This window comes from Gigantopelta aegis, chromosome 12 (genome assembly GCF_016097555.1).
Source record: "Gigantopelta aegis isolate Gae_Host chromosome 12, Gae_host_genome, whole genome shotgun sequence".
Classification (NCBI taxonomy): domain Eukaryota; kingdom Metazoa; phylum Mollusca; class Gastropoda; order Neomphalida; family Peltospiridae; genus Gigantopelta; species Gigantopelta aegis.
Window position 1 is genome coordinate 11,671,571 of NC_054710.1, and position 72,089 is coordinate 11,743,659.

At 37.4% G+C, this 72,089-nt stretch overlaps 2 protein-coding genes across 2 annotated transcripts; one reads left to right on the plus strand and one right to left on the minus strand.

Moving 5' to 3' along the window:
- Positions 1 to 9,964: 9,964 nt before the first annotated feature.
- LOC121386561 lies at positions 9,965 to 17,996 on the minus strand. Its single transcript, XM_041517504.1, has 4 exons — positions 15,152 to 17,996; positions 12,836 to 13,180; positions 11,852 to 11,986; positions 9,965 to 10,206 (listed from the first exon to the last, which is right to left on the minus strand). The coding sequence occupies exons 1-4, from the start codon at positions 17,963 to 17,965 to the stop codon at positions 9,970 to 9,972; spliced, it is 3,531 nt and encodes a 1,176-aa protein (XP_041373438.1). The 5' UTR covers positions 17,966 to 17,996; the 3' UTR covers positions 9,965 to 9,969.
- A 7,847-nt stretch (positions 17,997 to 25,843) lies between these two features.
- LOC121386261 (V-type proton ATPase catalytic subunit A) lies at positions 25,844 to 59,906 on the plus strand. The gene is made up of 15 exons (XM_041517104.1): positions 25,844 to 25,879; positions 31,167 to 31,257; positions 33,145 to 33,273; positions 35,203 to 35,292; positions 37,059 to 37,180; positions 40,102 to 40,239; positions 41,153 to 41,304; positions 43,195 to 43,357; positions 46,131 to 46,239; positions 46,865 to 47,102; positions 48,750 to 48,957; positions 52,094 to 52,153; positions 54,436 to 54,530; positions 57,395 to 57,566; positions 58,489 to 59,906. Exons 1-15 carry the CDS (start codon positions 25,877 to 25,879, stop codon positions 58,579 to 58,581), a joined length of 1,863 nt encoding a protein of 620 aa, XP_041373038.1. The 5' UTR covers positions 25,844 to 25,876; the 3' UTR covers positions 58,582 to 59,906.
- Positions 59,907 to 72,089: the final 12,183 nt, after the last annotated feature.

Sequence of the window (72,089 nt, forward strand, 5' to 3'; positions counted from 1 at the left end):
AGGTTAAAAAATTAAACATTTGTGGGCATCAAATGGACAGTATAACCCACATATTAATTTTTTTTAAATTGGATTATGTCTATTGAAAACTGAAGCATTTATGACACGAAACCATTTATTACCATTTGAATGACTGTATACCTTTGAAGAGTTACCTTGTGGTATGCTAGGCTCAGACTGTCAACTGCTACGATGAAGTTGGCCAACTCAACTGTTGCATTGTAATTTCGCCGACTTAATGACGGGTGCGCTCAAAATCGACAACTAATGGATTATACGACGAGAATCTGATTGTAAGAACGCTCAGACTAGCAACTCGACAGATGAAGAAGTCGTGACAGCAGAAAGTTGGCCAACAGTGCTGGCAGTTGGTAGTCTGAATTTAGCATAACTCAGGGGCGTAGGCTAGGAGGGTTCAGGGGGTTCAGATGACAAACCCCCCCCCCCCCCCCCCCCCCCCCCCCCCCCCACCCCACTGAAGCAAATGGTCCGCTTTCAGAACTAAAACATACAGTTTTATACATATTGAGTTTCTGGTGGTGCAAAAACAAAATAGAAAAAGGTCTACTTGGTACATATTCGAACCCACCCACCCCATCCCCTGGTCCAGATCACGCTATGCCCCTGTAAACTTGGCCTGTCTCACTTTCTAATTATGTCACTAGCTGTGCAGGTGTTATTGTCTATTTGATGTCTTTAAAACAACGTAATTTTAACCAATCACATTACAGAGTACATGTATACAAATGTATCCTGCAACTACCGTTTCTGTTGACAGAATATGATAACGGATAAAGCAAAGTCATATCCTGCTATTTGCAAGGTATGACTTTTGACGTCACTCATGTGACGTTACACGCATAAACTACATTACAAAATCGCTAATTGACCTCTAGGTCATCGTACAATGTGGCTGAAATAACAGAAATAATAGCTTTTCCCCTTAATTTTTATGGTCTGCAGGATAAAGATAATAACTAGTTAATGATGTCAAATATCTGCTTTATCCTGTTCAGGCCGAATGAGAAATTCCGCTTGGCAGAGCTTCATGGAATTTCCCATTCTTACCTTCACAGGATAAAGCAGATATCCGACGTCAGTAACTAGTTATTCTCTATATGCACCATCAGTTTACTATGTACATTTATTCGATTATGGACCAGTCTTAAGTTCTATTATACAGTAATAAACATATTGCGTAGAATACTGAATGTTAGCAAGCAGAAGTGATTTGAAAATGTTTACCTTTTACTAAACTTGTTGTGTTCAAAATTGGTAAAAACAGAGATTACCACATAAAGCATGTAATTGTTTGTTTTACAGTACAATTAATATAAACAAGCTTGCTTGTACAGCGTCAATTCCAAAATGGATTATACCTGGTAGGCTACATAGAATCTGGGTCATGGGTCTGGGACAATGTAACATCATCCCATTGGTCCAGACGCGTATCTTGGTCAATGTAAAAAGTATGTCGTCAGGGACATCATCAGGCATGACGTCATCATTTTATATTTGTAATTTGTCTTACTAAGCGTTATTGTTTTAACAAAAACAAAATAATTCAAAACAAAATATGAAATTTTAATGTTATTATTAGTAAGTATATTTCAAATTTAATTATAAGTATTGTCTGTTATTTCTTTTACGTTCATCTGGGTATGAACAAAATAAAATCATCAGCAAACGTATGTGAGAACAGCTTCGCAGATTCACACAGTTTGCGGATGATTTTTTTTTGTTCATACCCCGATGAACATTAATTATCTCATAACATTTCTAAAATAACATTCTGATTGATATTTAGTAAATCAGAGTTCTAAAGCCGCCTTCGTCAGTAATATAACATCGTCACAATTGGTACAAATGTCAGTGGCGGATCCAGAAAAATTCCATTTAGGGGGGCCCCAATGACATGAGGGGGAATGCCAATGGAACGTTGGGTGAGATTTGGAGGGGATCGTAAAAAAAAAATTAAAATTAATATATAATAAAATTATAACTGTCACAAAATCCGCCTCTGAATGTAGTTTGACATCAACAGACTTTTACTAAATCTTATCAAAATGTTATGTTCAGGTTGGCTTGTAAACAAATGACCCATTGTTAGCAAAAGGTATATTAACCTGGTTAATACAGTAAAATATTTATGTGTTTATTATATGAATATTATGGGTAAGTTATTGGATAAATGATATATGGTTGTCATGGTTGACGTTATGATTATTTCAGATGGCACTTTTTTGAGTTAAATGTTAAAAACCAACCAAAAGTTTTTGTTACAAGTAAAGTTTACATATACATGTACATGTATATACACGACAACAACAAATCATACATTTTACAATGTAGCACTTTTCAGCTATCAAAGAATGTACAATTATTATCATGGTTCATTTATTCAAGGGAAATATAGGAAAAAAGTCTTCAAAAAGACAAATGATGTACCGATATCATATATATAAAAATAGGCTGATTTTTCACTCTGAATTCTTGGTACAAGCATTTTAGAACAAAATATACAAATATTACTGATGATAAACAAAAATATATTATTTGAAATGTACAGAATGTGAAAGTCTTGGATATGGTTTGCATGGAAACGACATAAATCTATTTATAAAATGGAGAAACCGTAACCTGACCTCTGACCTATTGAATCCCCCCTTTTAAAGTGGACTGATCTGAACTTTCACACAGCTTACTGTGTACCCAGCTGCACTCTTCTAGTACACTTTAAACCTGTGTGTGGGGAGGTCGGGGGGTGGGGGTGGGGTCAGAGGCTGTGGCCTTTCGTGGACAGAAATCTCTGGTGAAGTCAGAGATTGTGCCCACGACAGGTGTGCTTGACAGGGCTCACGCGACCAGGCGAAGTGAGCCCAAACTTCACCTTGATCTCGCCTTGTCAAAACAGAGGCCACATGCTTGGCAACATGCGTTCACGGGTGAATGGATGGAATGAATGAATGTTTAACGACACCCCAGCACGAAAAATACATCGGCTATTGGGTGTCAAACTATGGTAATGCAAAACAAATAAGTCGTTCACGGGTGACTGACCAGGAATTTGGAGATGGTGACGTGCTTAATTAAGGATTAATTATCCCAGTCTTTGAAGATAATATAAAGGAAAATAAAAGAATGTACATGTCATCACATGAATCCGTAATTTGATATTTAGGATCATATCGTCCATACAATTTGTTTCTTTGAAGTATAAACAGTAATAACTCGTAATCAGTGTCTGCAAAAACGGGACATCACGTGATTTAACATAAAAACGCAATTAAATTACTAAAAAATAGAAATAAATTCAAGTCTTCCTCTGGTTAAAAACTTCTCCCTCTCAAGGTCTGGAGGGAGAAGTCACTTCTCCCTAAAATTTAGACCTAGCTTGAACAGTTATCTGATGGAAGCATGCCCCAAAATTACCCACACCCACAGAGGTTGGGTACCAATCCTCAGTGATGTATAGTGGACTTAATGTTGGTAAATAGGTATTGGGTTCGCTCCCCAGTACCGGCTTCCACCCAGAGCGAGTTTTAGCAACTCGGTGGGTAGGCGTACATTTTTGTAAGTCCACTAGACACTGAATCGACTGATTTCTTGTCTCACTAACTATAATACCACTGTCCTGTGTTGTGTGCCCAGGACAGCGTGCTTGAACTTTAAATTTGATTTATAAGCACGGAAATAAGTACAAATGAATGAATGTAAAGAGGCTGGGTTAAGTTGAAATTAAATTTTAAAAAAAGAAGTTATTTATAAGTTTGATGGTAATGCTGTATGTGTTAATTCATGTCTTTTCACACACAAATTTCTTTTATTTTAGTGTAAAAAACAAAACAAAAAACCAGGGTGCATGTCAGACTTGTGCTGAAATTTCCACATCTATTAAAACCAATAAATGTAAGGTGTTTAATTAAAAATGTGTTTATATATACTGCCCAAGATTCATAATTAAAGTTAAACAATAAAATCACTCGTGTATACGTATTCACATCTAGTAAAATAATGTAATATATAAATGTTGTAATATGGGTGATGTTTTAAAATCACTTCTATGTTAAAGGGAAAGTCCTGAGGTTGCTGCAATGTTTAAGATGTTATTGACTAACAGAGACTTTTTAAAGATTGTAATTACATATCAAATATATTTTTCTGCATAAAATATTAGTGGCTGTATATTAAACGTGTTTCTGATCATTCTAGTATTTGTACTAGGTTAAATTTCATTTTATTTTCTAAAAAAATTTGTTTCTGTACATACAAAATTATTTGAAAACAAAATCCAGTTTGGGCTTCTTACAAATATTAAGATGACCAGAGACACATTGAATATACAGACATTGATATTCTAAAATATATTTAATGTGTATTTTTAAAAGTTAAAAGATTTTATTAATCGGAAACATTCTTACAATGCAGGAAAGAAAGTCAGGACAGTCCCTTTAATTTTGATGAAAATAAGACGTTAACATAGTAAGAATAATAAATAAATGTAGGCTATTAATTTTGATTAAAATAAAACATATAATTAACATATTGTTAAGAATAATCAATAAATGCATTACGCATGTCATGGTGCTTATAATTACCATATTGTTACAAATAATCAATAGATGCATTATGCATGTCATGGTGCATATAATTAGCATATTGTTACAAATAATTAATAGATGCATTATGCATATCATGGTACTATTCCTCAAAGTTTAAATAAATAAAGGATTAACAAGTGGGTGATTCTTTAGGGTGCATACCACCAAATCAAATCCCATAGAAGACAATTGTAACATACATGTATGTGGCTAAAATTTCTACCTGCAGCTTATCAATCGACATAGACACCACGGATATAAATACTACCACCCCTCACCCTTAAAGTTAATCAGAAAGAAATTGGGGGTCAACCTGATCATTTCAGAGATAACAGGTAGCCTCTATGACTACCCTATTTCCGCACAAAATATGAGTCCTTTTTTTCTTACAGGTACCCCATACATGTTTCAAGCACAAGGCTACTTTACACAGTGGTACTAGATGAAATAAAATTGCATACATTGTTTTCCCAGATGAAAATCAACACACTCACATTTATTACCAATGACAGGACTTGTGGTGTTCACTTCTCTATCAAAAGTTGGGTGCACCTTGAACTTTGACCCAGCCGGAGGTTATTTGGTTTTGTACTACCTTTAAAGGAGCATGCATGACCCTAGTTTTAGTCTGTGTAAATGGACATTAAGAATAGTTAAATTTATATAATTGTAACACATCTGGATATGGTTACAACTGAGTGAAACAAGAGTCTGTGACATTGAATCAGGCAAATATCCTTTAAAATCAGACTAGAACTTGACTGCATAACCATTTCTTCTTAGACGGACATGCATTTTTAAAAATATGAAACATGCATTTTGTGATATTAAAAACACCAGGATGACCAGAAACACTTCGGATGTATGGAAGTGGATAATCTAAACAATAAAATCTTATTAATGTCTGATTTCAGTTAACAAAAAAACAGCCCTATAGTAGTGAAAAATATACCATAGTGTTTAAAAACTAGGGTCTGTCACTTTAATAGAATCTTTTCATGTACATGTAGTTTAGAGTTAAAAGTGTTGATGATTTGGGATGGGTGTGTGTGAGGGTGTGTGTCTCCAACAGCCAAATTTATAAAACCTGTGTTTGTCTTACACACAAGTAACTACATGTACATACTATATTTATGTTCAAATACATACCTGTGTTTAAGAAAAACAGATTTCGTAACAGACCCGTTCTGCTATATTCATCTACATTTGGCCCATTATGTAAATTTGGTCCATTTTGCTTAATGTAAATTTGGCTCATTATGCTTAATGTAAATTTGGCCCATTATGCATAATGTAATTTTGGTCCATTATGTTTAATGTTAAGTTGGCCCATTTTGCTTAATGTACATGTAATTTTGGCCAATATTATGTACAGTGTATTGTAACTTTGATCCATATTTTATGTTTAATGTAAATTTGGCCCATTATACTTAACGTAACTGGCCCATTATGCTTAATGCTTACTTGATGAATCATGTTTAATGCTTAATGTAGCTTTGGCTCATTATGCTTAATGTTAACAACAAAATAATGGAAAATGCTTTTGTACCATGCATGTCAATTATTTTGTTACCTACATGTACATGTACTACGTTAATTCAATGTGGTAATATCCAGCACTTTTTCTGCGGCTCGAATCTGAATATATAAAATCACAATTCTGATTATAATTAAATATTTGTTGTAAAAAGATTAATAGGCCTGTGTTTGAGGTGTACAAAATTGTATATTAAAAACTCCAAACAGTTACCAGTTGCAAAACCTATTGCCTGTAGACACAATACAACCAGAAATATGATCAAAAATGATATACCTACAATTATTACCCATATGGTTAAACATATCTTGGTACATCTCAAAGTGATACGTCCCACTAGAACGTCAAGTGGGACGTATCACTTCGTGACGTCATCAATTGGTGCACTACAACCTTACAGGAATGTCAACCCAAAGAGTTGAGTGGTATAAATTAAGATCAATTATGGGTAATAAATAGGATGTTAAACTCGCTACCATTTTGTATCATGTTTATGTCCCTCGTGAAATAATTTTCAGGAATGTCAACCAAACGAGTTAAGTGATATAAATTAAGATCAATTATGGGTAATAAATAGGATGTTAAACTCGCTACCATTTCATATCATGTTTATGTCCCTCGTGAAATAATTTTTCATTGTCACTCACTAAAGCTTGTAACAACTGAAACTTATTTCACTCTGGACATAAACATGATATGAAATGGTAACGAGTTTAATATCCTATAAGTACATCGATCAGCAGGTACCGAAAGTAGGAAATCATAATTATCACTTTTAACTTAAATTATCAGATCTTGATGAAAAATTACTGGAAGTTTTTATTCTTATTTGATGGATATATAGTCAAATCCACTTAATTGCATAGCCCCGGTGCGTGTTAAATTTATGCCAATAACTGGTATAACCGATTATCCGATAGAGCCCCACTTCCAGATTATAACCAACGGTAAACTTTACAAATGCCTTGTGGACAGTCTATCTTACTCTTAACTGCAGAACATTGTCTTAATGCCGATACATGTATGTGTTTCATTTGTTTATGCATGTATTTTAAAATAATAATAAATAAAATAACAGTATAAATTTTGTAAGATCAAATATTTTTAATTCTGCATTGTTACAAATCTGTAGTTGTGTTTATTGATGCTATGTCTAGCTACTAATATTCATGTTGTAGTTTGTTGCACATGGCTTTTCCACAGTTCACACCTATTGTTCTGAGGGGTGTCGAGTAGTGAAGCTGTGTTAGTTGGCAAAGGGCAATTTTCACGTGCAGGCGAAATATAGATAGCTTAAATTAGAAACTGTTAATTGTCAACCGATTTCAGCTACAGTGTACTAATGTTACAGTATATTTTGTTAGAGAGATGCTATTGTGCATTGAACAAAATATAAGAAGCGTAGTGTTTATATGCAACATAATTTGTATTGATTTAATGCTATTTGGTTCTGTGCAAATGACCGATTTATGCTATAAATTAACCGATATGCAATAAAGTGGATTCGACTGTATATATATAGTCTGTAAATTTGGCATTGAACTATTCTGACCAGTTCTTTTTGTCGTTCAATTATAACAACAACAGAAAATAATAAATAACAAAATAATAAATGATAACATTATTAAATATCAATAATACTATTATGATAGAAATCATTCATAAAGACTTTATTTAAGAATTTATTCAGTATAATACTATATAATGCTGTTAAATCGGAAATCTGCTTTACAGTAACCATTACAGAAACATTTTGGAATATCCTATAAAAAAAATTCAGTGACAGAATTAACAGCTAAAGTTTGTTTTGTTTTCCGACACCACTAGAGCACATTGATTTATTAATCATCGGCTATTGGATGTCAGACATGCCAATGTGACATATAGTCTTAGAGAGGAAACCCGCTAAGTCTTTACATTAGAAGCAAGGGATATTTTATATGCACCATCCCAGACAGGACAGCACATCCCAGACAGGATAGCACATACCACTGCCTTTGATATACCAGTCACGGTGCATCTGTGCTGCTGGGAACAGTGTGGACAGGCTTCAAGGATGATGCTGCTGCTAAAAATAGACAACACTCGACTCCATAACTGTTACTTCTCAGGCGCACGTGCGTTTTTTAAAATATGAGAAAAGCATTTTGTGATATTAAAACACCAGGATGACCAAAAACACTTCGAATTTACGGAAACTGATAATCTAAACCATAAAATCTAGATAAAGTATGATTTCAGTTATGAAAAAGGGCTACAATTAACAGTAAAAAATATGCCTTTGTGTTTAAAAACTAGGTTATGTCCCTTTAAGTGGTGTGTATACATCTTTGTTTAATCAGATTCTTGGGAGAATGTCATATTATCTCCCCTTTCTTGACATGTACATGTAGTATCTTGAACGACTATTATCGACTTATTTCAATCCCTGTATCAAGACTTAAAGTCAGAAATTTTGTGAGTCTTTGTGAGAATGTACCATCCTGTTGTCCTATCAACACTTTGAATCAGGCATTTTGTGAGACAACACTATGCAGGTACTTGAATCCCATGCATGTCCTATCAACACTTTGAATCAGGTATTTTGTGAGACAACACTATACAGGTACTTGAATTCCATGTATGTCCTATCAACACTTTGAATCAGGTATTTTGTGAGACAACACTATACAGGTACTTGAATCCCATGTCCTATCAACACTTCGAATCAGGCATTTTGTGAGACAACACTATACAGGTACTTGAATCCCATGCATGTCCTATCAACACTTTGAATCAGGTATTTTGTGAGACAACACTATACAGGTACTTGAATCCCATGCATGTCCTATCAACACTTTGAATCAGGCATTTTGTGAGACAACACTATACAGGTACTTGAATCCCATGCATATCCTATCAACACTTTGAATCAGGTATTTTGTGAGACAACACTATACAGGTACTTGAATCCCATGCATGTCCTATCAACACTTTGAATCAGGCATTTTGTGAGACAACACTATGCAGGTACTTGAATCCCATGCATGTCCTATCAACACTTTGAATCAGGTATTTTGTGAGACAACACTATACAGGTACTTGAATTCCATGTATGTCCTATCAACACTTTGAATCAGGTATTTTGTGAGACAACACTATACAGGTACTTGAATTCCATGTATGTCCTATCAACACTTTGAATCAGGTATTTTGTGAGACAACACTATACAGGTACTTGAATCCCATGTCCTATCAACACTTCGAATTAGGAATTTTATGAGATAACACAACTTTAATCCCATGTGTCATATCAACACTTCAAATAAGACATTTGGTGACACAACACAATTCGATTCCCATGTGTCATATCAACACTTTAAATCAAGCATTTTGTGAGGCAGCACAATTCGAAACCAATATTCTATCAATACTTCAAAGCAGGAATTTTGTGAGACCGCGAAGTCGAAATTCCATGTGCCATAAAGACTTCAAATCAGGAATTTTGTGAGACAGCACAATTCGAATCCCACATTCAATACATTTTTAGACTTCAAATGAGGCATTTTGTGAGACCGCACATTCCGAATCCCATGTTCTATATGAACACTTCAAATCTGATATTTTGTGAGATCGCACAGTCCGAATCCCATATTCTATATTGATCAACACTTCAAATCAGATATTTTGTGAGATCGAACGGTTTGAATCCCATGTTCTATATCAACGCATCAAATCAGATATTTTGTGAGATCGCACGGTTTGAATCCCATGTTCTATATCAAGACTTCAAATCAGATATGTTGTGAGATCGCACAGTCCAAATCCGATGTTTTGTATCAACACTTCAAATCAGGCATTTTGTGAGACGGCACGATCTGATCCCATGTTTTGCCTGATGGTGGCAACATTTTGTTTGTCTTTCTCGTGACGCTGCTGTAGTTTGTCCAGGTCGATGAATTCCAGTGTCTCCTTGCCAGGCTGACCTTTCGGAGACAGGGACACTTGAGACGCCAGCTCGTACGAGTTGTACTTCGTCACCCGCGGCTTAGGGGACGGCTTGGGTACATTTTTAGCATACTCCACAGCCTGAAAGTAAGTAAATAATTAACTAACTAACTAACTAACTAACTAACTAACTAACAACATTTATTCATGTTAGCATTAATGCCAAACAGCTACATGTAAACAGGGTTGCAAACAAATCACTACGCATTTTTAATGGAAGAAAGGAAATGTTTTATTTAACGATGCACTCAACACATTTTATTTACAGTTATATGGCGTCAGACATATGGTTATGGACCAGAAAGATATTGAGAGAGGAAACCTGCTGTCGCCACTTCATGGGCTACTCTTTTTGATTAGCAGCAAGGAATCTTTTATATGCATCATCCCACAGACAGGATAGTACATACCAGTCTTTGTTACACCAGCTGTGGACAACTGGCTGGAACGAGAAATAGCTCAATGCATGGGCCCATCGACGGGAATCGATCCTGGATTACAACTAATATTGTGGGTAGAATGATGGAAATGCATGGTGAAAAGGTTTCAGGCTAGCTAATTTTGACTGAAAATCTCTATTGTTTTTGCCCAAATTTGTACCTTTATGAAAACAAATAATTTTTAAATAAACAAATAATAAATAAATAAATAATACTAATAATTAAAAAAATAATAATAAATATATATATATATTTTTTTTTAAATCAATAAATAAAAATAAATACACAAACTGTGGCTATTTGGTGTCTTCAAATACATCTATATGAACACTTGTTTCAGAGGGAAAAAAAGATTGAAACAGCGCTCTCACTCACTCGCACGCTCTCTCTCTCTCTCTATGTGTGTGTGTGTGTGTGTCTATATATATATATGTGTATATATATGTGTGTGTGTGTGTGTGTGTCCGAGTGTCCAAGTGTCTAAGTGTCTTGGAGGAATTTCCCAAGTACCTTAAGTCTAAACAAAGAGAAATAAACCTCGGACTCCTTAGTGGTGTTTATGCATGTTTAGTATAATAACACATTATGCTGGGTGCTTTAGTTGAATCCCTCACACATATATATAGATATATATACACATGTATATCTAGATAGATATATATATATAGATAGATAGATATAGATATAGATATAGATATAGATATATTAGATATAGATATAGATATAGATATAGATATATTATATATATATATATATATATTATATATATATATATATATATATATATATATATATATATATATATATATATATATATATATATATATATATATATACATTTGTATATATATATATACACATGTATATCGATATATATTTAAGAATTTAACATTATATTTTATTGACGTTCATGTGATGATAAACACCAAAACCGTTTTACACACTGTAGGAATGGCGTAGGTTTATAAGCACCAGGCCAGGTCTTAGATGGACAGACAGCACGTACCACTTTGCGTTTGTCGTTGGTATCCTGGTGCCGTGCTTATAAAACTCTTTTAGAGTCCAGGCTCAATCTCAAATGACATCACATGCATACATTTGTATGTCGTTGTCATGACGTTACTGTCTCAGACTCAATTAAGAGTCTCGAGTCTCGACTGTAAAAGCTGTATAAGCACCAGTGCCCCATTCCACGAAGCTATCTTAGCCCTAAGATCACTTTAAGTGTAGATGGCTTTGTGGAACGAGGCCCTGGCTTAGGTCTCAGCTGGACAGACATAACGTACCACTTTGCGTTTGTTCATGATGTCGTTGGTCTCCTTGGGTCGTGGGAACGTGGGGGGTTTCCTGTGGGCGAGATTCTTCTGGTTCTTCAGCTTGACCTGCCGCGCGTACTCCTCCTGTCTCATTTTCTTGTCCATCTAAAATGTATACAACACCATTAGTGAGGGCAAGAACCTGCCTCTACAGGTGCAGATTAAAAAACTAAATTTAGGGGGTGCAGCAGTGGGGTAATGTGGATTGTTTGTCTTAGACAAAATTTAATAACAAATCAAATGGAAAAAAGGGGATTAATTCTCAAGAATATTATCAATACCAATACATTGATCAAATTTGTGTTCCAGTTTTATATATAGTTTTATATATATCTTATACTTGTACCTGTCAAAGTTCTAATTTAAGCAGAATATATGAAAACTATTGTTTTATTTATTTTAACATTAAATGAGTGTAAGTACATTCTCAATGTCTCTTTCATTGGTATTCTTAATGTTTAGTACAGGTGATGACAGCAGTAAGTTTATTAAAGATGGAAGTTTTGTTGTTGTTGTTTTTTGGTGGGGGGGGGGGGGGGGGGAGGAAATGAGCACTGTATGATGTTGCATATATATATACAGTGAAATCTCTCAAAACCAGACCCTCTGTAAACCAGAATTCCCTCAAAACTGGACGTTTTTCATGATCCCTGTTTAAATAAATACCTGTGCAGAAGAGAACCTCTCTAAACTGGATACCTGTTAAAACGGGAAGTTTTACTTGGTCCCGAGAGTGTCTGGTTTCGAGGAGTTTTACTGTACATGTATGATGAAGTTTTTCCCTATAAAGGGACCCGTGAAAAACTGTCTAGATTATAACCTGGTCTACATGGAACTTCTTAAATGAATAAGTAGGCCAAAAAACCCATTTGATATGCACCTGCGCTACTTGTATGTACTTAATACGTTTGCCCCTTTTTTATAGTTTAGAGAATGCCCAGAGTATTAACTGACCCGTTCCCTGAAGGTGGCGCTGTCGAGGTCTGGCCCGAGAGTACCGAGTCGGACTTCCTTCTGCATGCGGCGGTAGTCGTCGATGTTGTAGATGGTGTACCACGGCTTCTCCTTCTTCTTCATCTTTGACTTCTTGAACTGGGCGGCGTAGCCCTCACTGTCTGATTCGGACTCCTGCCACGAGGGACCGTCCAGGTTCGTCTCGAACTGTGACAACTGGCTCTCTCCGCTCTTGGGGATCGGTGGGATTTTCGAGTACGGGCTCATGACGTCGCGGTTCTCTTTAAACTCGCCGTTCCTAGGCACGTCGTAGCCAGTGTATGGGTGGTACTGATTAGTACTAATCTGGAAGAAGAAAAAAAAAAATATATATATAGACAGGATAGCACATACCACGGCCTTTGATGTACCAGTCATGGTGCACTGGCTGGAGCGAGAAATAGCGCAATGGGCTCACTGACGGGGATCGATCCCAAACCGACTGCGCATTAAGCAAGAGCTTTACCACTGGGTCTATTAGAGTAGTTACATACAGTGTATAAAATACAGAAGTGTAATGTGAGGAAATGTTTTATTTAACGACGCACTCAACACATTTTATTTACGGTTATATGATGTTAGACATATGGTTAAGGACCACGCAGATATTGAGGTAGGAAACCCGCTGTCACCACTTCATGGGCTACTCTTTTCAATTAGCAGCAAGGGATCTTTTATATGCACCATCCCATAGACAGGATAGCACATACCACAGCCTTTGATGTACCAGTCGTAGTGCACTGGCTGGAGCGAGAAATCGACCAATGGGCCCACTGACGGGGATCGATCCCAAACCAACCGTGCATCAAGCGAGCGCTTTACCACTGGCTACGTCCCGCCCGGAAATAGTCAAAGTTGCCCCTATGAAAAAATGTGAAGAAAAAGATTTTCAATTTATTTTTTATCTAGTTGGGGAAAGACTGCGAACCGATTCTGTTTTAATACCCTCCCCACTCTTCCCCATTCCATCAGTTATTTAACAGGGTTAGCTCTGGATGAGCAAAACAATTCACCAAATTGTCTATTAAACTTTTTTTTTTTTAAATGTCAATTATTAGCGAGTGCCAGAGCTATAGCCCTGTTTTATGCTAGGTATACATCCCTGACCTGTGTATTAATCCCCTACTGGTCCAACTGGAGGGAATTATAGTTTTCATCTCCATCCTTCTGTCTGTCTGTCCCAACATGGGTTTTTTGCAGACGGCTTTGAGATATTGATTGTTATCGTTATGTTTTTAACATGCTCCTATATCACTAAGGTTTCGAGCATGTCCATCCCGGGTTCGACCTCTGGAAGCCAGGGGTCCAATCTGGGGCAGAAATTACTTAGGTCAATTTTGAAATTAAGCCAATGGGGATATGGGGGTTTAAAATGATATTTTTGATGCACCATTTCTAATAAAAAAGAAATTAATAAATAAATAAAGTTTTTTGTTATAATTTTTTATCGCGCACTTCTAAATTAAAAATATATATGCCATACAGAGTTCTCTAGGTTAATTTCCCAGGAGGTTGGGCCAAGGCCACAGGAAGTTTAGTTAGTGGGGGACAGAGTGTTATAAGGAGCACCCATCGTATTGGGAACTTCAGTCTGGCCGGAATAGGGGAGGGCCCCGATGGGGTGAGATATTGAGCTGAAATTTTGTTACAGATCAAGTTTAACTTTCATAGCGATTTACCCATTTTTGACGGAGTTACATGTATGGTCCTTGAACTTAGGAGATATGAACATTAGTTTTCTGGACTTGTGTTTCCAGAAGGCCTTGAGATATTAATCTAAAATTTTGTGTATAGCTTCATCATGTACCGTTACAGATCAAGTTTGACTTTCATGTCAATTTACACATTTTTAATGGAGTTAAGGCCCTCGCAATGTGAAAATTGTTTTTCCGGACTTCTTTTTTAGAAGGTTTTAAGATATTGAACTGAAACTTTGTATATAGCTTTATCATGTCCTGTTACAGATGAAGTTTAACTTTAATGGTAATTTACCCATTTTTTATAGAGTTATGGCCCTTGAACTTAGAAAATAGGAGAGAAAAAAATTTCAGGACTCTTTATTTTGCAATACCTAAAAATATTGAGGTGAAATGTTTTAAATAGGTTTATCATGTACTCTTACTGATCAAGTTTAACTTTCATGGTGATTTAAATTACTGACTTTTCACAGATGTTTGGCCCTTGAATTTAGGAGATACAAAACATTGTTGGGTCAGGTAGGGGACATGTATTGCTTTAGCTGTATACTCTCAAAATGCTTATTTGTAATGAGTTTACCTGTCTTGGAGCATACTGCTGTACAGCAGGATTCACTCTATCATCCGCTGCATCTGCAAATCCGTACGGAACACCGACACCGTACGGACCCGGGTTTGAAGGGCTCTGTCCAAACTGTAGATACTCCCCTGGCGGCGCGTTTCCTGGCGACAGTCTCAGCTTGACATCCACGATGATCTTCTGGCCGTCGTCCGTGATGATCTCCTGGGTGATGGGCTTCATCACGAGGGCCTGCCTCCCAGGGGAGAGCGGGGCTGACAGTGGCAGCATCATCGCCATTCTGTCGTGAGGCGGAGCAGACGCGAACTTCCCGCCCTCCTCCGGCCTCCTGGAGCTGAGTCCGCTCTCGCTCGGGTACTTCACCAGCTTCTTCTTCTGATTGACCTTCCCGTTCTTGTGGTCTGCGAGAAAGGCTGACCGGTTGTCCCAGAGATTTTCAGCCGACGCTGCTTTGTTCGAGGGACTCCTACGCACTACTGGTTCCTCCCTGTTCATCTCATGATGTTGAGGTTGAGGTTGAGGTCTGTTCAACACCGGCAGCTTGCTCGTAGAACTCTTCTTAGGTTTCGGTTTAATGAACACGGTCTCCAGCTTCACCTTCTCTTCGGCCTTTATGTCCTGGATCTGTCTGTACGTTCTCCTCGGCTGTTTACCGTAGTCGTACTTATTGTTCGAAACATAATCGTACTGTGGTTTCTCGGGTTCGGCTTGCAGCTTTTTCGATCCCTGCTTCTCGCCTCTTCTGTCATCGATGTCACTCTGCGGTGGAGAGTGGAAGTTCCCGCCTCCAGGATTCTCCACACCAAATCTCTCTTGGGTGTAGCTGTGTTCCTCCTGCGGCACGTCAGGATGGATGTACACGTGGTCGTAATTCCCAGCAGGCATCGGCATCTGGTGTGAAATAAACTGCTGCTCCACGGCAACGTCGTACCTCTCAATGGCGTCGCCTCTTTGGATGTATGCCGTCTGCTGCCACGAGTCGCCATAGTAACCAGGAGGAAGAGCGGCGGGATACAGAGTACCAGGCTCCTGCACGTAGATGTTTTCTTGCCCGTATTCTCTGTAGCCGTCGTACAGAGGAGGTTGTTGATCACTCTGACCGAACGGCTCAGGTGGTGGGTTGCTCCAGGCGTCTTTCTCCACCACTTGGATTCGTTCCCGCTCCCTCGCACTCAGCCCGTCGTAAAGTTCCAGAGAGTCGCGTGCCATGCTGCTTCGATTCTGTCTGTACGTGTCTTCGCTGTACTCCAATGAATCTCCCACAAACTCGCCATTATCCTCCGTGGAAAGGGGAAGCTTTGGGACCTCTATTTCCGAAACGTGTCTCTCGCTCTCCCTGACTCGCTCTTTCAACGAGTTCTGATAGTCCTGCTCCCTGCTGAGGGCAATCTCGTCGGCTGGGTCGAGTTTTGGTCCCACGGGAAGTGGGACTCCTCTGACAGGTGTCGGCGCGGCAACAGAGTGACTGCGGTCCTCATACCGGTCACTGTCTTCATAGCGAACGTGCTTGCCACTCCTAGATGGGCGGAGACTGGTCTCGGACACCACAGCTTCGTCCAGCTGTCTGTACGTGTCTGCCTTGTCGTCATAGTCATCGATGCGACTGCTCACAAAGCGGATGTCATCGTCCTCATCCGGATCTGGAGGCTCGATGTAGATCCTTCTCGGCTTGTTGGAATCCATGACGGTCTCACTAGACAGGTCTTCGCTGACTTTACTGGTTGAAGAACTTCTCAAAACCTGTCGTTTGGGAGACTCTATCTTAACAGGAACTAACAGATACTGTTTTTCAGACTTATCCTTGTCGTTGTCTTTCACCTTCTCGGAGTCATTACGATCTTTTTCTGTGTCAGTCAAGCTAGAACGGTTTTCGTCTTTTTCGAAGCTGGGATAATCTGCCTTAGTGACAAACGGATCACTGTCTGTGCTTACTGGTTCTGTCTGGGTTTTTAGTGACCGATCACTCTGAAGAGGACTTGGCAAAGCAGTGTCCTCACTGTGACTTGGCAAAGCAGTGTCCTCACTGTGACTTGGCAAAGCAGTGTCCTCACTATGACTTGGCAAAGCAGTGTCCTCACTGTGACTTGGCAAAGCAGTGTCCTCACTATAACTTGGCAAAGCAGTGTCCTCACTATGACTTGGCAAAGCAGTGTCCTCACTATGACTTGGTAAAGCAGTGTCCTCACTATGACTTGGTAAAGCAGTGTCCTCACTATGAAAACCCTCAAACGATTTCACAGAAGACTTCAGTGACACATACTTAGGAAAGAAATACTTGTCATCCAAAGGGCTCAAACCTGAAGCTCTCAATATATCTGGGTTAATAGATGACTGAATGTTACTGATGTTTCTCCTTCTCGGGATGACGTCTGCCGGGGAATCGTGGCTTACTCTACGAGAACGGCTGGTTCCTCTTCCAGTGTCTGATCTAGATGTCGAATTATGATCCTCTTTTGAATCAGAACCTATGCCAGTCTTGTGAACAATGTCTGTATTATCAACGAGTCGACTTTCAGATATGTCTGTATGCTGATTAGTGTCGGAGTCTGATGAAACGGGCTCTTTATCAGAACCTGTCACCTCAGTTACATTATGCAGCAGCTGAGATACTGCTGAATTGCTGTTATTAGTATTTTCTGTTCCGTTCCGCGAGACTGTTAATGTCGGATCAGAATCTTCGTTGAGGAGCTTTAGCAAGTCTGGATTCTGTGTGATAATCTGTCCCTGGGACCGGGGAGTATCCTCAGTCTTGGTTAAGTCTTTCGGTGAGTGGTTTGGCTCTGTCGAAGATACATATGAAGGGAGCTCACTCATGTTACCAACAGATCATCAGGCATTATGACAACGGTTCCTAAAATATAAAATAAAATAAATATAAAAATAAAAAATATTTATTAGGGCCCCGACTTTACATAATTGTTGAATGGCCCTTTAACCTTACTCATTTTACCAACAGATGATCAGGCATTATGACAACGGTTCCTAAAATATAAAATAAAATAAATATAAAAATATAAAATATTTATTAGGGCCCCGACTTTACATAATTGTTGAATGGCCCTTTAACCTTACTCATTTTACCAACAGATGATCAGGCATTATGACAACGGTTCCTAAAATATAAAATAAAATAAATATAAAAATATAAAATATTTATTAGGGCCCCGACTTTACATAATTGTTGAATGGCCCTTTAACCTTACTCACATATGTTACCAACATCAGGCATTATCACAATGGTTCCTAAAATATAAAATAAAATAAAAAATATTTATTAGGGCCCCGACTTTACATATTTGTTGAATGGCCCTTTAACCTTACTAATTTTACCAACAGATTATCAGGCATTATGACAATGGTTCCTAAGATATAAAATAAAATAAATATAAAAATATAAAATATTTATTAGGGCCCCGACTTTACATAATTGTTGAATGGCCCTTTAACCTTACTCACAAAATGTATTTATTAGGGCCCCGACTTTACGTAATTGTTGAATGGTCCTTTAACTATACAGTTACTGTTGATGGCACCTGCAGTCTAAGGACTTCATAACTAATGTCATAAAATCTGGATATACAAACTTATAACGCTGATATAAAGCACAATTGGTGTTTTGTGACAGCCTGGTCAACAATCGCTAGCACAATGATATAATTTCATTACAATATTCAAAACTTGTGGCACCATGTTTCAACCGTTTCTCAACTGAAATAGTGCAACAAATGGACACACAAACCATAAATGTATAACCTACCGTACTCAAAAACTCCCGATTGAAGTACTTGCATCATTATTAACAAATTAAATCTTCAATGACAACCTTAAAAAATATCCCCTCCATTTTAAATTTGCTGTGCACGTTAAGAAAAGTATTGCCTCAATGTGTCCTGTGCACTAGCTACTCCAGTGGTAATTTTTTGATATAATATATTTGACAAAAGGTACTTTTTATTTCTTTCATCTTTTAAAATTTAAACTTCATAATTTGGTCAGAATTATGAAAAATAAAAACATCCCGACCTGTAAACCACGTCATCTGCTGGTTATAGAATTTTAATATGGGTCAAGGTTAGTAGACAAGTTTTTATTTTAATGTGGCAAAGCATTGCAATAATAAACTTAATTTTGAATTTAAATGATGTCAGCATTCTAATGACATCACTTTACATCTCCTTACAATAACACTAAACTGGGTGCACATGATGTTTCATTTTCAGAATACTGGAAAAATTCCAATGCAAAATTGCTCTTGAATTTTTTTGTTTGTTTAAACATTATTAATGCTGCCGGATGTGTTTGAAGAAAACCTTGTAATTAATTGTTTTTACCTTTTACGAAAAATGGATTTCATGTGAAATTACCGTGAGATATGCTATATTTATTATGAACAAAGCCAAAACTACGGTGCGAAAAATGACAGCGTTGACCTTAATTAGCACATACAAAATTTGCCAAAAACACAACAAGAAAGATTTATCGAAAACGCATTCGTGACATTGTCACATGATTGTGTCGTATCATTACTTTAATTACTTGCCCGTTACATAATGCTGACGTTTCAGTGTGTCACTATACGCCGTTTTACGATTACAACACTATTAAATTTCTTGATTAGTGTATTTTAATCGCTATATTACTGTAAAATTATACAGCGTAAATGAAGCAGACTATTTACATGTTGCCATAGCTGCCATCGTTGGTTGTTGTATGGTACATTCCACCCATAAGATGCGCAGCACCGAAACATCCATGATATAATATTTCTCCATTGTAGACCTCAGCGTGTGTGTGTGTGTGTGTGTGTGTGTGTGTGTGTGTGTGTGTGTGTGTGTGTGTGTGTGTGTGTATTGCATGTATTATATACACATATAAGTTAGAGACATCAGAGACAGGCAGAGACAGACATAAAAAAGAAGAAGAAGAAGTTATATGACGATTTGGTATCTTTCAACGTGCATACATACGTACATACATACATACACACGCACGCACGCACGCACGCACGCATGCATGCATACATACATACATACTGTATACATACATACATACAATATATAGATATTCATACATCAATACATATATACATACATACATACATACATGTATACATACATACATACATACATACATACATACATACATACATACATGCATACATACATGCATACATACATACATACATACACACATGCATGCACACATGCATGCATGGGCTATTAAATTAATATTATATATATGAAAATAATTATAATCAGCTGGCGTTTATTTATTTATTTATTTATTTATTTATTTTCAGTTCACCCACACTGTCTATGAATGTTACCTAATGTCTGCTTATGTATACTTGTTTTATAGTGACAGACAAATATAAATGATGCGGTGGGGTGGGTGATTGGAGGCCATGGCTACGCCAGTGGTACTAACTAACGGATATAAATTGCATATATTATAACTTCTATCCAATCCTTTTGTTAGTGTGTATGCTCAGATTCGGTTTGAGGATCCGCGGGGCCTGTAGCACAAATAACATCGGGGGACCCTTCCCAGGATATATATTTTGCAACCCCCTCGGTTAGAGGGGATAAATGACCTGGGAAAAATAAATGTCCATATCATTGCGGGGCCCCCTGAAGTGCGGGGTCCGTAGCACGTGCTACATGTGCTACTAGGATAAACCAGCTCTGTAGTATGCTTGCGTGGTTGCGTGTGTGTGTGTGTTTGTGCGTGCGTGCGCGCAATAAAATAGAGATTTCGCAACCATACCGTTACTATTATGGACAGTGATACTTTGGACGTTATGTCTACAATAAATGGAATGCACTTCGCTTTCACGCTCTTTTCGTTTAAAGGGACATTACCGAGTTTGCTGCATTGTAAGATGTTTCCGACTAATAAAATATTTCTATGATTAATCTTATATATTAAATATTGTTTCTGGTTTAGAATATCAGTGTCTGTATATTCAATGTGTTTTTGGTTATCTTGATATTTGTAAGAAGCCCAAACTGGATTTTGTATTCAAATAATTTCGTACGTACGAAAACATCTTTTTTAGGAAATAAAAAGAAATTTAACCTAGTACAAATATTAGAACGGTCAGAAACACATTTAATATACAGCCACTAATAATTTATGTAGAAAAATATATTTGATATGTAATTACAGTCATTAAAAAGTCTGTTAGTCAATAACATCTGACTGAAACTGCAGCAAACTGAGGAATGTCCCTTTAAAAAGCCTGCTACATGTAAGTAAATTTTATAACGTTTAGTGAAATACCTTTTTTGAGGTGATGCACATCACAGTTTATTTATATAGTAAAAAGTATACAAATGTAGAAAACATAAAAATGTGTACATAGTATATAGCTTTAATTTTTTCAGGTGAGCATGCGCTGTCAAAGAGCGATGGTTTTGATGTTGAAATGACCTGCCTAATCGTGTAGGCTGAGAGGTTCCATCTGAGAAGGCGTGAGTGGGTTGTGTGGGGTTTCTTCCACTCTGGTTGGAATTTTACATGTTATATTAAAAGAACAATTTCAAGTAATTTGTCTCAGCTCAATATTCACTTTCGGCGAACCGCTCAAAATTACGCGTCACATTTGGCTGTAGGCCTACAATTCCTTCGGAAACTCATTACAAATTACGTATCACCAAACACCCACCTCGCTCCCTTCCGACCTCGGTCGTGCTGCCTGCCCTCCCTTGCACTTGCCATTGCGGTTGATCTTGCCTTCTCCCTACCCCACCCTTTTCCTGTCCTGGACGGAAGAGCTGACGAAAAACAGCAATTACACTCATGACAGGTGTACGCTACAACAGCTTGTTTTGAACGTGCACGTTAAACACCTTAACCTTGATCATGGTGTATTTAATTTGTTGGTGGATACCAATGAGTAGGCCTATCAAAAGGACCTTTTTTTCCTTTCTTTTTTTCTCATGAATTTCTTTATGACAGTCGTATCTGCAATAACTTCCATTACTAACATATATATATTATATATATATATATATATATATATATATATAATATATATATATATATATATATATATATATATATATATATAGTAGTAGTCGTTTTCGAGTTGAAAGACGCTATTTTATAGAGTGCTCAACCGTGTGGGAGCCAGTTGACGGTGTAATTAAATCTACATCTGATGAGTGAGAGCAATTCAACTCTCTCACGAAACAAGCCTGTCATGTAGAGATAAACATACACTTTTAACGATATATATATATATATATATATATATATATATATATATATATATATATATATATATATATATATATATATATATATATATATATATATATATATGACTGATTCTCAATAAAGAGGTGCATATAAGGATCATGAAACGACCAAAAAAAATTAAATTGAAATCAATGAATATTATATTCCATATAATAGTTATATATGTCAGCTGTATAATGGTATAATGGTTTCAAGTTAACTTTCGTGGTTTTGTCTCACTGCATGGAATTGTAGCAGCTCTTGATACTTAATTTTGCAGTACAGAAATGTACGTTATACATTACCCCCTTCCAATAAAATTGTACTGAAATATCACTAAGACACATATCGGAAAAACACTATCAGCATGATAGAAATATATATTGAATAGACCTATCAGGAATTAAACAACCACATCAAACTGATATCAAAATTTATTTATTTGTATTGGCACCAACACAGTCACAGTAAACCACTGCCAAATAGGATTTTAACTTCAAACTGATCTGCTACAAGTTCACTCACTAAGTAGCATCTTGAAATGAAATAATAAATGCACATATTTTGTGATTTCAAAGACAAGCAAGAAAGAAAGCTCAATACCTAAACATGTTTGCTGATCGCCGCAGTACACAATTGCTATCCTTTTCATAATAGTAAATTGTAACGTACGTTTCACGAACAAGCTAAAATCTAAGAGATACTATTTTAAGTGAAAAACACCAAGGAAACGAAGAATTATAGTTATCTTATTTTCTGATAACCTAAAACTTTAATAATGAGTGTCTATCTTCGACATAATAATTCCTTTACACAGTGTAACGTACATTTCACATCTGCAAATATTTGTATTCGGCCACTAATTAAACTAATGAAAATAGTAGAAAAAAACATCTTTCGAGGTTTCAGATTATGCTGATAGATAAACTGAACAATAATTTTGGGTCACATCCAAACATTAATGGCATACTTTCTTAATGATTGGTAACGTAAGTTTATTGACAAAGTTCAATTTTGTCAACCTCTTTCTGTGGAATTTTGAACATTCGCTTTGATTTTCCCGACGGTACTGGATCATGAATGATACACAAAACAGACTCCAGGCTAATCCAAATGACATCTGGACGTGGGGGCCATTGAAACATCTGCCTACTTTGTTTCATAGATGAAACTTCCACTGGCAAGTTACTCGCATCCTTCTCAACTTGCAGTATTTTGCTTGATGGAATATAATTGACCTTTCTTCTTTCTCTTTCTTTTCCCCTGCGCGTGCTGTAACCTCACCGTGGTGCAGGGGTGTAACATTCTCTTTGAGAATGGCCAATACAGCACAAATTGAAGTTTAGAGTAAAATTCGGTGTCCGTAAAATTCTTTGATATTTGTATTTGTATTTTTGCACAGTTCTTTACACTGTTTTTGTTTAAACCTTGAATTTTTATATTGATGTTGATCATCACTTTATTTATTTGCATTACCATAGTTTGACACCCAATAGCCGATGTATTTTTCGTGCTGGGGTGTCGTTAAACATTCATTCATTCATTCATTCATTCATTCTCTTTCTTTCTTCAAGTATTTCTCTCCCTCGTTTGCCTTTTTGCGTTCTCTATATGCATGCTGAATCTCAGCTCGAGTTTTTGCCATAGTTTCTATAAATGGAGACTGAAAAATTTAAAATAAAATTACGTTACCAAAGGTTTCATAAAGAGTTGATAGATGCAAGAAATCAATTATAAAATATATGTGTAAATATTGCAAAATATATAGTTTTGTCAAATCAGGTTAACCGTTAAATGACACGTACTTTAACTTTAATGGAAGAGGTAGTTCTAATTAATGTCACTCTATTTATCCTAGTTATATGAAACCGATGTAGTATATTTTAAATTAACGTAAAACTGCTTTAACTTAAAAATAATTACATCTAACATTTATAATTTGATTGTAAATGTAATACAATATGATGGCCTAAACATTCAAGAAGTTTAACTTACAGCAAGAACATTAATTAAACAATACAAACTGGTGCCTGATAGTTGAAATGTTCGTTACCAATTGTAACGTACATTTCAATTATTTTAGTCCACTGTGGAGAAAAAGTAATAAAAAGTAGCAAAACACGCACCAGCTGATTGATTACATAAAATATCTAATTTTATTTTTAAAGCAGAAACAGTTTTATTCATACTTGACTATAAGCAAAAATTGTTCTGAATAAAATATCAACTCACAGCTTGACTTTTACACTGTGCAAATATTCCCATCCACGTGTTTCAGTCTCTGAGATCGTAGATTACAAAGTGGAATCCCCTTGCAAATCACTTGGCAGTACTAATAATCAAGTATTCTTCTTATTTCACGAGAAACATACATTTCATATAACGTACATTTCAATAACGAACATGTCATACGCGCACAAATCAATATCTATAAACATACTGTTATAAAAGGCATATTTGCTAACATGCAGTATTTGAGTGGAATATACAACTAAATTATTGAATAACAAGGTATAACTTCTGGTAACGATAATTATTGTATAAACAGCGGTAACATACATTTCAAGAATTTGTATACGCTGCCCAAACTAAATAATTGTCGTGCTGTTTATTTTCAGCATTAAATTGAAGGTGATGTCTTTCCTTATAAAAGTGATTCTGCAATAGAAATAAATAATTTCGAATATACATCAGTGTCAGAACTCACTTAGAAAATGCGATATTAACAAATATAAAATGTGTAACGTACATTTCACATTTACTTGAGACAACATCGTTTGACCCTGGGATACTAATTCAGTTCCCTCATTTAATAACAATTTTATAAAAAGTCAACAGAATATTAACAAACTTTGTGATAATAACAAATATTTGAACCCAGTAGTGTTTTTCCATTGGTAGTATACATTTGTTATAAAATATATTCAAGTGAGACAGAAATGATCATTTCCAATTTGAAATGTTATGTCGCCGAACTATAAAAAATAACTGAAATTCCAGTCCACATATTATGTTACAAAGGTAATACATGGGTATTTTTCGGACTAGAAACTCACTTGGTTTCCCAGAGTAATTGACGACAGTATTTTATGGTGCCGCACGTAAAATACTGAAATGCACATCCTTATTGAGAATCAGTGTATATATATATATATATATATTTTTTTTTAAATAAATAAATTAATAATAATAATAATAATAATAATAATAATATTAATAATGATAATAATAATAATAATGAACACTTCTTTAGATCAATAACTGTTCCGATCTGCTAAACATGCTAAACGACTAATGCTAGTTGGTACCGATACTATTAGCTGTACGTAACAGTAATTGTGTGGTTGTGTAACCTCTCTCGCTGTATCCGTAACAGTAAATCGCACGGTTGCGAAACCTAATAACCTTTGACCTGTATACGGATATGTCCGGAACGACCCGAACATTTTCATCACATGATATCGATTAACGTATCCAGCTAACATGGTAAGTCGTGTGTCCTTTGCTGTTTAAATATATCGATAAGATAATATTTAATTATTTATTTCTGTCGATTTTTTAATTCACAAATGTTCATTGCAACTGGCTCATCCATTAAATTTGTGAATTGTTGTGTTTTTGTTGGTGAAATATGCGAGCGTTTGTAGGTTTCCTGTTCTTTCTTCACCCCATTTTGCGTTACAAATCTCAGACCGGGGCTATAAATAGCTTATAACCAGGAAATTTACAAAACATCACTCGTGATCGGCCTACACAGATTATTTTAATGTTATTCGCATGGTGTACACGCAGCATATTTTAAAAATAAAATACTGTTCAGAAAGGTAATAATCCTATGTAGATGTCAATTGTCTTAAAGTAGCAATGTCGGTTGATATTAACCGATTTTAGCTCATTTTAATTATCCGATTTATGGGCATCTTCATTTGATCGAAAACCGTGGTACTGGAGGACACAAGTTTCAACAATATACTAATAAAGCTCCCTGTTTTTAAGTATGATCAGTCAAGCAGTTTATTACTTGAAATCATGTAATAATTGAACAGAAATGAAATTAGATAATGAATGTTTATTTATTGCACCACAGCTGGTCAAAATTACCAACTGTTTATTACAAGAAATTATTTCTCCAGTCAGTGTACCGCGACTGGTAGATCAAATGCCGTGATATGTGCCATCTTGTGTTTGGGATGGTGCATATAAAAGATCCCTTGCTACTACAGGACTCAAACTTAACGATGGCACTGGCGGCAATTGCCGTTGTTGAGATATAAATTGCCGTAGATAGAGACCATCACCGATAGCACTTTTGTGCCATCAATAAAGCTCAACAATGGCGAAATGTATTCACCTGGTGTACATTATCTGCTAATATTTAACATTTGCACATTTAAAAGATGTCTACATATAACAAGATAGCCCTTCGGTCAGGCTTATTTGCTGCAAATATCACTTTTAAAAATTTGCTGTAGGCAGGCTCAACATTGTCGTCGGCGGACTGTTTCACTCATGGTAATTTTTTTTTTAAATTGCCGTTGGAGACAAATTCTTAAGTTCGAGCCCTGCTACTAATGGAATAATGTAGCAAGCTAGGTTTCCTCTCTAAGCATACTTGTCAAACTTACCATCCAATAGCTACTGATGAATAAATCAGTGTGCTCTAGTGGTGTCATTAAACAAAGTAAAATTTAGTTTGTCTGTTACTGACACATCAGCACATTTTAAACTACATTTATTTGGGGTGGCCAGTCAAAGCATACCCTGTGTTTTGGTCAAAAGAAGTTGTGGGTAACCATAATATTATATTGTCTAATAGTACTGATGTTCCAATAATCGATTATAATAAATCTGATTAAAATTAGCTCTACTGGTCTACCAGTAGATCTGACAGCATTGCGTGGACTCCCATGTCCAGGTAACATTTCATCTATAAATAACAATGTAAATATCGACCAATTACACTTTGTTATTCGGGAGCATACAAATTCTAAAAATATTGGGCAAGACTATTTATGCAATAGGCGAACTTGTTGGTCTATTTTAACATTGAAAAAACAGGGGGGAGAGTGCAGTAATACACTCTGGATTGTATACTAGTATAAACAGATTTTATGGCTATACCATCATGCAGTTGGTTTTTTCCGTCTTGAAATGAATTTTATATAAAATTTTATATTAAAATTGTTTCCGGCATACTTCGTAATTCACCTGAATAATTTTGTATACCTTCAGCATAATCCCGAATGTTTTCAAATTCTTTTCAAATTACTGCCATGATTTTGCAAGTAAGGTTTTGATTGGTCAAATGAAAGGTCAACTGGACATGAGCTCCAACAGGCTGCTAGCTGTTAGGTCCACATGTAATAGTGGAGCTAATTTTAATTAGATTGGGATTATAAAATTCCATAATCGAGTCGAGGAAAATGTTAACTTTAATAGTTTTTACAATTTAAATGTTGACATTGGTGTAATTATTCTTGGGTAGGGTTGGGACATAGCCTAGTGTTAAAGCGCTCGCCTGATGCACAGTTGGGCTATTTCTCGTTCCAGCCAGTGTGTAGAACTGCTACAACTAATATATTAAATGTCATGGTATATGCTGTCCTGTCTGTGGGATGGTGCACATACTTTAAATCTATTTTGTAAATTTTTTATGTGAATATCCTGCCCCCACCTCAAACCCACTCATTAATTGTTAGTGTTTTTAAGCTCTATCTTCATTTAGGTAACATTACTATAATTTAGTAAAATTTTAAAGAGAAGTAGGGCTAGTTAATTTTTAATTGTGGCTATAGTAAATTTGAAAAATCACCGATCCCATGGTTAGTGGATTATATAAAAATTCTGTGATGGGACGTAGACCAGTGGTAAAGTGTTCGCTTGATGCACGGTCAGTCTGGGATTGATCACCATCGGTGGGCCGATTGGGCTATTTCTCATTCCAGCCATTGCACCACGACTGGTATACCAAAGGCCGTGGTATGTACTATCCTGTCTGTGGGATAGTGCATATAAAAGATCCCTTGCTGCTAATCGAAAAGAGTAGCCCATGAAGTGGAGACAGCCTGTTTCCTCTCTCAGTATCAGTGTGGTCCTTAACCATGTCCGACATCATTTAACCGTAAATAAAATGTGATGAGTGCATGCGTCATTAAATAAAAAAAATTCCTTCCTGGACGTGGTACTAAGATCAAATGTTGAAATAAAATGTAACTATCTACACATGATTAGCATTTAGTTTTCTAATCAGTAGGAATTCATTTCATTTAAACTTATTTTCGTGCTTATATCCAATTACGGTTCAAGCACGCTGTCCTGGGCACACACCTCAGGTGTCTGGGTTGTTTGACTAGGACAGTGGGTTAGTTGTTGGTAGTTAGTGGTTAGTGAGAGAGAAGAGGGTGTAGTAGTCTTACACCTACCCACTGAGTCGTTAACACTCACTCTGGGTGGGAGCCGGTACCGGGCTGTGAACCCAGTACCTACCAGTCTTTATGTCCGATGGCTTAATCTTGACACCACCGAGACTGGTGTCTACAAGCACAAAACAAATGTTGAAATAAAATGTAATTATCAACACGTGCTTAGCATTTAGTTTTTTAATCCGTAGGAATAACTCTACATGTGTATATAGCAGATATACACATTATTTCCATGCATCAGTGATCACATCTCCACTGGGCATGACTTGACCTAATTCAGGGGTCACAGTACCAGTAGTTTCTTCACTTATGTTGGCCTGTCATTTTTACACACACTGTACACATATAATACATATCACTGGTCATATCTCTCACTTTGAGACTCATGGTTCCTTGGTACTCGAGTTATTTGTTGACCCTGTATCATGAGTGTTATTTTAACCACTTCACTTCTAAAGTGACTTACAAAATGTATCTGTAGTGTACATTTGAATTTTTTTTTTTTTAAAGGGAATTTTATTTATGAATATTTTACTTTTGAAATATATACTCACCTTGATATTTGTATTGTATTGTACTATTCCACACAGCTCTTTATATATACACTGGTTTTAAATACTTATATATATATTATAAATATTTCCACATTCTTACCTTTTAAGACACCCAATAGCTGATGTGTATTTTTGTGCTGGGGTGTCGTTAAACGTTCATTCATTCATTAGTTCATTTAAATAATGTTTTACACACAATGTTTTAAAGGGACATACCCTAGTTTCAACCCGTGAAAATTAAAACTAAGTTTAGTTAATCTACAAACATGCACGTAACACATTTGGGTAAAGTTACAATTGAGTGAAACACAAGTCTGTGACTTTGAAATGGTGAAATAACCTCTAAAAATAGTCTAAAACTTGACTCCATAACTGTTACTTCTCAGACGCACATGCGTTTTTAAAAATATGAGAAATGCATTTTGTGATATTAAAAATACCAGGATGACCAAAAACGCTTCGAATGTACGGAAATTGATAATATAAACAATAAAATCTAAGTAAAGTATGATTTAAGTTATCAAAAATGGTTATAATAGTCAAAAATATGCGTTAGTGTTTAAAAACTAGGGTATGCCCCTTTAACAACACCACTTGAGGCTGAGCACAGTGATTAGTTAATCATCGGCTATTGCCATATTGGATATCAAATGTGGTAATTGTGACACATATTCATCAGAGGAAACCCGCTATATTTTTTCCTAAATTGTAATGCTGCAAGGGATCTTTTATATGCACCATCCCACAGACAGCTCAACACATACCACATCCTTTGATATACCAGGTAGTCATGGTGCACTGGCTGCATGGAACTGTTTTACACATATAGCCATCAAATAATTATATACTTTAATATTAATAATATATATAAATTATATATTACAAAGAAGACAGTAAAGCAGAACAAAAACATGTACATTATACATTGTTTTCAAATTCAGTGGTTTGGAACCTGTTCATTATGGGGATGGGGGAGGAGGGTTGGTGGTGGTGGGGGAGGGTTGGTGGTGGTGGGGCGGGACGTAGCCCAGTGGTAAAGTGCTTGCTTGATACATGGTCAGTCTAGGATCGATCTCCACCGGTGGGCCCATTGGGCTATTTCCTCGGCCCAGCTAGTGCACCGCGACTGGTATATATCAACGGCCGTGGTACAATAAAACAAGTAATTTTTATTATTATTCATCAAACTATTAATGCATTCAAGAACCAAAAACTACATAATATTGCATGATGGGGTGAATTATTTATATTGTGCACAAATTATTGTTACATAAGCTGTGAAAGGCTCAAAGGGTCTGATCAAAATTTGTAAGTGGGGGTCGGGAATGTTTTCGATCGGAATTTTATGAACCAATTTGTTGCCTCCGTGTATAAGCCGACTCTCTTCTTTTGGAAAGTATTTCTAGACTTCAAAAGTCGGCTAATACATGGCAATATACGGTATGTGCTATTCTATTTGCTATTAATGGAAAAAATAATGTACTCTGGTAGTGTCGTAAAACAAAACAAAAGTTTTTTGAGTTTCAGAGATTGCTACACAATTTTAAAACATTACACAGTAGCTGCTAATCAATTTTCATTTGACTTGACAGGGAACATTTTGTTTAGTAACGCAAGTTTCAGAGATTGCTGCACAATTTTGAAACATTAAACAATACTTACTAAACAGTTTTCACTTAATTAGAAATATCGCTAATCAAGATTTTGAAGAAAAAAAGAAGTTTCCTGCGAGCATGTAGAATCCACATGTATACATATTTATATTGCTTTGTGATATTTGTTTTCTGTGTATTTCAGGCAGGAGGTTTAGCACGAGCACGAAAGGTGGCGAAGGCGTTGGACCCAAAGGAATCTGAGTTTGGATATGTGTACGCAGTATCGGGTCCCGGTAAGACCATGTATGACGTGTATTAAAAATCTACATGACTGAAGCTACGTGTACCTTCTTTCTCTTTCTCAGATACGGTCCGAACATCTCTTTTTTTTTACTCTTCAGAAATCTAAGCCATCCTGGCTTTTTGGTTGGTTTAATCAAGTTTTTTTTTCATGTGGATTAATTAGTTTCTACCACATTGGATCTATCTTATTGTACGTGTAATTTTTTTAATTTAACTTTTTATATGTGTTATTTTTAGATCTTTTTACGTATGCTGGTTGTCGACCGCAAACTTTTCTACATTTCTATTAAGTCTAGTAATATCAGTTCGGTACATGTTTTCATTTTATGTTAGAGCTAGCTTTTGGTAAGCAATACAATTTCCCAAATTATATATATATCGGTATACATGTACATGTATATCAATTAAACTTCAAAAATTGTACAAATCACAATTTTTAATATATATTTTTTTCAATAAATTATCTATCATTACAAGATATTATTTTTCCAGCCAGTGTACCACGACTGGTGTATCAAATGCCATGGTATGTGCTATCCTTTCTGTGGCATGGTGCATATTAACGACCCCTTGCTATACTAATGGAAAATGTAGCGGGTTTCTTCTGATGACTACTGAGTCATAATTGGCAAATGTTTGACATCCAGTAGCCAAAATTAATTAATCAATGTGCTCTAGTGGTGTCATTAAACAAAACAAGCTTTTGTTTCCATGGTCTGACCACACCATTTATTTTTGTCTTTACAATTTAATTTTTGTTTTGGTTAAGTTGTGTTTATTGTTTTGCAGCTGTTACTTTCAAATCTGTGTGTGTTTTTTGTTTTTTGTCTTTATATTTCGGATCAATATCGGTATGTTTACCACAGCTCCATACATTGTTTTTATGGTCTCACCATAGAGTTTTATTTTTGTCTTTTTCATATTTAATTTCATTGTTGTGTACACTATTTTTATTAATAATTTTAGAATTTTACATTAATGTTACATGTATGTTTGGTTGTTTAGCCACTGTTCCCAATAAATTCGATAAAGACTATGAGAAGTTACGAATTAAAGAAAAATAACCATGAAAATGTTTTGGACTTACAATGTTTCCAGACTAATATTTCATCATTTCCTTTGCAAAAGGACTATCTTCAAACTAATATTTCACTTATAGAAACAACAAGAAAAATTTCCAACTCCAGTTCAGTTATACCACTGATAAACCACTTACAGGTGTAATATATGTGGAGTATCAGTGAAGTATCAGTTAACCATTCTTTTCACTTACACTTATACACACTGATACATCACTTATACCAATATATAGGTAACTTATATGCCACTTATAAGTGGCATATAAGTGAACAGGGCTCGAACTTAATGATGGCACCGACAGCAATTGCCATCCTTGATATATAAATTGCCATAGGTAGAGATCATCACCAATGGCACAAAAGTCCTGTCGCTAAAGCTCCTCAACAATGACAAAATGTATACACCTAGTGTATATTATCTGCCAGTATTCAACATTTGTGCATTTAAAATATGTCTACATAGAACAAAACAACCTTCTGGTCATGTTTATTTGCTGCAAACGTCACTTTAAACAAAAATGCCATAAGCAGGCTCAAAATTGCCGTCGGTGAGCCGTTTCACCCATGGCAATTCTTTGCTGTGGGAGACAAATTCTCAAGTTCAAGCCCTGAGTCAAGTATATTTCACTTATAAGTGTTTCTTTTTTGTGCTGAGGTGTCATTATACATTCATTAATTCATTAATTCATTACTATACCTATGTTTGACACCCAATAGCCGATGTGTATTTTTGTGCTGGGATGTCGTTATACATTCATTCATTCGTTTTTTAATTAATAATTCATTCGTTCATTCCAGTGGTTACGGCTCAGCAGATGGCGGGCGCGGCGATGTACGAGTTGGTGCGGGTGGGGCACGACGAACTGGTGGGGGAGATCATCAGGCTGGAGGGAGACATGGCCACCATTCAAGTGTACGAAGACACCTGTATCCTTTATCAGCGTAACAAAACTTACAGCCAGGTCTCACGCGAGGTCAAAACCATAGCGCGAAGCAGGGCTAGCTCTGGGTGTGGAAAACATTTTGCCAAATTATGTCCAAAAATGTAAACATTTCCCAGCAATTATCAATTATTGTATGCATTTTTTTTCGCCAAATTAAAAGAAGATTCGCCAATTGTTCCTAAAATGCGCAATTGGCGAATTTGACGAGTGACAGGGCTAGCCCTGGTGAAGTTACTTCTCTCTGACACTTTAGAGAGGGCCAAGTTTTTAACAGCAGGGAGACTTGAATTTTTAATCTAAAAAAATAAAATACGCAAAAAGAAGTTATCTTAACTTGACAATACGCTTCAACAGTCAGTAGCATGTTTAGGCCAACTATTAGTGCCAGACACGGGTGTTGTCTGAGCTAGACCGTCTTATCTGTGAGCCTGTCGCATGATTTTGTGGCGCCAGTCTCTCTTCAAACTCTCAGACACTTCACACTTAATTGTTATCTATGAATACATGTAGGTGTTCCTCTAGTTCTTCACCATTCATCCGTGATTGTGTACGTTGCAAGTGATAGCTATTTTAGAAAAGTCAACACAGATTTCACCTTACAGTGACTAGCATGGCGAAGTCAGGCTGGTTAGAGCGTAGTTTGGGCTCATGCATGCACTTTGCCCGGTCGCGTGAGCCCTGTACAGCCTTTGTAAACATTTAATTATAGAGATAGTATTAATTATTTATTAATTAAGTTCTACTAATGAAAACATGTGGCGGGTTTCCTCTCTAAGACTATATGTCAAAAATAACAAATGTTTGACAACCAATAGCCAATGATTAATAAATCAAAGTGTTCTTTTGGTGTCGCCAAACATAAACAGACTTTAACGTTTTCATTGTAAGATGTTTTCAACTAATAGAGCCCTATTAACCTAACTACTGGATTAATGTTTGACAAAAACCATGTAGAGGGGATACAAATTTATAATTCTTACATATTTTTCGCTTAATATTTTTTATAAATACATAAAATAAAGTTCATATTTGAATCATTAATTTTTTTATTTTTTTTTCTCTCATTTTTATGATATTTTAGATCAGTTAATGTTGATTAAAATTAGGCAATAAATTTATAAAGTTGCATGTACTTACGTGCATTTGTGGCCAGATGTCCAGTATTTATGTCCATTCATTTTATTCCCAATAATTGTTTTTCTGACCAGAATTTTTTCTCGAAATCAACTATGATCCATGTCCCAATATTTCGTGACAGGGATCGATCCCAGACCGACCGCACAGAAAGCGAGCACTGTACCACTGGGCTACGTCCAGCCCATAATACGATATGATTGCATGCGACAAGTCGGTGTGACTAATTGCATAATAAGAACATCTCTTTAGGGTGTATACTACCAAATCAAATCCCATAGACGACAATAGTAACATATGTGGCTAAAACTCCTACCTGCAACGTATCAACCGACATAAACGCCACGGATATAAATACTACCACCCCTTACACTTAAAGTGAATCAGAAAAAAATGGGGGTCAAGCTGCTCGTTTCTGAGATAACGGGTAGCGTCTATGACTACCCTAGATTCGCACAAAATTCGAGTACTTTTTTTTACAGGTACCCCATACATGTTTCAAGCACAAGGCTACTTGAAACATTGGTACTAGATGAAATAAAATTGCAATTTTTTTTTTACCCAGATGAAACTTATTTTTTACAACCAACACACTCACATTTATAACCAATCACAGGACTTGTGGTGTTCACTTCTCTATCAAAAGTTCGGTGCACCTCGAGCTTTGACCCAGCCGGAAGTTATTTGGTTTAGTACTACCTATAGCAATACTGTTCGAATGCTTGTTAACCAGTATGCTGGTGTGACCATATGAATATTTACCTTAACTCGGAATAAGCTGGTGTTACCGTTGGTGACCCTGTCCTGAGAACAGGAAAGCCGTTGTCAGTTGAACTTGGACCAGGAATTATGGGTAGTATCTTTGATGGTGAGTAATTATATATATATAACGTCACATAATATTATTATCTGTATTTTGGTGTGCGTTTACATTATTTAGACATTATATGGGATTATGGGTAATATTAATGATGGGCCTTCATAAAATAAATATCCTACTGTGAATTTATCCTTTTTTCCCCTCTCATTTTTGTTGTTTTGATATATTTTTTTAAACGGGCGGGACGTAGCCCAGTGGTACAGCACTCACTTGATGCGTGATCGGTGTGGGATCGATCCCCGTCGGTTGGCCCATTAGGCTATTTCTCGATCAAGCCAGTGCACCACGACTGGTATATCAAAGGCTGTGGTACATGTATGTACTACCCTGTCTGTGGGATGGTGCATATAAAAGATCCCTTGCTGCTAATCGAAAAGAGTAGCCATTGAAGTGGCGACAGCAGGTTTCCTCTCTCATTATCTGTGTGGTCCTTCACCATATGTTTGACACTATATAACTGTAAATAAAATGTGTTGAGTGCATCGTAAAATAAAACATTTCTTGCTCGTTTCTTAAAAAAACAAACATATTTCACTGGATACTTAAATTCTTGTATTCGAAAAGGTAGTATCATAAATTAGTATTATGTGTATACATTTATTATACTTTTGCTGTGTTCTTAACTTTATTTGTTGACTGTACTAGTCCATGTACATGTATTACAAATTTAAAGTGAAACCCCTCTAAACCGGACACCCTTGGGACCAAGTAAAAAGTCTGGTTTTAAGAGGTATCTGGTTTAGAGAGGTTCTTTTCTGCATACATATATAAATTTAGAAAGGGACCATGAAAAACATCAGTTTTTTAGGGAATTCTGGTTTACAGAGGGTCTGGTTTTGAGGGAATTCCGGTTTACAGAAGGTCTGGTTTTGAGGGAATTCCGGTTTACAGAAGGTCTGGTTTTGAGGGAATTCCGGTTTACAGAGGGTCTGGTATTGAGAGAATTCTGGTTTACAGAGGGTCTGGTTTTGAGGGAATTCCGGTTTACAGAGGGTCTGGTTTTGAGGGAATTCCGGTTTACAGAGGGTCCGGTTTTGAGAGCTTTCACTATGTTATATTCCTTTCTTTTCTAACCATCATCATACCAGTGTTCAAGATTAACGGTATCCCGATATCCCGGGGATACCAGAATTTAATTTTGGATACCAGACTTCAAGAACCCAGTATCCCACCGGGATACCATATAATACTAAATTCTCAGGTGGAATACCAGATTTTGAAATGTTAGTATCCAACTGGGATACTGCCCAATTTTGTTTATCTCGAACACTGCATACAATTCTAAAATGACTGCGTATGTTAAAATGGTCATCTTTCATTGTTAAAGGGATCAACATTCCTGAGTTTGCTGCAATTTTTAAGATGTTATCGACTAACCGAGACTTTTTAACGATTGTAATTACATATCAAAAATATTTTTATGCATACAATATTAGTGGCCGTATATTAAATGTGTTTCTAATCGTTCTAATATTTATACTAGGTTAAATTTCATTTTATTTCTTAATATATATTTTTTCGTACGTACAAAATTATTTGAAAACAAAATCCAGAAACACATTGAATATACAGACATTGATATTCTAAACAAAAAAATAGATGTAATATGTAAGTTTAATCGTAGAACTATTTTGTTAGTCGGAAACATCTTACAATGCAGCAAAGTCAGGAATGTCCCTTTAACTACAGGTACCATACCTTATTAAAATCAACTAAGTGACATTGTGTAATACATACATGTATTTGACCCTCAGGTATTCAGCGACCCCTTGAAGATATCTGTGACCTAACCCAGAGTATCTACATTCCTAAAGGTGTCAACACGCCGGCTCTCGACAGGTCGAAGAAGTGGGATTTTGAACCTCTCAACGTCAGGGTAATTTAACTTGTTTATTATTTAAGCACTGAGAATAGAACCCATTTATATACATGTAGAGGCTGTCGACAGGTCGAAAAAGTGGGATTTCGAACTTTTTAACATCGGAGTAATTTAACTTATTTATTATTTAATCACTGAGAATAGAACCCATTTATATACATGTAGAGGCTGTCGACAGGTCGAAAAAGTGGGATTTCGAACTTTTTAACATCGGAGTAATTTAACTTATTTATTATTTAATCACTGAGAATAGAACCCATTTATATACATGTAGAGGCTGTCGACAGGTCGAAAAAGTGGGATTTCGAACTTTTTAACATCGGAGTAATTTAACTTATTTATTATTTAATCACTGAGAATAGAACCCATTTATATACATGTAGAGGCTGTCGACAGGTCGAAAAAGTGGGATTTCGAACTTTTTAACATCGGAGTAATTTAACTTATTTATTATTTAATCACTGAGAATAGAACCCATTTATATACATGTAGAGGCTGTCGACAGGTCGAAAAAGTGGGATTTCGAACTTTTTAACATTGGGGTAATTTAACATGTTTATTATTTAACTACTGAGAATAAAACTCACTTACATGTATATAGAGGCTCTCGACAGGTGGAAAAAATAGGATAACATTTGCGTTTATGTCTTTCAGGTTTCAGTGTTAAACTTGTAATAAAATGGTAGATTTTTACAGAATATATACAAGTAGAACTTTGGGTTTTGAAAATTATCTGTGAACCGTGAATAAAATACAAAGTTGAAGCAATACCCAAAACAGTAAAGTACACATGTAATTTACGTTGTTTCTATATACATGAACGTGTAGCCGATAGGCTGAATGTAGGACAATTGCTCACCGGACAATTGCTCACCGGACAATACCTCTCCGGACAATTGCTCACCGGACAATTGCTCACCAATAAAGTGAGAAATAGGACAGTTGCTCACCTTTATTATTATTACTGTTTACTTTCCTTTTTCATGATCACCCTAATGTCGTGGTCACCGTTGATATGTTTTCTTTTGTTAATAAAACATATAATTTCTAAAGGCACAACTTCGAAGCTGGGTTAATAACACAATTCACTTAATTAATGTTATTGTTGGTTTAGGTAGATCAAAGTGTGTTGTTTTTAGTAATTAGTTATTTTATTAAAATGTGTTTAGCTGACATTTCTTAACTGAACTGATGTGCTAAACTTGTTTAAAATATAGTTGTTTTATAATTAGTTTTGTTATTTTATTAAAATGTGTTTAACTGACATTTCTATGCTGAACTGATGTGCTGAATTGGAATAAAATATAGTTAATTTAGAATTAATTTTGTTATTTTATTGTGTTTAACTGATATTTCTATACACCCACTGATACTGGAAATGAAATTTTTATTTAAATTTTTTTTTAAATTGAAATGAAAAATAAAGGTGAGCAATTGTCCTATTTCTCACTTTATTGGTGAGCAATTGTCTGGTGAGCAATTGTCCGGTGAGGTATTGTCCGGTGAGCAATTGTCCGTACTCCGATAGGCTATATAAAAAATAAAGGCTTTTAAAAAAAAAAAAAATAGCTGGAGTAATAAATAGAATAACAAACTCATATTGCTTACCTGATTATTCTGACCTTAATTGCCATGATTAGTTTTTCCCCTAACTTTATCATTCTGTCATTTAAGATAATATGGGAGCGGGACGTAGCCCAGTGGTAGAGCGCTCGCCCGATGCATGGTCAGTGTGGGATCGATCCCCGTTAATGGGCCCATATTGGGCTATTTCTCGCTCCATCCAGTGCACCACGACTGGTATATCAAAGGTCGTGGTATGTGCTATCCTGTCTGTGGGATGGTGCTGATAAAAGATCCCTTGCTGCTAATGGAAAAATATAGCTCATTTCCTCTCTGAGACTATACATTGTATGTCAAAATTACCAAATGTTTGACATCCAATAGCTGATAATTAATAAAATCAATGTGCTCTAGTGGTGTCGTAAAACAAAACAAACTTTAACTTTTAAATAACGTTTTAAAGATAATATTACCATATTGAGCATTGATATTTAATCCTTTTGCAGTATTTAAAAAAACAAAACAATTCACATGCTAAGGGGAGCCAAACATTTACATTCCTTGAACTATATACATGTAGTCTTGGGGAAATGATGGGTAGCCACAGTGAAAGCTTCCATTAAATGGTGATGATGTGTGGTCGATCTAGGATCAATCCTCGCAGGTGGGTCTATTGGTGTATTTCATGTTCCAGTCGGTGCTCCGCAACTGGTGTAACAAAGGCTGTGATATGTACTAGCCTGTCTGGGATACTGCAGATAAAAGATCCCTTGTTGCTAAATTTTATGAAATAAAATTTTATGTTTTTAAAAATATTCTAGCCAATGCACCATGACTGGTATATCAAAAGATATGGTATGTGCTATCCTGTCTTGGAAAGTGCACACATATGTGTATATATATATGTGTGTATATGTATATATATATATATATATATATATATATATATATATATATATATATATATATATATATATATATATATGTATATACATGTATATATATGTATATACATGTATATACATGTAAAACAAATCTGTTACTAATGGATATATGTACCAAATGTTTGACATTCAGTAGCTGATTATTAATAAATCAATGTGCTCTAGTGGTGTCATTATACAAACAAACTTTAATTTGATCTTTTTAAAAAAAAATACAGTAGGATCTCGTTGGGTTGAACCAAAATCGAAGTCCCGAGTTACACTTTACACAATGTTTACGTTGTGGTTACATTGTAGGTCGAACTACATGTACCCGATGGGTTGAACACTTTCTCAAGCACCGGCGGGGTTCGAGCCAACAGGATTGAACTTTATATTGCAATAATTGTAGTGGTATTATTTTGCTTTCAGGTCGGAAGTCACATGACTGGGGGCGATGTGTATGGCGTTGTGTACGAGAACATCCTCATCAAACACAAGATCATGGTGCCGCCGCGTGCGAAGGGAACAGTCACGTACGTCGCGGAACCAGGCTCCTATGACGTCAACGTACGTTTCCTTCTCTGTAGTCAAGTTACAGGCTTAAATAGAAGGTCATAGTAAATATACTACAGTGCTGTCAAGTCTCACGTATTCGGCGTGAGACTCGCGCATTTGAACGCCGGTACATGATTTTCTCACGCATTTTAAACATTATAGCAAAAAAAAAAATTATACATATATATTTTTTGTTGTTCATTCGATCTCGACGACCGACAAACAAGCCTGCGACTGGCGTCCGGCCCGGTTAAGCAACGTAAGGCATTAAAATCATATAATAGGTGTCCACGTTGTCAGAATCTCGAACCTTGACCAATTGTCAGCGCGCTTATTTCCTGCGCCGGTTTATTCTCATTCACGATGTCGGACTCCGACCAGACAAAATCTCACTCGTTGCAAAAGTTCCAACTTGAGAGCTCTGATACTACTCAAATTTCGTTAGGGATATTAGGAAAAACATGTCATGTAAATGCATTTGTCGTGCATAATTGTGGGAATGTATGGACCATCCAAACTACATAGTCCCATTGACCACCTATTGCATAAATTTTAGATGTGCACAAATTGCTGACATATATTCGATATACCCCCAGGTAGCAACGGTTGAGTAGTATATGTTAGAGATTATTAAACAAGCCTCTGTATCGTACTCAGGGGTATAGAAAGTACTCGCCCGCTCGCCAAAAGCGAGTAAAAATTCTGACGGACAAGTTTAAAAATGCAACTACAGTAAATTGCTTTTAAAGAAAAAACATTTTGGTTGTTGTTGTTTTGTTTTTTTTTGCTTTTTTTTGGTGTTTTTTTGCAAAGACATTTCAAAATTGTCATAGGTAACAACATGTTAAGTTCAAGCCCTGCAAATCATTTGTTTTTAGAGTAATAAAAATATGCTTCAAAACGGTTTCACTGTTTTGTGTTGCAGGAAGTGATACTGGAGACGGAGTTTGATGGCGAGAAGTCCAAGTTCAGTATGCTGCAAGTCTGGCCCGTACGACAGATGCGACCAGTGGCCGATAAACTGGCTGCCAACTACCCACTGCTCACTGGACAGAGGGTCCTGGATTCACTCTTCCCGTGAGTTTCGGGAAAAAAACCCGGCAGAATAGATATAGAGAATAATACATGAGTTTCCGTTTATACCATTTATCTTATAACGAGTTGTTTAAAATCGTATCCAATGAGCAAAAGCGAGTTAAATACGTTTTTAAACAACGAGTTGTAAGATAAATGGTATCAAACGGACACGAATGTAGTATTCTATTTCTTACATACCTCGAAACAATGAAAATGTAAACAATATAATTAATTAAATTATGTTGTTACGGAACGTAGCCTAACTCTGGGTCATGACGTATGAATACTTGGCTTTAAGCATACATACCACGTCATAACCAAATCACTACTGTACTAACAGATCAGTTTTCCTTAGAAAATAGAGCACTCTATAAAACACTTGCCAACTACTCGGGAAAATGAAATTGATGAAAAGCGAGCATTTTAATTTGTCGAATCAGTGTAATAATACAGCTAATTTTGAATTTGAATGACGTCAGTATTCCAATGACGTCACTTTACAATAACACTAAGCTGGGTCACGATCTCTCAGAAACATCTCCAACATACATGTACATGTATACGATTTTGATACACAACGGTGATGTCCTACACAGATATGTAAGACATTTGTATACACTCATATACCCAGTGGTAAAGCGCTCGCCTGATGCACCGTCAGTCTGGAATCGATCCATTTTTTTCCATTAGTAGCAAGGGATCTTTTATTTGCACCATCCCACAGACAGGATAGCACATACCACGACCTTTGATATACCAGTCATGGTGCACTGGCTGGAGTGAGAAATAGCCCATTTGGCTAACTGATGGGGATTGATGCTAAATCATCCGTGCATCAAGCGAGCACTTTACCGGTGGGATACGTCCCACCCTGACGATTTGACGTAAAAAGAAAAGTAAAATTGTTTTGGAAATAAAATAAAAAAGACTATTTTTGTGTGCAATTTAGAAAACAATTTGTTAATAAATAAATAATTTGTAGTGAATACCACTGTAAGAAAACAACGTTCCCTGATGGGTAAAGCTATAGATTCTCATTAATCTTATCGTCCGACATCAAATGTTCAAACGTAAAGGAATTTATGAAAAAAAATTGAATTCCCATAGACTCCTGTGTCATAAAATTTCAAGAATCTAAATAGATTTTGGTCGATTTGATGAAATATTAAGCCTGCATTCCTTTCCTTTACCACGACTGGTATACCAAAGACTGTGGTATGTGCTATCCTGTTTGGGATGGTGCATGTAAAAGATCCCTTGCTACTAACGGAAAAATGTAGCTGGTTTTCTCTCTAAGACTACAATGTATATGTCAAAAATTACCAAATGTTTGACAATCCAATAGCCGATGATTAATAAATCAATGTGCTCTAGTGGTGTCTTAAAACAAAACAAACTTTAACATTTCCTTTCCTTTATTGTTGGTAGCAGGTTTCCTCTCTAAGACTGTCAAAATTACCAAATGTTTGACATCCAATAGCCAATGATTAATAAATCAATATGCTCTAGTGGTGTTGTTAAACAAAACAAATTTAACTTTCGTTTATGGGAATTGGACTCCTGTTGTTTTCTTTTAACTGAAATTTTTCAGAGGCATATTCTTTACACCATTCAATTTTAATACAATAGATGGTAAATAAAGTTACGTATTGTAAATCAATGTGCTCTAGTGGTGTCGTTAAACAAAACAAACTATTAACTTTTCCTTTCCTTTATTGTTGGTAACAGGTTTCCTCTCTAAGACTATATGTGAAATTACCAAATGATTGATATCTAATAGCCAATGATTAATACATCAATGTGCTCTAGTGGTTTCATTAAACAAAACAAACTTTAACTTTTCCTTTCCTTTTATTGTTGGTACATGTATTGTGCTGTGTTTGTTTACAGCTGTGTGCAGGGCGGAACGACTGCGATTCCGGGCGCGTTTGGTTGTGGTAAAACCGTTATCTCCCAGTCGCTGTCAAAATACTCGAACAGCGATGTCATCATTTACGTCGGTTGTGGAGAGCGAGGAAACGAGATGTCTGAAGTGTTGAGGGATTTCCCTGAGGTACGTAACATCACATGTTTCAGGGATTCTAAATAACTACTATTGCCATGCCCGATGGGTAGTGAAAATATTTGGTCAAATGTTGCAGTTAAGTCTATCCTGCCCTCCACACCCACACCCCAATGTTAGTGTTTTTAAGCTCTGTGTCCATCTTTAAGTGACATATCTGATTATTACTATTATTTAGTAAAATTGTATTAACTTAAAGTAAAGTAGGGCTAGTAAATTTTTAATCGTGGCTTGGAAATTAAAAAAATCACTGATCCTATGGCTAGTGGATTTAAACGAAATTCTAGAAGCCTTGGATTTTATACATAGAAAGAAGTGTTTTATTTAACAACGCACTCAACACATTTTATTTACGGTTATATGGCGTCAGACATATGGTTAAGGACCACACAGATTTTGAGAGGAAACCCGCTGTCGCCACTGCATGGGCTACTCTTCCGATTGGCAGCAAGGGATCTTTTATTTGCGCTTCCCACAGGCAGGATAGCACAAACCATGGCCTTTGTTGAACCAGTTATGGATCACTGGTCAGTGCAAGTGGTTTACACCTACCCATTGAGCCTTGCGGAGCACTCACTCAGGGTTTGGAGTCGGTATCTGGATTAAAAATCCCATGCCTCGACTGGGATCTGAACCCAGTACCTACCAGCCTGTAGACTAGTGGATTTTATAAAAATTCTAGAAGCCCTGAATGTTTTATATATTAGTTAAAGGAACAGACCCTAGTCTCAACCCGTGAAACTTAACACTAAGTTCAGTTACTCTACAAACCTGTAACACATTTGGATGGAGTTACAATTAAGTGAAACACGAGTCTGTGACTTTGAAATGGTGAAATACCCTCTAAAAATAGACTCCATAGCTGTTACTTCTCAGACGCACGTGCGTTTTAAAAATATCAGAAGTGCATTTTGTGATATTAAAAACACTAGGATGACCGAAAACACTTCAAATGTACGGAAGTGGATAATCTAAGCAATAAAATCTAAGTAAAGTATGATTTCAGTTATCAAAAACGGCTCTAATGGTAAAAAATATGCCTTAGTGTTTAAAAACTAGGGAATGTCCCTTTAACCTTTTCATATTTTGACCGATGATTAATAAATCAATGTCATTGTCACAGTGACAATGTGCTCAAGTGGTTTTATTAAACAAACCAAACTTTAACTTTCACATTTTCGTGACTGGGGGTGGAACATAGCCTGATATAAGATTGATATATTCCCTGTTTATGGGCACATTTGGGCTATTTCTCATACCAACTATATTATTTGGAGGGGTGGTGGGGGCGTAAAATGCTTGCCTGAATCTTGATTGATCTAAGATCGATCCCTGTCGATGGACACATTTTGGATTTTTCTCGTTCCAGCCCAGTGATCCACAACTGAAGTGACAAAAGCTGTGGTACATGTATGTACTATGCCATCTGTGCGATGGTGCATATAAAAAATCCTTTGCTGCTAGGGGTGGGACGTAGCCCAGTGGTAGAGCGCTTGCTCGATGCGCGGTCTGTCTGGGATCGATCCCCATCAGTGGGCCCATTGGCTTATTTCTCGTTTCAGCCAGTGCACCACGACTGGTATATCAAAGGCCGTGGTATGTACTACCCTGTCTGTGGGATGTGCATATAAAAGATCCCTTGCTGCTAATCGAAAAGAGTAGCCCATGAAGTGGCCACAGTGGGTTTCCTCTCTCAATATCTGTGTGGTCCTTAACCATATGTCTGATGCCATATAACCGTAACTAAAATGTGTTGAGTGCGTCGTTAAATAAAACATGTTTTTTTTTTTTTTTGCCCCCTTGCTGCTAATGAAAAAGATTAGCCCATGGAGAGGTGGCAGTGAGTTTCTTCCTAAACCATATGGTCCTGTCTGTATGTGTTGTCTTGTCTTTGAAAAGGTGCATATAAAAGATCCCTAGCTGCTAATGAAGGAAATGCTTTATTTAACGACGCACTCAAAAACATTTTATTTACGGTTATAGGGCGTCGGGCATATGGTTATGGACCACGCAGATATTGAGGGAGAAAACCCACTGTCACCACTTCTTGGGCTACTCTTTTCGATTAGCAGCAAGGGATCTTTTATATACACCATCCTATAAACAGGATAGCTCATACCACGGCCTTTGATGTACCAGTTGTGGTGCACTGGCTGGAGCAAGAAATAGCGCAATGAGCCCACTGACGGGGATCGATCCCAAATTGACCACACATCAAGCAAGCGCTTTACCACTGGGCTTCTTCTGAAGACTACTTGTCTTCTTCTGAAGACTACTTGTCTAGAAAATGTAAAACCAACATTTATTTCTTCTCTGAGTTTTCCTAACTGACAATGGAGGTAGATGAGGAAACCTTGATGTCGACAGTATAATTATATTCATCATGTTATATACGGGTTGTTTACTATTCCCAGCTGACGATGGAGGTAGATGAGGAAACCTTGATGTCGACAGTATAATTATATTCATCATGTTATATACGGGTTGTTTACTATTCCCAACTGACGATGGAGGTAGATGGGGAAACCTTGATGTCGACAGTATAATTAAATTCATCATGTTATATACGGGTTGTTTACTATTCCCAGCTGTCGATGGAGGTAGATGAGGAAACCTTGATGTCGACAGTGTAATTAAATTCATCATGTTATATATACGGGTTGTTTACTATTCCCAGCTGTCGATGGAGGTAGATGAGGAAACCTTGATGTCAACAGTGTAATTAAATTCATCATGTTATATACGGGTTGTTTACTATTCCCAGCTGACGATGGAGGTGGATGGGAAACCAGAGAGTATCATGAAGAGAACAGCTCTGGTGGCCAACACATCCAACATGCCGGTAGCTGCTCGGGAGGCTTCGATCTATACAGGTAGACGTCTTTCAGTTACGGACTGGTAGGGACTAGACGTTTTGTCTCTGTCTGTCTGTCTGTCTTTCTGTCTGTCCTTCATATAGTTTATCTGACTCAATTTTTGTAATGCCTTTAAAATATTGTGCTGAAAGTTTGTGTATAACTTTATCATTTACAGTTAAACTTTGACAGAGTTATTGCCCTTGAACTTAGGAAATTTGAAATTTTGTTGGGCCTGGTGTGGGACTTAGAGAATACTCAATGAGCTACGAGGCACTACCGTTTATCTCGCATGAGTGAATTGAGCCAATTTCTACTGACAGAATATGATGACGGATAAAGCAAAGTCATATCCTGTTAGTAGCAGAATAATAATTTATTCTATATATATAGTCCGTCCCACAGGGAATGCATTTTTTCATACTTTGGGACTTACAAGTTATTTATTTCTGAATTGCACACAAAAATAGTATATTTTTGTTATTTCCAAAACACTTTCATTTTTATTTTCACAAACCAGACTGAAATTATTTACCAACATCATTTTTGTAGGAGGATGGGAAGGACTATAGAATTCTATATCTTTATCTGGTGCTGTACATGTACCTTTCAGTTTCATGATTATAATTTGTTCTGTCTCCAGGCATCACGCTGTCGGAGTACTTCCGAGACATGGGCTACAACGTGTCTATGATGGCCGACTCGACGTCGCGGTGGGCGGAGGCGTTGAGGGAGATCTCTGGGCGACTCGCAGAGATGCCCGCCGACTCGGGTTACCCCGCGTACCTCGGCGCGCGACTCGCCTCCTTCTACGAGCGAGCTGGGCGCGTCAAGTGTCTGGGTAACCCGCAGCGTGAGGGATCCGTCAGTATTGTCGGAGCGTGAGTACAGAGATTATTATTATTCTAAAGTCCGAACCAAATTGTTAACTACTACAATAAATTACTCTCCTACCTTTAATTACCGTTATGTTTCCCCCAAATTTTGTCCAGACACAAGGTGTGAAAAACCCATTACAGTGACACAGATTCCGCATGTGAGACTGTAACGATATCGCCAGTATTGACTTCACTGAGATAGCATAGGGCAAATTACATGCAGTTTTCTGCCGTCTGCCATTTTTTTTTTTTTTATGGAATACTCTTCAAAAGGGGTGGAAGCCTTCAAAGTATGTGACATAATTAATATAAAATCAATGATCTCTAGTGGTATCATTAAATAAAAATAAAAATAATTATAATAAAATCACGTTTGCTTTTATAACATGTTATGACGTTGGTAGATTAAGTTACATGTATATCCTTTCACCCCTCTTGGAGAATATTCCATAAAAAGTCAAAATGGCAGCCGGCACAAAATTACATGCTTTTTGCCCTATGTGATCTCAACGAAGTCGATATAGGTGACATGGTTATCATCTAGTATGTAGAATCTGTGTCATTGTAATGGTTTTTTCAAGGTTTCTGTCTGGACAAAATGTAGGTAAAATCTAATGAAAAATAAAGGTAGGAGAGCAATTGTTCGTAGTTGTTAACATTTTGGTTCGGACTTTAACTAACAGCTTTCTTTGAGTGGTAATTCTTGTTCAGGTAAACCGGCCTCGGTGGCATCGTGGCAGGCCATCGGTCTACAGGCTGGTAGGTACTGGGTTCGGATCCCAGTCGAGGCATGGGATTTTTAATCGAGATACCGACTCCAAACCATGAGTGAGTGCTCCGCAAGGCTGTAAACCACTTGCACCGACCAGTGATCCACAACTGGTTCAACAAAGGCCATGGTTTGTGCTATCCTGCCTGTGGGAAGCGCAAATAAAAGATCCCTTGCTGCCTGTCGTAAAAAGAGTAGCCTATGTGGCGACAGCGGGTTTCCTCTAAAAACAGTGTCAGAATAACCATATGTTTGACGTCCAATAGCCGATGATAAGATAAAAAATCAATGTGCTCTAGCGGCGTCGTTAAATAAAACAAACTTTACTTTGTCCAGGTAAAGGGAAGACATGCTGAAGTGGTCAGACTAATCCCATGGCTAAAGGCCCAGTGGTATAGTGCTTGCTTGATGAGCGGTCGGTTTGGGATCGATCCCCGTCAGTGGACCCATTGCGCTATTTCTCGCTCCAGCCAGTGCACCACGACTGGTACATCAAAGGCTGTGGTATGTGCTATCCTGTTTATGGGATGGTGCATATAAAAGATCCCTTGCTGCTAATCGAAAAAAGAGTAGCCCATGAAGTGGCGACAGCGGGTTTCATCTCTCAATATCTGTGTGGTCCTTAATCATATGTCTGACGCCATATAACCATAAATAAAATGTGTTGAGTGCATCGTTAAATAAACCATTTCCTTACTTCCTTTTCATTTGTTGTTTTTATGGCAGTACTGGTCAGAATGCACTACCATATGGAGAATTGGTTATAATTCTTATGGGCTATTTCATTGGGTTTTTTTAATTGCTGCTAAGAAAGATTATAATGCATTTTTACTCAAGTACATTGTAGTGAATCGGTATTCACAATATTTCCAATTTTTCAGTGTGTCGCCACCTGGTGGTGATTTCTCGGACCCCGTCACCTCAGCGACACTTGGTATTGTACAGGTGTTCTGGGGCCTGGACAAAAAGCTGGCGCAGAGAAAACACTTCCCGTCTATCAACTGGCTCATCAGCTACAGCAAGTACTGTCGGTCTCTCGACGACTTCTACGAGAAAAACTTCCCGGAGTTTGTACCTCTCAGAACGAAGGTATTCACATGTCAGCCAAGGGGAGGGGGTATAGCCCAATGGTAAAGGGCTTGCTTGATTCGCGGTCAGTCGGAGGGTTCATTAGGTTATTTCTCTACCCAGCTAGTGTACCACGACTGGTATAACAAAGGCCGTGGTATGTGCTATCTTGTCTTTTGGATGGTGCATATAAAAGATCGCTTGCTACTAAGGAAAAAAAGTAGCGGGTTTCCTCTCCATGACTCAAAATGACCATGTGTTTGACATCCAATAGCTGATAATCAATAAATCAATGTGTTCTAGTGGTGTTGTTAAACAAACCAAACCTTTTTGTTAACTAGAGCACATTGATTTATTAAACAAACATCGGCTATTGGATGTCAAACATTTAGTAATTTTGACTTATAGTCTTAGAGAGAAAACCTGCTGCATTTTTCCATTAGTAGCAAGGGATCTTTTATATGCACCATCCCACAGACAGGATAGCACATACCTCAGCCTTTGATTATACCAGTCTGTTTGCACTGGCTGGAACGAGAAATAGCCCAATGGGTCCACCGACGGGGATCGATCTCAGACCGACTGCACATCAAGCTGGCCCCGACATGGTAACAAGACTGTCTGACTTCTTTCTATCTCCCTTATTGTTTCGGTGTGGTCTCATTTTTTACTTTGAATAGTTTTATTTTGAATATGGGACAGGACGTACATGTAGCTCAGTGGTAAAATGCTCGTAGCCCAGTGGTAAAGATCTCGCCTGCGGTGTATCATAGTATTGAAGGCAGGACGTAGCCCAGTGGTAAAGATCTCGCCTGAGGTGTATCATAGTATTGAAGGCAGGACGTAGCCCAGTGGTAAAGTTCTCGCCTGAGGTGTATCATAGTATTGAAGGCAGGACGTAGCCCAGTAGTAAAGTTCTCACCTGAGGTGTATCATAGCATTGAAGGCAGGACGTAGCCCAGTAGTAAAGTTCTCGCCTGAGGTGTATCATAGCATTGAAGGCAGGACGTAGCCCAGTAGTAAAGTTCTCGCCTGAGGTGTATCATAGCATTGAAGGCAGGACGTAGCCCAGTAGTAAAGTTCTCGCCTGAGGTGTATCATAGCATTGAAGGCAGGACGTAGCCCAGTAGTAAAGTTCTCGCCTGAGGTGTATCATAGCATTGAAGGCAGGACGTAGCCCAGTGGTAAAGTTCTCACCTGAGGTGTATCATAGCATTGAAGGCAGGACGTAGCCCAGTGGTAAAGTTCTCACCTGAGGTGTATCATAGTATTGAAGGCAGGACGTAGCCCAGTGGTAAAGTTCTCACCTGAGGTGCTATTGAAGGCAGGACGTAGCCCAGTGGTAAAGTTCTCACCTGAGGTGTATCATAGCATTGAAGGCAGGACGTAGCCCAGTGGTAGTTCTCAAGGTGTATCATCATTCACCTGAGGTGTATCATAGCATTGAAGGCAGGACGTAGCCCAGTGGTAAAGTTCTCACCTGAGGTGTATCATAGCATTGAAGGCAGGACGTAGCCCAGTGGTAAAGTTCTCACCTGAGGTGTATCATAGTATTGAAGGCAGGACGTAGCCCAGTAGTAAAGTTCTCACCTGAGGTGTATCATAGCATTGAAGGCGGGACGTAGCCCAGTGGTAAAGTTCTCACCCATAGCATTGAAGGCAGGACGTAGCCCAGTGGTAAAGTTCTCACCTGAGGTGTATCATAGTATTGAAGGCAGGACGTAGCCCAGTGGTAAAGTTCTCACCTGAGGTGTATCATAGTATTGAAGGCAGGACGTAGCCCAGTGGTAAAGTGTATCATAGTATTGAAGGCAGGACGTAGCCCAGTGGTAAAGTTCACCTGAGGTGTATCATAGCATTGAAAGGCGGGTAAACGTAGCCCAGTAGTAAAGTAAAGTTCTCACCTGAGGTGTATCATAGCATTGAAGGCAGGACGTAGCCCAGTAGTAAAGATCTCGCCTGAGGTGTATCATAGCATTGAAGGCGGGACGTAGCCCAGTGGTAAAGATCTCGCCTGAGGTGTATCATAGCATTGAAGGCGGGACGTAGCCCAGTAGTAAAGATCTCGCCTGAGGTGTATCTTAGCATTGAAGGCGGGACGTAGCCCAGTAGTAAAGATCTCACCTGAGGTGTATCATAGCATTGAAGGCGGGACGTAGCCCAGTAGTAAAGATCTCGCCTGAGGTGTATCATAGGATTGAAGGCAGGACGTAGCCCAGTAGTAAAGATCTCGCCTGAGGTGTATCATAGCATTGAAGGTGGGAGTACTGGCATGAAAAATCACCCATTGCCTCAGGTGGGATATGAACCCAGTACCTACCAGCCTCAAGTTTGATGGTATAACCACTACACAGGCTTTCAAGCAAGATTTTGTGAAAAATAAGGGCTTTTTTTAGGGCAAAATTCTTAAAAAATAAGGGCTATTTTTAGGAATTTTTAGGAATTTTTTGACAAAAATAAGGACTGAAATTCAATAATCAATATAAAAGAAAAACATTCTGTACTCACCTCCAGGGAGAAGATAAATACAAAAGCTAATTACCAACTCAGAAGATCATGCCAATGGTCATCAACAGCGATATTCAGCATATCAATACAACCAGATTAAAGTAATCTGATATGGTGCAAATCCATGCTGAATATGATGCTGATAACCACCAAGATGTCTTCTGAGAAATACATTAATTCAACATATTCATTATCTGAAAGTATACTAAGGCTAGATTTAATTAATTCCAACACTTATTTTATGTTGCATTTATCAAAAAAATTGAAAATTTGAAAATTTAGGATTTTCACCCAAAAATTTGGGCTTTTTAGGATTTTGAAGCTTTAATAAGAAATATTAGGGCTGCTGTCAAAAAATAAGGAAAATTAGGAAAATAAGGGCCCGCTTGCAAGCCTGACTACACCACTGAGGCCGGCAACTTCTTTATTTGACCATTTTATCATAAATTTAAACCACACTATAATATTTGCTGGGTCTGTTAAAAATACATGTATCTGTGCCTCGTGGACATTTTAGGTATATTTTGCCAGTATTCTCTGAATTAATTTTATCACTAAATTTGGAAATTGCCATTATTTTACGATTTTTATTAGTAGTCCTTGTGACTTGATTGTGTTAGTTAATATGTGTGATCCATGTTTCTTCCAGTGTAAAGAAATTCTACAGGAGGAAGAAGATTTGTCAGAAATTGTTCAACTTGTCGGCAAGGTAATTTTTTTTTTTTGTTTTTTTTCACAACAAACTGTTTCATTGATTTCATTTCATTGACACTCCATCGGTGGGCCCATTGGGCTATTTCACCTTCTAGCCAGTGCACCACGACTGGTACATCAAAGGTTGTGGTATGTGCTGTCCTGTCTGTGGAATGATGCATATAAAAGATCCCTTGCTACTAATGGAAAAAAAATGTAGCAGGTTTCCTCTCTAAGACTATATCAAAATTACTAAATGTTTGACATCCAATAGCCAATGATTAATAAATCAATGTGCTCTAGTGGTGTCGTTAAACAAAACAAACTTTTTCATTTCAATGAAGTAAAGAAATTCACAAAATTGGTTGCGAGATGAAAATGCAAAATTTGGTCAATCGTTGCTTTTTCATGTCCATTTGTGATTCCATTAAAGAATAAGTAAAGGTTCAATGTCGCCAACATCTACATTGTATATAATAATAATAATAATAAGTAAATGTTGATGGTGACTGCTCAAACACAATATCAGAATTCACAAATTTAGACTGTGAATTATTGAGAACCATATACAGTGTATCAGAATAAATTAGAATACTGCTTTTTCTTTCTTGTTTTTTAAAATTATTTCCGTGCTTATATTCAATTAAGGTTCAAGCATGCTGTCCTGGGCACACACCTCAGATATCTGGGCTGTCTGTCCGGGACAGTGGGTTAGTTGTTAATTGTTAGTGGTTTTCAAGAAGAGGGTGTAGTGGTCTTACACCTACCCACTGAGTCGTTACAATCTCACTCTGGGTTGGAGCTGGTACCGGGCTGTGAACCCTGTACCTACCAGCCTTATGTCCGATGGCCTAACCACGACACCACCGAGGCTGGTAAAGAGTACTGCTGAAGGTTCTAATAGACCAGATCAATTCCTGTTGCCGATAATGTTAACGTTTACTAATAAAACTGATATAAGCAGCGTTTAAACACACCCAGGAAGTACAGCAATAGAAAGTGTGGCACCTCACATCTAATCAACCTGCAAGAAAATGAGGGGTCACCTATCATTTAAGAGATTTAATTTATGTTTTTAATAGCAACCGTCATTTTTGCTGAAAATTGCAGTTCCATTTTTGGGGGTACCCCGCATTAGTTTCAACCTCTGGTATATACTGCATAACAACTGTATAACAAATAAAAGTGTATTTATTTATTGTCAGTGGATAATAGTATTTGCACAAATAATCAATGTCACATATTACTACCAATCACACCCACAGCTGCTTTTACTCCGTAAATATTTGACGGTGCACATCAAACTTTGACACGGAACTCTTCTTTGGTAGTATGCAACCTAAAGCGTACTCCTACATTGAAGGGCCATAACTTCCCATCAAGAATGGATAAATTCCATTTCTGACAGAGTTACGGCCCTTAAATAAGTCTCACTTGACCTCGCAGTGGGTAAAAACCAGTGAATCTTGATTTGTAACTCTATGTGATGAAGATATGTACAAAATGTCAGCTCATTACCTTGAAACCTCGTTCTCCAGCCAGTGCTCCACAACTGGTGTAACAAAGGCCGTAGTATGTACTATCCTGTCTGTGGAATGGTTCATATAAAAGATCCCTTGCTGCTAATCGAAACAAATAGCCCACGAAGTGACGACAGCGGGTTTCCTCTCTCAATATCTGTGTGGTCCTTAACCATATGTCCGATACCATATAACCGTACATAAAATGTGTTGAGTGCGTTGTTAAAGGGACATACCCTAGTCTCAACCCGTGAAAATTGACACAAAATTTATTTAATCTACAAACCTGTAACACATTTGGATAAAGTTACAATTGAGTAAAACATGAGTCTGACTTTGAAATGGTGAAATACCCTCTAAAAATAAGACTAAAACTTGACTCCATAACTGTTACTTCTCAGACGCACGTGCGTTTTAAAAAATATGATAAATGTATTTGTGATATTAAAAACACCCGGATGACCAAAAACACTTCGAATGTACGGAAGTTCATAATCTAAACAATAAAATCTAAGTAAAGTATAATTTCAGTTATCAAAAATGGCTCTAATAGTAAAAAATATGCCTTAGTGTTTAAAAACTAGGGTATGTCCCTTTAAAACATTTCCTTTTGACAGGGTGGAAGGGTGATCTGGAAAGCTATATGTGAGACATCTTCTCGGTCACAGACAGACAAGCAGACAGACAGACACCTAGACCTGTACAGATAGTTCCCTCCTCTTTGACCAGTAAATATTTATAGTGAGTGATCAAACACTTGTGCTTTTCTGTGTTCCAGGGTTCGTTAGCAGAAGGTGATAAAGTTACCATGGAGGTTGCCCGTCTTCTCAAGGACGACTATTTACAACAGAACGGTTACACCCCATATGACAGGTATTTAGTGTTCTCAGTTTTACAACAGAACGGTTACACCCCTTACGACAGGTATTTAGTGTTCTCAGTTTTACAACAGAAGACAGGTATTTAGTGTTCTCAGTACAACAGAACTTACACTTATGACAGGTATTTAGTGTTCTCAGTTTTACAACAGAACAGTTACACTCCAAACGACAGGTATTTAGTGTTCTCAGTTTTACACAGAATGTGTTACAACAGAACGGTTACACCCCTTACGACAGGTATTTAATGTTCTCAGTTTTAAAACAGAACGGTTACACCCCTTACGACAGGTATTTAGTCTTCTCAGTTTTACAACAGTTACACTTCTTACGAATGTTTTACAGAACGGTTACCCCCTTACGACAGGTATTTAGTCTTCTCAGTTTTACAACAGAATGGTTACACCCCTTACGACAGGTATTTAGTCTTCTCAGTTTTACAACAGAATGGTTACACCCCTTACGACAGGTATTTAGTCTTCTCAGTTTTACAACAGAACGGTTACACCCCTTACGACAGGTATTTAGTGTTCTCAGTTTTACAACAGAATGGTTACACCCCTTACGACAGGTATTTAGTGTTCTCAGTTTTACAACAGAATGGTTACACTTCATATGACAGGTATTTAGTCTTGTTAGTTTTACAACAGAACGGTTACACTTCTTACGACAGGTATTTAGTGTTCTCAGTTTTACAACAGAACGGTTACACCCCTTACGACAGGTATTTAGTGTTCTCAGTTTTACAACAGAACGGTTACACCCCTTACGACAGGGTCATTTACAACAGAACAGTTACACTCCTTCTCTCAGTTTTACAACAGAACGGTTACACTTCTTACAGAACGGTTACACTTCTTACGACAGGTATTTAGTCTTCTCAGTTTTACAACAGAACGGTTACACTTCTTACGACAGGTATTTAGTGTTCTCAGTTTTACAACAGAACGGTTACACTTCATACGACAGGTATTTAGTCTTCTCAGTTTTACAACAGAACGGTTACACTTCATACGACAGGTATTTAGTGTTCTCAGTTTTACAACAGAACGGTTACACTTCATACGACAGGTATTTAGTCTTCTCAGTTTTACAACAGAACAGTTACACTCCAAACGACAGGTATTTAGTGTTCTCAGTTTTACAACAGAACGGTTACACACCTTACGACATGTATTTAATGTTCTCAGTTTTAGAACAGAATGGTGACACCCTTTACGACAGGTATTTAGTGTTCTCAGTTTTACAACAGAACGGTTACACTTCATATGACAGGTATTTAGTCTTGTTAGTTTTACAACAGAACGGTTACACTTACATAACAGGTATTTAGTCTTCTCAGTTTTACAACAGAACAGTTACACTCCAAACGACAGGTATTTAGTGTTCTCAGTTTTACAATAGAATGGTTACACCCCTTACGACAGGTATTCAATGTTCTCAGTTTTAGAACAGAACGGTTACACCCCTTACGACATGTATTTAATGTTCTCAGTTTTAAAACAGAACGGTTACACCCCTTACAACAGGTATTTAGTCTTCTCAGTTTTACAACAGAACGGTTACACACCTTACGACAGGTATTTAATGTTCTCAGTTTTACAACAGAACGGTTACACACCTTACGACAGGTATTTAATGTTCTTAGTTTTACAACAGATGAGTTATACACCATAAGACACATTTATTTAGTCCTCTCTGCTTTTAGACATATTCTCTTGAGTTTTGCTGATTTGATTGGAAATAAATACTGATGTGTAAAGCCAGAATTCCTAATCTAATTTTCGTTTGTTCAGATATTAAGACACATTACTAGATACAATTCTTATTGCTGAGATTCGTGTGTGTGTGTGTCTGTGTCTGTGTCTGTATATGCCCTTTTTCATGGGTAGACTGAATAAATGAATAAATGTGTCTATAAATTTTTTCTAAATAACCTCTCAGTGCCCCATGACTGATATATCAAAGGCTATAGTATTAGTATATATCTTGTCTATGGGAAAGTGCATATAAAACATCCACTACTGCTATCTCTCTCTCTTTCTCTCTATCTCTCTCCCCTCCCTCTCTCAATTTCTCTCTCTCTCTCATCACTCACTCTCTCACTCTCTCTTCCTCCCTCCATCTCTCTTTATCTTTGTCACTCCCTCCTTTATAAATTTCAGAATAACCATATAGCCAAATAGGTGGTGTTAGGCAAATATTCCTTTTCCCACTGTGTATCAGCTTATATCACAGGCCATGGTATGTGCTGTCCTGTCCGTGGGAAAGTCAATATGAAAAATCTCTTGCTGCTAATGGAATATATGTAGCATGTTTCCTTTGAAGGCCAGTCAAAATACCTGATATTTTATATCCAATAAAAGGTTTGTTTTGTTTAACGACACCACTAGAGCACATTCATTTATTAATAATCGGCTGTTGGATGTCAAACCTTTGGTAATTTTCATATATAGTCTTAGAGAGGAAACACACTACATTTTCCCATTAGTAGCAAGGGATCTTTTATATGCACCATCCCACAGACAGGATAGCACATACCACAGCCTTTGATATACCAGTCGTGGTGCACTGGATTGGAGTGAGAAGTAGCCCAATGGGCCTACCGACAGAGATCCATTGGGCTATTTCTCGCTCCATTTGATATCCAATAATAAATCAGTTTCCTCTAATGGTGTCATTAAACAAATCAAACTTTTATCATCCGCTATGAAACAAATTATCTTTTTATACACCCTTCTATGATGGGTCATATTATGGTATGGCGTTGTCCGTCCGTACATACGTCTGTTAACTTTTTTTTATCAATTTGTTAATTTTTAGTGAATCTTACTAAATGTGTTTTGACGTTGTCTTCAGGTTCTGCCCTTTCTACAAGACGGTGGGAATGTTGCGGAACATCATCGCGTTCTACGATATGTCGCGTCACGCGGTTGAGAGCACAGCACAGAGCGAGAGCAAGATCACGTGGGCGATCATCCGTGACCAGCTCAGTGACGTGCTCTACAAACTCAGCAGTATGAAGTTTAAGGTGAGTAGACAAAGTGTGTAAGAGAAATAAAACATACTGATTTTATGTACCACTGTATAGGGGACAGGATATTATCAATTCAGTTAATATTCTACAAACTCAGCAGTATGTTTAAGATAAGTAGACAAATATTAATAATAATAAATTCTTTATTTAGTGAGGGTAACACATTTAGCAAAAGCTAACCTTCCCCGAGGCCCTCAGGTACAAACAATACAGAATTACAATACATACATTTATGAACAAACAGAAAATACATATATGGCAATAAACATATGTACAAATGATATTATTTTAGAAAATATTTCTTGAGTAAAAATATTTCTTACAAAGTGTGTAAGAGAAATAAAAAATTATATTGATTTTATGTACCAATGTATAGGGGGCAGGATATGATCAATTCAGTTAATATTCTACAACCTTAGCTGTATGAGATTTAAGGTAAATAGACTGTCTGACAGAGAAAATCTGCCTTCTAATAGCCCCCTCTCTCTCTCTACCCCCTCTCTCTCACTGTATCTTTCTCTCTCCTCTCACCTCTCTCTCTCTGTACCTCCCCCTCTCTGTCTCTCCCCCCCCACTTGCTCTCTTTCTGTACCTACCCCTCTCTGTCTCTCCCCCCCCCACTTGCTCTCTCTCTGTACCTCTCCCCCTCTCTGTCTCACCTCTCTCTGTCTCTCGCCCTCCCTCTCTCTGCCTCTCTCTTTCTCTGTGCCTCCCCATCCCCTTCTCTGCCACCTCTCTCTCTCTGTGCCTCCCCCCGTCTACCCATCTATGTGCTTCCCCTCTCTCTCTCTCTCTCTGTGACTCTCTCTCTCTCTCTCTCTCTCTCTCTACTTAAGTGTCAAAATAACCATGAATTTGACACTAAAAAAGCTCTAGTTAAAATTAAAAGACTACAAGATGTTTTCTGTGTTTTCAGGATCCAGTAAAAGATGGAGAAGTTAAAATACGACAAGACTATGAAGAACTGCACGAAGAGATGCAAACGGCATTTAGAAACCTGGAGGACTAATTAATAAAACTTGTTTATATATTATCACCCTTGTTAAAGAGATGCAGACTGTGTTTAGAGACCTCGAGGACTAATTGATACAAATGTACAACTTGTTACGGATCACCCTCTTTAAGAGATGCGGACCGTGTTTAAAAACCTGGAGGTCTAATACCAGTTAATAGATCATCCTCATTAAGTGATGCAGATTGAATTTATAGGCTTTGAACACTAGATAGACTAGACATTTTCAAACTAGATAATTGGGGAACATTTTGTTTTTAAAATCGTGATTAGTGATATTTCTAGTCAATTGAAAATTGATTAGTATCTACTGTTTAATGTTTTAAAAGTTGAAACTTGTGTAGTAAATTGCAGTGCGATACTGAACAAAATGTTCCCTGATAATGTAAAAATTCTTTGACACTGAAGCTAATATAGAGATGGTTTAACACTGAACGTCCGATAATAATATTATAGACGTATTTGATGAAGAAAACTATTATATTAGTTCTAAATGCACTGAGAATAGTTCCAAGTAGGCACATTCTTTTTCTGTTTCACATAAAACGTATTCTGAGCTGTTACAGAAATTATCCATGGTCAGTAATAGATAATTTAGACTAGACTGTATAACTAGACATTGTTAGACATTCGATATTTATAACATATTTGACATTGAAAACCAGATAAATATCATGATGAGCTTCTACAATTAGTATTGACTTGAGTACTACTCAATTTAGACAGTAGATGTATATATTATTTGTTTCACCATTGTACAGAGCAAGTTTTACACATAATATGACCTACAGCCTATTAGCATATCACCGATGTATAGTGCATCTTTTGTATGTTGTAGGATTTTACTGATTTCTAATGCGTCTTTTCCATGATGTTTGTAATTACTTTGTTGTTGTTTCCCGTCAAATTATTTGGTGCAGTCGTCATCAGTTATAACAGCAAAGTAACATCCATCTACAAAACAGTCAATTCTTGACAATGTTTCCCTTCTAGTTCTGTGTCGGGACTCAGGGTATCATTAAACATACATTCCATTTGTGACACTGAATACAGTACATTTGAACATTAAGGGATGTCGCAAGGCAAACATATGGTGGTGGATGATACATGATTCGTGTGAGTGTTTAGGGTTTCGTTTGTCAAAGCATAGTAGGCATGAAGTAACAGTTGTAAATAGTAAAACACGCAAGGCTGTAGATAATGTGATGTTGTACGTGTATTTAAAATGTTTGAAATCAAATTGTAACCATTGTCTTCAGTGTGTAGATGGAAACTGATTTCATTTAATATATAAAATTTGATTAAACGTCCTTCAAAGCTGATTCTGTCTCCAGTTTGTATCTGAAACTAAATTATGATATATATGCACCACGATTGGTATATCAAAGGTCACGGTATGTGCTGTCCTGTCTTTTGGATGCTGTTTGCTATTAATGGAAAAATGTAGCGGGTTTCCTCTCTAAGGATATATGTCAAAATTATGAAATGTTTGACATCCGGTAGCCAATGATTAATAATCGAATGTGCTCTAGTGGTGTCAGTAAACAAATAAACTTTTCTTTAAATTAAAATATCTTCTTCACTTAGTGACGACAACCTACGCAAAAATTGTAATGCTTCCAATTATTAAATAGAAATTGGTACTTTGTTTTCAATTATTAAATTTTTTTTTTTTTTTTTTAAATATCTGTAAACCTGACACCTCTGGGGCTGCATGACTCAACCCCCCTATAAATTTGCTAGCGCCCCCCCCCCCCCTTTACTAAATTTAATTTTTAACCTACTACACGTTTACTATAATTTGTTTTGTTTAACAACACTGATTGATCATCAGCTACTAGATGTAATTTTGACATCTAGTCTTAGAGAGGCAACCCGCTTCACTTTTTCCATTAGCAGCAAGGGATCTTTTATATGCACCATCTCACAGACAGGATAGTACATACCACGACCTTTGATACACCATTCGTGGTGCACTGGCTGGAATGAGAAATAGCCCAACAGATCCTTGACCGACCACGCTTCAGGTGAGAGCTGTACCACCAAGAGCTGGGCTACTTCCCGCCCTCCACGTTTACTCGACACATTTATATATATTTCTTACCACCAAGAGCTGGGCTACTTCCCGCCCTCCACGTTTACTCGACACATTTATATATATTTCTTACCACCAAGAGCTGGGCTACTTCTCGCCCTCCACGTTTACTCGACACATTTATATATATTTCTTACCACCAAGAGAGCTGGGCTACTTCCCGCCCTCCACGTTTACTCGACACATTTATATATATTTCTTACCACCAAGAGCTGGGCTACGTCTCGCCCTCAACGTTTACTCGACACATTTATATATATTTCTTACCACCAAGAGCTGGGCTACTTCTCGCCCTCCACGTTTACTCGACACATTTATATATATTTCTTACCACCAAGAGCTGGGCTACTTCTCGCCCTCCACGTTTACTCGACACATTTATATATATTTCTTACCACCAAGAGCTGGGCTACTTCCCGCCCTCCACGTTTACTCGACACATTTATATATATTTCTTACCACCAAGAGCTGGGCTACTTCTCGCCCTCCACGTTTACTCGACACATTTATATATATTTCTTACCACCAAGAGCTGGGCTACTTCCCGCCCTCCTTACCACGTTTACTCGACACATTTATATATATTTCTTACCACCAAGAGCTGGGTTACGTCTCGCCCTCCACGTTTACTCGACACATTTATATATATTTCTTACCACCAAGAGCTGGGCTACTTCCCGCCCTCCACGTTTACTCGACACATTTATATATATTTCTTACCACCAAGAGCTGGGTTACGTCTCGCCCTCAACGTTTACTCGACACATTTATATATATTCTTTACCACCAGTAGCTGGGTTACGTCCCGCCCTCAACGTTTACTCGACACATTTATATATATTCTTTACCACCACGAGCTGGGTTACGTCTCGCCCTCAACGTTTACTCGTCACATTTATATATATTCTTTACCACCACGAGCTGGGTTGAAAATTAACATGAAAACCATGGTCGCCAGCAGGGCCAGTTGTAGACAAATATTACTGGCCCTTCTCAAATTCAACTAGGCCTCAAATTATTACATTGCAATTTAAATGCACAGCCAAAATCAAAACTACAATATCCTTAGTTGAATAATAATCATGTGCTCACCGTATATAGTCTGTTTCCGTAATAAGGAAACCGATGAATTGGCATGCAACTTCATAATGAATACAGTTAAGATTCATATAAAAGCATGTTATTAAGTTTTAAACCCATACCAACTCAAATAACATTTTTAAAAAAAGAAGAAGAAAGAAATCCAGTATAAATAAAAATAGTTCTTTACATATTACCATTAAATTATGATGATTAAATCTCATTTTTAATACAGGGGTGAAACATGCTAGAACAGCCGAGGTATACAACTTTACTTGCATTGTCTCTGAAGTAAAAATAAATAATGCAATACAAAGAGAATAAAGGTAGAACTGCGCATGCTTCAGTATATACGCCTAGTCTCGGGTGGCGGTCCTCTTTGTGGCGATGCAAGAACGGGTACATTCTCCAGTATCGGATTTCCTCGGAAATGGACGAAGCACGCACCCGTGTGCGTTTAGTTTGGATATTGTAAATGCTACAGTTGTAGGCTACTAATAAAACAAATATAAAAAAAAAAAAAAAATCTGTATATACGCCTAGTCTCGGGGTGGCATCCTCTTTGTGGCGATGCACGAACGGGTACAATCTCCAGTATCGGATTTCCTCGGAAATGGACGAAGCACGCACCCGTGTGCGTTTAGTTTGGATATTGTAAATGCTACAGTTGTAGGCTACTAATAAAATAAATATCAAAAGAAAAATAAATCTGTATATACGCCTAGTCTCGGGGTGGCAGTCCTCTTTGTGGCGATGCAAGAACGGGTACAATCTCCAGTATCGGATTTCCTCGGAAACTGACAAAGCACGCACACGTGTGCGTTTAATTTGGATATTGTAAATGCTACAGTTGTAGGCTACTAATAAAATAAATATTAAAAGAAAAATAAATCTGTAAAAAAAACCCATTTTTTTTTACTAAAACATACGATGTACTTATAGTTATTATGGTGTACTTATTGTTTATTACAGTAATATTTGGACAGTTATGCCATCATGTAAGTCTTGGTGTCAAGACTTTAGATCTGATATGTTCTTATTTAATTATGCAAATCGCTTAAATTTAAAACAATGTCGACAACGACAATCAGTTAACTCACCTTTGGAATAAGCCCTGGAAGTTCAGGGCATAAAATTTGGCACGAACGATTCCGTCGTTCGTCTGTCGGTTATGTAAACCCAATATCAACATTAGGCCGACCAACTTTCCGGAATTTTCATCACGTACTCGGAATTCCGAAATTGATGCCAAATATCCGGATTTTTTTTCAAATTCACTCGATTTTTTTTTTTTTTAACCAACTGATTTTTATTACATTTTACATTTTTATCACTCATTTCAACCTGAGCTCTGTTTTGTCTAGTTTTGTTACGTAGTTTTATAAACTGAAGACGTAAATCGCAAACAAAAATAACTTGTTAAAAATAATGTTCAATGTTGCCGACTTTTCAAGATTCATCGCTGTCAATAAAGGACAATAAACAGAAAACTCCTTACGCCATTCAGTTAATTGATGCAGACTTTGTGTCTACGACCGAGTAGGCCTACTACAGACGGCTGCCCATCACTAGCTGGTCACGTGAAAGGATAGTTCATCAAGATTAATTTTGCAGACAAAATTAATCTTGATGAACTAGTGAAAGGAGATCATGTGACCAACTGTATGAATAGCTGCAAAAAACAAAAGCCTTGCTTTTACCTTTGTGATTAGAGATTGACAATAAACACAGTTCTTGTAAACTTATACACAAATTAAATTAATTCATATGAACACGATACATGACTGTACACAATTACATGTGCAGTAAAGATTACAAACCTACGTAAACAGGGAAGCCATATATGAAAATTGTATTTCTTATTTTTTAATACTCGAATAGGTTATGCATTAATTTTAAAGATATTTTAAATATCATAGAATTATGTTCCTACGGGGACAACATCGGTTCTATGGCGATGCGATGTACAAAAACAAAATAAACCGAACCCACAGTTCAAGTCAGTTGTCTTCTTTCCATTGGCTTTCACATGCAAAATTTGACTAAATAATGGTTGGCCACCACTGATCAATGACGCATCCATGACATTAATATACCTACCGATGTTATTTTATTCAAGTAATGCGATTTTTTCGTTACATTGGCACCCCAAAAGTGTTACCCTAATAGTAATGTAAGCGTAATTGCAGAACGGCAGCCAGTCTTAATGTGGGTAGTGGTTTCGTCCCCGAACCAGTTCGCCACAAATCAGTTCGACCCCACTACATGCATATGATGTAGGCCTACCTACATAAAATTAATATTGGTCCCGAGTTTGTTTGTCATTTTGTTACCAATCTGTAGGTAGGAGTCTTAAACTGTAATACAATATTTGCTAATAAAGTGGGTTTTTAAGGGGATTTTGTGTGAACTTGTTGATGATTTTTGGTGTATATGTGGGTGGGGGAGGGTCTTTTTATGGGGAAGTTCCAATTCACATATAATAATTATATACTCATTGTATTGTCATTTTGCAAATATATGTCAAACATGACATTTTTCGCGCTGTTTAAAATTACTTTCATGAAAATAGCGTTTTCGCACGCTTTAAATTATTGTTTTGTAAAGGGCATTCGAGCGCATAAAGATGAAAATATCAGAAAATTCCGGAAAAATATTTCCATTAGGTTGGTCGCCCTGCAACATAAACGACGGATCGTTCGTACAAAAGCTGGATCGTTCGTGCAATAGCTGTAATCGCTCGTGAGAAAATCAAAAGAAACGTGTGTTGGCTAATATCATCAATGTTTAGGAAAAGTGCGTGCATTGGGAAATCCCCGACCTAGATGTAGGTCATATGTGTTTGATGGTAATGTTCTAACCACCTTTACTTTCCGTCCATCGTTCAGCGTGTCCAGCTATTTTCTTAATGACCACAATCACTTTCGTTATAAAATGCTACCTTCGTTGGCATGCCCCCGACATATTTATGTCATTTTTGACCGAAGTCGTAACTGTTACTTTTCTTACAATATTATATTATATACCAATGCAATTTAATGACACTGATGAAAACAAAAATATGTTTCAAAAATAAAACATAGACGGGTGTCATGAAAATCTCTCGCACCACTACTCCAAGCCAATCGGAATAATTCGGCTGATTACGGATTTCCCGCGGAGTTCGACACTTGTAGTTACATGTATAGCTTCTTTCAGACTGATTCGGGTCTATCAATAGCAAACGCGATGGCGTTTTAGCGACTGTACCTAGTGTCGGATAAAATGACCGCTATTAACTTTGTGACTGTCAAAGCATGCCAATACATAATCTCATCTGGCTCACGCGAAGGTGTCTGTGCAGCTACCGTTAGACTGATTTAGTTTAAAAATCCATTTTGCCTGTCTCAAAAGCATGTAGTATTATTAACATGCACCACGGTGCGCGAGATCTCGTGCCACCGTCGCGAGAAAATCGTGTTCTCGTTACTATGAATAGCATGTTACAGAAATTTCTAATTTCCAACGAATAGAAAGTAGCTTAATTTTTATTTTTGCCTGGCAGCTTTTAAATTAGTCCTAGCACACAAAAAGTATATATATTTTTTATTTTATGATAGAACATTTGATGGAAAAAAGCTACAAAAATTACTCATCTTAGATTATCGTTTGATTATCGTTGCCCATTAACCTTGTCGTTTGTATCTAACTACTGAAGAAAATCGTTCTTGTAAACACTAAAACGACACTGGTTGTCTGAAAAATTCAAATTTTATGCCCTGAGTAGTCAAATAAACAAAGTTTTTCTTACATAATGGATAGGGACCACTCACACAGGGTCTCCTCCACTCTATAAATATCAGAACCCTTTCTGGATAGATAGATAGATAACTAGTTTAACGTGCCCACATACCACTAGGGTTTCGAACACGCCCATCCCGAGTCCTGCCTCCGATAAGATCGGTGGCCTGACTCGGGATGAAAGGGGGGGGGGGGGGGGGGGGGGGGGGGGGGGGGGGGGGTGGACTTGAAAATGTGCAGAATTTTAGAAAATAGCAATTAGTAAAAAGTTAATAGAATTAAAAAAAAAAAATTAAAAACAATTGACTGCTGGGCCGAATATTAATATAATTTGGAGCATTCTAGGACAGTCCAAAAATAAATAAGAGAATGAAGAGAGGATCGGCCTATTTAATAATATTAAAAAAGAAAGTAATTTTGACACAAAATTTCGAACGAAGGTCTAAAACTTTAAAGTCCGATCTATATGTCCACGTGAGTGGCCTCGTTAAGGCCGTTTGGGTGCACAGCTTATAGGGACGAGATGGGTTGCATCCCGTCAAGAAAACCCCTAGATTGACAGGCAATAGACGTTGAAGGTGTAGTGCTGTGCTGAAATACAGATCTTGAGAAGCCGGATCCGTCTGAACGAGAGAGAGTATCAGACTAGGGTATAGTCCAGTCGTCATGGGTTGGTATAGTGGTGCGGACGGGCCCCGACTCCGGAGGATACGAGATGGTATCACTATAAAGGAAAGTAAAGTCTATAAAAGAGTAGTAGGGGCCGACTCCGCTTCCTATTTCTTCTTAGAATGGGGCGGTCAATCTTCCAGTGCTGCTAGGACAGGCTCGAACAACCGTGGCGTTCTGCAGAATGGCCGTCATACGAGTCACGAAAACACTAGTCGACATAGTCAGACGGAGAAAGGACGTGGAGGCAAGGAATCTCGTTAAAAAAGAATCTAACCTGCTGGTGTAGGCTGTCGAAACGAGAAGCGTTCCAACGTTCAATCAGTTCCAATGGCCGCATACATCCCAGTAGAAAACTTCATTTCGCTGACAAAAACAACGAAATGAAGGACCCCCAAGTCGAGCACATGAAAGCACGTGCAGTGTGTACAAGCGAAACAAACACGTCTTACCGCGTCGTGCTCCAGACTGGGAATCCCCTTTCTGGAAGTAAGTATATGAGGCAATGGCCGCCATACAAGAACGCACTATAGTGGTAAAAGCATTGATATATGTGTTCTGACATCTAGTTCACCCCAACCCTTCAAATAAAATATGTACATGTAAAGGTAAATGTATGTATGGTGAATAAGTGAAAACCCCCCAATTTTTGGGCCTAATTTTCCAAAATTGATTTTTGCCGAATGGTGAGTCATAAGTAGTCGAATAAACAATGTTTTTCTTACATAATGGATAGGGACCACTCACACAGGGTTTCCTCCACTCTATAAATATCAGAACCCTTTTTGGAAATCAGTATATGAGTCAATGGCCGCCATACAAGAACGCACAATAGTGGTGAAAGCATTGATATATGTGTTCTAATATCTAGCTCACCCCACCCCTTCAAATAAAATGTGCACATACAAAGGCAAATGTATGTATCGTATGTACGCATTGAGTGGGCGAATTATAGGCACATTTATTTTAGTCCTTGGCCCAAATATTTTTGCCTAATGGTGAGTCATAAGTAGTCGAATAAACAAAGTGTTTGGTATATAATGGATAGGGACCACTCACACAGGATCAGTATATGAGGCAATTACCGCCATACAAGAACGCACTATAGTGGTAAAAGCATTGATATACGTGTTCACACTTCTACTTCACCCCACCCCTTCAAATAAAATGTGTACATATAAAGGCAAATGCATGTATCGTATGTACGCACAGCGTGGGCGAATTATAGGCACATTTATTTTAATCCTTGGCCCAAATATGTGGTGAATAAGTGAAAAAACAAATTGTGGTGCCGAATTTTCGAAAATTGATTTTTGCCGAACGGTGAGTCATAAGTAGTCGAATAAACAAAGTTTTTGGTACATAATGGATAGGGACCACTCACACAGGGTCTCCTCCACTCTATAAATATCAGAACCCTTTCTGGAAGTCAATATATGAGGCAATTACCGCCATACAAGAACGCACTCTAGCGGTGAAAGCATTGATATACGTGTTCTGACATCTACTTCACCCCACCCCTTCAAATAAAATGTGTACATCTAAAGGCAAATGTATGTATCGTATGTACGCACTGCGTCGGCGAATTATAGGTGAATAATTGAAAAAAATCATTTTGGGGCCGAATTTGGTAACCATTCGTTATTTAATAAAAACTCTGTTTATTCGACTAATTATGACCCACCATTCGTCAAAAACTAATTTTGGGAGAATTCGGGCGCAAAACATTGTTTTCAACTTTTTCACTAAATATTTGGGCAAAGGACTGAAATAAATGTGTCTATGATTCGCCCACGCAGTGAATACATACGATACATGCATTTGTGTTTACATGTGCATCTTGTATTTGGAGGGGTTGTTTGATATGGATGTAAAAACACCAATATCAATGTTTTCCCCACTATAGTTCGGTCTTGTATTGAAATTTTTACCTCATATATACTGACTTCTGAATGGGTTCTCGTGTTTAAAGGATGCACGGCACCCTCTGTGAGTGGCACCCATTCGTTATTTAATAAAAACTGTGTTTATTCGTCTACTTATGACCCACCGTCCGTCAAAAACCCATTTTGGGAGAATTCGGCCCCAAAACATTGTTTTCATCTGTTTCACCAAATATTTGGGCAAAGGACTAAAATAAATGTGCATATGATTCGCCCACGCAGTTAATACATACGATACATGCATTTGTGTTTACATGTACATGTTGTATTTTTGGAGGTTTTTTTGGATATGGATGTCAAAACACAAATATCAATGTTTTCACAACTATAGTGCGGTCTTGTATTGAGATTTATATCGTATATATACTGACTTCTGAATGGGTTCTCATGTTTAAAGAGTGCACGGCACCCTGTGTGAATTTGGTACCCATCCGTTAATGAACAAAAACTCTGTTTATTCGACCCCTTATGACCCACCATTCGTCAAAAACTCATTCTGGGAGAATTCAGCCCCAAAACATTCTTTTCACAATTGTCACCAAATATTTGGGCTAAGGACTAAAATAAATGTGCCTATGATTCGCCCACGCAGTCAGTACATACGATACATGCATTTGTGTATGTATGTAAATCTTGTATTTGGAGGGGTTGTTGGATATGGATGTCAGAACACAAATATCAATGTTTTCACCTCTATAGTGCAGACTTGTATTGAGGTTTTTACCTGATATATATTGACTTCCGAATGGGTTCTCATGCTTAAGGGTGCACGGCACCATGTGTGAGTGGTACCCATTTGTTATTTAATAAAACTTGTGTTTATTCGACCACTTATGACCCACCATTCGTCAAAAACTCATTCTGGGAGAATTCGGCCCCAAAACACTTTCTGGGAGACTTCAGCCCCAAAACATTGTTTACACAATTTTTACCAAATATTTGAGCTAATGACTAAAATAAATGTCCCTATGATTCGCCCACACATTGAATACATATGATATGTGCATTTGTGTTTACATGTACCTCTTGTATTTTGATGGGTTGCTGGATATGGATATCAGAACACAAATATCAATGTTTACACCGCTATAGTGTGGTCTTGTATTGCGGTTTTTACCTCATATATTCTGACTTCAGAATGGGTTCTCATATGTATAGGGTGCACTGTACCCTCTGTGAGTTATTTAATAAAAACTGTGTTTATTCGACCACGTATGACCCACCATTCATTAAAAACTCATTTTGAAAGAATTCGGCCCGAAAACATTGCTTTCAAATTCTTCACCAAATATTTGGGCGAAGGACTAAAATAAATGTCCCTATAATTCGCCCACGCAGTGAATACATACGATACATGCATTTGTATTTACATGTACATCTTGAATTTGGAGGGGTTGCTGAATATGGATGTCAGAACACAAATATCAATGTTTTCACCACTAGAGTACGATCTTATATTTCGGTTTTTACCTCATATATACTGATTTCCGGAGGGGTTCTCATATTTATAGGGTGCACGGCAAACTGTGTGTGTGGAACCCATCCGTTATTTAATAAAAACAGTTTTTATTTGATCACTTATGACCCATCATTCGTCAAAACCCCATTCTGGGAGAATTTAGCCCCAAAATATTGTTTTCAAAATTTTTACCAAATATTTGGTCCAAAGATTAAAATAAATGTGCCTATGATTCGCCCACGCAGTGAATACTTACGATTCAGGAATATAATCACGGTACTTGTCTTGAATTTCCATGAACAAATGCTTGTACACAACAACATCGGTACGATCTTTCTTCAGATGTGCAGGATCAATCACAACTTAGGAGGTTTAATACACCAAGGTGGTAAAACAAATATGAAGGTGTTTTCAAAGTGTCTGTAAAATTAATATTGGAAATCGACAATAAAACACTTAATGTGAATACCAAATGTGTGAATAGCTTTTGGCCTTACATCAAGCAACTTCATATATTTGTTATCAAAAACCGCTTGATGTGTTGAATGTTTCAGTAATGATTTAATCTTGGTAGGATACTGCAAAGAAAGCTTTGCACGTCTAGCACCCAAACAAAGTTCGTATGCATCAACATACAAGCTCTCTACAGATGTTCTAAATGCACCAAGACAAAGCCTAAGTCCCTGGTTGTTTATAGGATCTAGCATCTGCAAGTAAGACTTGCGTGCCGACCCATACAGAATGCATCCATAATCAAGTTTTGACCTCACAAACAATCTATACAGACTGAGCATAACCTTGCAGTCTGCCCCACATTCTGTATTACCAATAACTTTTAAAATATACTGAACAACATTGAAAACGCAGCACCAAGAAATGTTTGGATTTCGAAAAAAATACCTGAGCAATGAATAGTTTTGTTGTGAACAGCAAAAGGATGCACAATCATTGATTAGTTTTAATTCACGTACGTATGAAATACATGTGGGGTTACAATGAAAAGTCAATAGCGCGGGGATAGCATCCCACTCCTGCTGTAGTGCCTTTTCCAGTTCTCTAAGGTTATTCATTTATGGACGACATGAGATGCGTTGACCAAGGTAATTCACAGAGATGCTCTATTGGCGATAAATCAGGGGACAGTGCTAGCCATTCAAGCAAAAGGACATTATTGTTCGCTAGATACTGTGTTGTAACACGTGCTGCGTGCGCTCGGGCGTTGTCTTGCTGAAATGTGTGCATATTCCGATGCTAATGAAAGAATGGAATGACGTAATTTTGCAAGACGTTATCCCGGTAGTAAATGACATTTATTCTGCCACGGCAAACATGGTGAGCTGTTCCGTGATGATAACTGATCCTGCCCTACACCATGACACTCCCTCCATCCTATCGATCCGCCTGGACAAGGCAGCCATTGCGGTAACGTTCTCCACACCTACGCCACACCCGCAACCGACCATCAGCATTCCTTAGATGGAAACTGGATATCGTCAGAGAATAGCACATCATGCCAACGTTGTAATCTCCAATGAAGATACCTTCCTGCCAAACGTCGGCGCTCATTTCGATGTCGATCAGTCAGGATAGGTCCAACATATGGTCGTCGAGCACGCAGCCGAGCAGAGCGAAAACGGCAATGCACAGTGTCTGCGCTGATAATCCCTCGTCAGTTGGTGCAGTTCTGGCAGCTGGCAGCTATCGAACACGAATATGGAGGCGAACAATATGGCGATCTTGTCGTGGTGTCGTAACACGTCGTTGACCTGGACGTGGGCGGTTCCTCATGGTTCCTCTGTGCTGGTATCTCCTGTGGAGTCTAGTGATTGTTGAATGGTGCCACCCAAACCGGTGTGCGATGACTCTACTCAAAATGCCGACTAGAAGCATGCCTGAGGCACGTTCACGTTCCTCAGCTGTCAACCTTGCCATCACTTGTTTAACGTTCCCTCAAAGACTACTTCATAAATGAAAGTCAATTTTCAGAGACCATCGTTTAAAATCACAATCAGCATGATTTGCACATTCAATTTACGTGTTTCATGCTATGCATGCATTATGTTGCGTGTTGGTGTTGTGTTTCATGGAGTGTTCAGACAATCGTTTTTTGTAAGTTATTAGTCGTTATGCATGGTCTATAAGGTAGTACAGTACTTATTCATTGGTATTTTTAATGCTGATATACGCCCCATTCACATTTGTTATCATCAACTGGTAGTGCATTTTCAATGCTGTTCAGTATATTAAGAGCCTTTAAGCCATTTTTAACATATTAAGATGGGGCACAAAAGATAGCTTCCTGTCAAAAATAACTTCCAGAAATTTAGTCTCGTCCACAACTGGAATCGGATTTTGTTCACAAACAACTGTGGATCTAAGTGAAGACCTCTTTTCTGGCAGATATGCATACAATCCGTTTTTGCCTTTGAGAATCTAAACCCATTATCAGCTGCCCATTGATGAAGGTTATTCAAACAAA

What these genes read in the sequence shown, in the direction of transcription:
- LOC121386561 (XM_041517504.1), bottom strand. Translation starts at nt 17,965, where the DNA reads ATGAGTGAGCTCCCTTCATATGTATCTTCGACAGAGCCAAACCACTCA. An exon ending in AGCAGTATGCTCCAAGACAG is followed by an intron (nt 13,181 to 15,151) that starts GTAAACTCATTA and finishes TTCTTCTTCCAG; the next exon opens with ATTAGTACTAATCAGTACCA. An exon ending in TCATGAACAAACGCAAAGTG is followed by an intron (nt 10,207 to 11,851) that starts GTACGTTATGTC and finishes ACTTACTTTCAG; the next exon opens with GCTGTGGAGTATGCTAAAAA.
- LOC121386261 (XM_041517104.1), top strand. An exon ending in TGTTGAGGGATTTCCCTGAG is followed by an intron (nt 43,358 to 46,130) that starts GTACGTAACATC and finishes TACTATTCCCAG; the next exon opens with CTGACGATGGAGGTGGATGG. An exon ending in TTGTTCAACTTGTCGGCAAG is followed by an intron (nt 52,154 to 54,435) that starts GTAATTTTTTTT and finishes TCTGTGTTCCAG; the next exon opens with GGTTCGTTAGCAGAAGGTGA.